The sequence below is a fragment of the Ovis aries genome, chromosome 8 (genome assembly GCF_016772045.2).
Source record: "Ovis aries strain OAR_USU_Benz2616 breed Rambouillet chromosome 8, ARS-UI_Ramb_v3.0, whole genome shotgun sequence".
In the NCBI taxonomy this organism is placed as follows: Eukaryota; Metazoa; Chordata; class Mammalia; order Artiodactyla; family Bovidae; genus Ovis; species Ovis aries.
In genome coordinates, this window is record NC_056061.1 from 41,154,719 (window position 1) to 41,226,807 (window position 72,089).

General features: G+C 36.5%; 1 long non-coding RNA gene across 2 annotated transcripts; it reads left to right on the forward strand.

Annotated features, from left to right (window-relative positions):
• Positions 1 to 296: 296 nt before the first annotated feature.
• Positions 297 to 18,561, forward strand: LOC105612960 (uncharacterized). Of its 2 annotated transcripts, XR_006060613.2 has the most exons (5): positions 297 to 696; positions 13,440 to 13,535; positions 14,109 to 14,200; positions 14,614 to 14,689; positions 16,730 to 18,561. It is a non-coding gene; the product is annotated as an uncharacterized LOC105612960 (long non-coding RNA). The 2 variants fall into 2 exon arrangements; XR_009601523.1 differs by lacking the exon at positions 13,440 to 13,535.
• Positions 18,562 to 72,089: the final 53,528 nt, after the last annotated feature.

The window sequence follows — 72,089 nt, forward strand, 5'->3', positions numbered from 1 at the left end:
AGCGGCTACTGCTGCCGCCGCTGCGAGGGAGGGAGACGAGGGGGAGGGGAGGAGGCGCGCGGCAGGGAGCGAGAGAGGAGAAGGGAGGCGGGGGGAGCGAGGGGAGAGGGGAGACGGGCTCCCAGAGTGGGGAGGCGGGAGGGAGGGGCGCGAGCCCGCCAAGGTTCCCACCAGAAGGGCTCGGGGAGATCGCGGGGAGGAGGAGTAGGGTCTCTCCCCCGCGCCCCCCTCCCCTCCCCTCCCCTCCTTCCCCCTTCGCGCCCTTTCCTTGGGCTCTTCCTCGCGCGGCTCGGGCTGGGGGTGGCCAGGCTCGGCCGCAGCCGGGTCTTCGGCGCCCTGGTGAGAGTGCTGAGGCCGGGAGGCGGCTGCGCCAGCTCCCGGCGCCGCCGGCCCGAGGCACCTGTGCGCGCCCGCACCGCCGGCAGCCCAGTTGCCGCGGCTCCCCGACTCGGATCCGCCGGCGGTCGCCTTGCCTCGCTCTCCTTTCTGGTCAGATTACGATCATGCCTAGGCGTCCATGACATCTGTGTACTCCTCTATTGCTGTCTGCTTCCCCAGGCGCTCTTTGGCACAGGGTGTCCGGCCAGAAGGAGCCACCGGCGGGGAACTCGATGCAGGCAACCGCCGTCAGCTCCTTGGAGCAGTTGCTTGCGCACGGGTGGCAGTGTTTGCCTCCTGGGTAGACCAGCTAATGAGGTAAAAAATATATATGTAAATATATTAGTAATCCTCTGACCCGATTTCTTGGGACCATTCTCAGTAATCTAGGAAGGTTTCAGTCTGAAGGGCGCAGGGGCAGTCTATTGCACTCTGTCTTGGCGCTCATCCTCTCTTTTCTCTATATCCTAAAAAATCAGGACACGACTTGGCCAGTTTAAGCGAAATATTGCTTTTTTTTATTACTAATTTCAGAGCTTTTTGTTTTTATTCACATGCTGCTAGAATTGGCTTTGCTTTCCTGTTAGGATTTGCTTTGCTTTATTAGACTGTGAAACAGTCCTGTTTATTCGCAAACTGCAAGACTCGCATGAAAACATACTGTAGTGCCTGTACGCTCAAGATCGAGAGGGTGAATCCACACTTTGGTAAATAGACGTTATTGACTGATTTCCGTGAACTGTATTTAGTTTCATAATCTTTACCTGGTAGTTGAGGATAGGCAGGGAGCAGGTGGATTATATGCATAAAAGATATGATTAGAAAAAAATGGTCTCCTAAAACTCTCCTCAAATAATCTAACATATAAAGTAGCCACATTACTTCCTGTGAAAAGTTTCTGATTTTTGTTTATATGTTATTCAAATTATTAGGCTTTTAGTTACTTAACCTTTTCTGTTAGAATAAGTGAAACAGGTATTTTATTTTACCTAAGTATGTAGGAAATGGCAACCCACTCCAGTATCCTTGCCTGGAGAACCCCATGGACAGAGGAGCCTGGTAGACTACAGTCCATGGGGTCGCAAAGAGTCAGACACGACTGAGCGACTTCACTTCACTTCACTATGTCTAATATAACACGTACTCAGGTTAAAATAGGTGCACACTCAATTGTAAATGCCCTATGGAGAAACATTTTTAATGCAGTAAGGCATACTCAAATATTCATGACGAGCCTCTAGTTTTTCCTATACACATTCCTGTGAGAAGAAAAAACGGTGGTGAAGTAGTACTGGATGGTATTCTCAACTTTCTAGAATCTGTTCTGCAGAGTTTATCTGTTAATGAAAATATTTGGTTTCACATCTATCTGATAATCTGAGTGAGAGAAGCACCTCCTCAGGGAACAAGAGATATCAAACTCTCCTAACACACCTCATCTTTAAAAAACCTGTTACTGTCTCCAGATGTTCACTGTTACACCATGCAAATTCACCATATGCTATTCTTTCAAAGAGGACCACAGGAAAGAAATGGTTGGTGAAGACTTACAGCTCATTTGACTTTCTAAGTCTTCTCAGTTGTATCTATATTACAGAAATTTTCAGGGTTTTTTTTTTTTTTCCTCAAATAGAAGTAGCTTTTTGGGCAAAGAGTGGTTACCGAGAATTAAATCTCTATTTTCTTTCCCCTGTTTTAGGATATTCCTATTCCTCCTATATTTGATTATGAAACTATAAGAGCAATATCTGTATAATCTCATTTTGTGGTTGTAAAAGGTAAAGAAAAAATGCAAACTAAAATGCCTTAAAGCCAAACAAAGAAAAGGGATAACTTATAAAGCACAGCAAGATAAGCTTCTAACTCCTTACTCCCCATCCACTTGGTCCACCAGCGACAAGACTAGGACGATAAAAGATGGAATGACACCGCAGTTCTTCTGCTGGAGGACTTGAATTTAAATTTAGAAACTTAGGCTAGGTGTAAACTGTCCTGTCATCTCTACCACAGCATCCCTTCCCTTTTGTGTTCCTTTCCCCTTCTACATTTTTATTAGTGTTGCATTGTGCTATAACATTGTTTCATTTACTTGCATGTTGCATTACAACCTGGGAAGCCAAGTAAATAATGAATATACAAAGCTTCCTTTTAAACAATGACTTTGTCTTTACTTAGTTGAAAACAAATACATTAAAATTTCTGAAATCAGAAAGAGTGAAGACTATCCTTCAATAAATACTGCATTGATGTCAAAGATTGGTTAGCAAAGAAATGTAATGTATCTGTTTATTGAACACATATTTAATAAGGACCCCTTGTGGGCAGGCAACTCGTTTAGCTTCACAGATATCACAGTGGAGAAACTTAGTAACTGTGCCTTTGTGAAGCTTAGTCTAGTGATCCAATAAAAGTGTTTTATCACCAAGAAAGGTGATAATGACTATGATAAGTTTTAAACCCAAAGAAAATAATACTTTTTAATTAACTTATAGACATCAACAAGATTAAGGGGAAAGGAATATAGACCCTTTGCAAATTCTAGATGGCTATTTTCCCCTCTCCTTTTCCCAGGAAACTAGAGGAGAAAAATTTAACTTGGTTAATTATGAGTGATTATAAAAAAGAATGGGAACAGTATCAACACAAGAATAATATAGGAGAAACATATAGAGGAGCACCAAAATGACCAATCGTTGAAGAAAACACGCCATAACAATGTTGCCATGGAGAAGTTGAAAAACTTGCTCTAACATTCTGCCATGAATTGTCATAAGGACATTGCTTCTGTGAATGAAAACTACAAGGTGTTAGGCAAGAATTTCATTGGGTGGGGTTGAAGCTGCAATGGAAGATGATGACCAAAAGCTGGTAAAACTTAAGTAAAAAGTAAAACTAAGATTATAACACCACAAATTAAGAATTACTATGGAAGAATATACACTGAGATAAACACTGTAAGGGAAAGAGCACAAAAAATAAGAAAGACTAGTAAAAGGAACTTGAAATAAAGAAAGAGATGAATAGGATTAGAGAGAATATGAAAGATGGAGAAGACAGGCAAAAACAAGAAAATACAAATTATGAAAAAAATCTTCAATATTAAAGAAAAAAACATTCATGAAGTTGAAAGACTTGAAATTTCATTTTTAAAGGATACAGTGATCACAAAAAAATTGTCACCACCAAGATATATCATAATACAATAACTAGAATGTAAATATAATAAAGAATCTTTGGGGCTGAAAGAGATGAAAAAAGCAATCACTGACTTACAAAGGAAAATACTGAGATTGGCTTCAAGATTCTTTACTATAACAAGATACCAAAGTCCACCAAATGCTAGCATAAGAGTTAAGGCTTTTCCTATTTAGCCAGTCCTTCAAATATCATATCTTCCCTGGTGGCTCAGAGGTTAAAGCATCTGCCTCCAATGAGGGAGACCCGGGTTTGATCCCTGGGTTGGGAAGATCCCCTGGAGAAGGAAATTGCAACCCACTTCAGTATTCTTGCCTGGAGAATCCCATGGATGAAGGAGCCTGGTAGGCTACGCGCACAGAGTCACAAAGAGTTGGACATGACTGAGTGACTTCACTTTCACTTTCAAATATCATAGTTGTAAACAAAGTTTGAACATCCAAAAACTAAGGGAATGTTATTCTCATGAACCTATCCGCAGTATAGAGTTTGGATTTTAGCTTCTAAGTGATAAATAGAAGTGATAATCTTGGATCAAGGAATAGTTGTGAGCATTGAATGTATTTAATTATTGACCTGAAATACGAGAATGTAAGAATTACAGCAAAATGATAGAATATGAATCTCATAGATGCAGACAATATAATAATATATATCTAAACAGAGTTTGGATGAGAAGGGCAAAAAGAAAAAGCTAAGATATAAAGGCATTGATTGTCTAATGCTGGGAGTCAAAGAAAATCAATCAAAGGGACAAATAAGTGGTCTAACATATTTAACAATACAAGAATAAACTGTAATCAAGGTAATATTAAATACTAATTTTTATCATTACTTGTTTTAGCAAACTAATAGATATACTGTAAAAATGGAAAATGCAATTGTTTTTGCATAAGTAACAAAGAAATAAAAGCATCAAAGAATAGACCATAAACACTGAGAATACACATATATAGAAATAAATTTTAAAAAACAGATCACAGAGTGAAGGAATTTTATGATGTTAAAAAGCAAAAACCTAACATAAAATAATATAGCAGAACTGAGTAAACATATCCTTAATATTATTAAATGTGAATAGGATTATCTCATCCTCTATAAGAAAGTAGACATTTTAGATTGGATAATGAAACAAAATAAAATTTTATACCTACAAGATAACTCAGAATATTAGAAAAATAAAAGGATAGGCAAAAATAACTGACAAATACATACTCTTGATTGGAGGCTAGATGTCATACAAACCAGAAACCCATTAAACAAAACTCATACAAACCATTAAACAAAATGAAGAAGGATAATTTATGGTTATAGTAATAGGTACTTTCATATGCATACAAAAGAATTATGAATACATATGTCTTGAGAAGGGAATGGCCATCCACTCCCGTATTCTTGCCTGGAGAATTCCATGGACAGAGGAGCCTGGCAGGAATATTTATGTACCAAACAGTATAACACCAACATAACTACTGAGTTGGCCAAAAAGTTCGTTCTGATGTAAAGCCTGAACGAACTTTTTGGCCAACCCAACATATCAGAAATTATACATGTACAAGAAAGCATGAAGTACACTATTAGAAGCCTTAATACTTTTAAGATATGAGAGTCCAAATGTACAGACAATAAACAGAGGTATTAAATTCTAGCCCTAACTTACTTAGGAGCATCAGTGGAAAATTCTAGCTAAAATATTAACAAATAAACCCTAACACATTAATTGATTAAAAGAGTATTAAAAGGACAAGATGTCATCACCAAGTGTGAATTTTTCTCAAAAATTTAAGAGAAACAACATTTCTATACTAGAAAATTTATTAAAATACTTTATCATTTCCCTCATCTATAAAATGAAAATATCAGTACCCAATTTATAGGAATTTTTACCATGATTTACAGTTATTACACACAAAATCTTCAGCAAGAGTGCCTGAAATATAGTCAGCTCTTCATAAATGTTATCTGTTGTGTTTGTCAGCTTTCAAAAGGTATTTTAAAATGATTATGCTTATGATAATATAAATCTTGTTTTCATTTTCTTGAATAACAAACTTGTATTGATTTATTAATATTGCATTCTCATCTTTTGTCCCTTCTCCTCAGGGTTTTCATTATTAATTTTTAGGTCCTGTGTTCTTTTTGTATTATTATTAAAATACTGCTAAGCATTTAAATCAATTTGCAAATTCCGAGTGCACTGAAAACTATCCATTTAAAAATAATTTTGAATTATATTACTAATGTTTAAGTGCATTCTCTCTCTCTTTTAATAGACTTAATTTTTTTGAAAAGTTTTTGATTCACAGCAAAATTGAGCGGAAGGTAGAGAGTTCAGTTATATCTGTATTCCCACCTAACACATACCCTCTGTCACTATTTACATTCTGCACCAGAGTGGTACATTTTTTCCAAATGGTGAACTTATACTAAAGCAGAGTTACCCCAAGTCTACAGTTTACATGAGGACTCAATTTGGTGTTGTGCATTCTGTGGGTCTAACAACTGTGTAATGACATATGTCCACCAGTGGAAAATCATACACAATAGTTTCACTCCCCTAAAATCTTTTGTTCCACCTGTTTCTCCCTCCTTCTTCCCTAACCCCTGGGGACCACTGACTTTTTTCATTTCTTTTGCCTTTTCCAGAATGTCACACAGGATATGTAACCTTTTCAAATGGATTCCTTTTACTTAGTAATATGCATTTAAGGTTCTCCCCTGTCTTTTCATAGCTTTTCTGCCCCATGAATTCTATTTTTTAAAAATATTAAGGCTGTTACTAGCTTTGGTTATGCTAATTTTGGACTAGTGTATCTTACTGTATGTGTGTGTATATTCACCTATACACCTCAATTTTCAGTTCCTCTTGTTTAATAAACGTCTGAAGGATGAGCTGAGGCTGGAACTCATAATGCAAATGTGGCCAAAGTGTCTTTTTGTTTTTCTGCTTTAGCCTGTTCATGTAATGGATCAAATCTCAACAAGAGACTCTAAGAAAATTTGTACTCTATTAATAGGTTCTTTCCAATATTGCTAGTGTTAGTCTAATTTTTATTTCTCTTTAAGTAGCCACTCTTTTCTCGTTGTTCACTTGTGGGTATATTGATTTATTTCTATTTTTCTCAGAAGTGTCACTTGAATGTTTCATACTATTTGACACTTGGTAGGCTTTTTCCACGGAGAAGGCAATGGCACCCCACTCCAGTACTCTTGCCTGGAAAACCCAATGGACAGAGGAGCCTGGTGGGCTGCAGTCCATGCGGTCGCTAAGAGTCAGACACGACTGAGGGACTTCACTTTCACTTTTCGCTTTCATGCATTGGAGAAGGAAATGGCAACCCACTCCAGTGTTCTTGCCTGGAGAATCCCAGGGACGGGGAAGCCTGGCAGTCTTCAGTCTATGGGGTTGCGCAGAGTCGGACATGACTGAGGTGACTTAGCAGCAGCAGCAACAGCAGCAGCAGGCCTTTTCCAGGGCATCCCTGGTGGTTCAGATGGTAAAGAATCTGCCTGCAATGCAGGAGACCTGGGTTTAATCCCTTGGTCAGGAAGATCCCCTGGAGAAGGGGATGGCTACCCAATCCAGTATTCTTGCCTGGAGAATTCCATAGGCAGAGGAGCCTGGTGGGCTACAGTCCATGGGGTTGCAAAGGGTTGAACACAACTGAGCACCTAACAGATACACACAGATACATACATATGAAAATAATTAAATCTTTAGTTCTAGGAAATTGTTACCAAGAATTTTTTTAAACACTTTCCTTTTTTTTTTTTTTTTCATTTTCTTCTATGAATTGCCTTAGACAAATATGAATAAAGAGTTAATATAGCCTCTCTGATCGCTCCATTTTTGTATACCTCCATGTAAGCCTGGTTCCATGATTGAACCAAAAATGTCTTTGAATGTGGCTGTTAGAAAGCTTTTCAAGTTAATGATTAAAGATATTTTTTTACACACCTAGAGGAGTGGATTGCGTTGCTTATTCTACCTTGTCAGGATTGCCTTGCACAAAAATTGAGATTGACGATGTGCACCTGGTGTCATTTTTTGGGATGCTGGGTTTCAATTATAATGATTGGTTACTTAGCAGGATATGCTTATGTGACAGCCCCCTTAAAGCATCAGACATTGAAGGCTTGAGTGGATGTTTTACTTGAGCAGTAACCACAGGTTACTGTGGTTCACCACTAGAGGCAAAACACATTCTGTGCTGAGGCATAGAAAGACTCAGTAGATTACTCATGATTTCTGGACTCCATCCATTGCATGCATTTTTCATACTACTTCTGCTGTGTAACCTTGTGCTATAATAAACCCTGAAAGTGAAAAGTGAAGTCACTCAGTCATGTCCGACTCTTTGCGACCCCATGGACTGAAGACTGCCAGGGTCCTCGGTCCATGGGATTTTCCAGGCAAGAGTACTGGAGTGGGTTGCCATTTCCTTCTCCGATAATAAAGTCTAACCAAGAAAAAAAGGCAAAACTCTTTTTGGAATTCTTTGAATCAAAAGTGTGGGGTATAGAGACCTCCAAAAGAACAAATGTTGAGACATTTGAATCAGCTTCTATTTCCTCTCAGACATCTTTCAAACTTACCTCTTTTAATCCTTGCTGTCATTTGAAATTATTTCTTAATTTAATTTTCTAGTTTACCAATTTTACATGTAAATAAGTCTGGTCTTCTACTTATCCTATCTATTGAAATGTTTTGTTATTGTTGTTTATTTTAATAATTATATTTTCCTTTAACAAGGTCTTGATGTGGTTCTTTGCAAAATTTGGTGTTTTTTTTTTTTGCAAAATTTCTTCTTGATTGATAGTCGCTTTTCTTGCTACATCATTTACTATTCTTGCTTTATAGATATGATTGCATACTTTATCTCTGTGTAGACAATATATACGAGCATTTAAAGTTTTTCAGATTATGATGTTATCATTTTCTTAAGAATAAATTTTTCTTTTGTTGAGAATATGACTTCTTTTCATAGGCTGTTGTCTGATGGCTGTGATGTAACCTGCTGGAAAATAGCTGTGCCTTAATTAATTAATTAATTGATAGTATACAGCTGACAAGGTGAGAAGTGATGGTTTTCTGACCATGCAATTCTAGGCTACTTAGTGTGGCATTGCTTCGCCCTTGGCTTTGGAAGGAAGAAGTAGGGAGAAAGTTAAGAGGAAGGAAATTGTGGTTTTTAGCTCCCAGGTTTGAATGGCATTGAACACCAATGTCATGAATTCAGTAACATCTCAACCATCAGAAAATCTGTGTACAATTTGCCCTTGCTTATATCTGTATTTTCCTTAATATTTTCTTATTCATGTAAATTTTCTGTCTTTCAGCATTATCTTTTATGAGACTATTTAATATATATTAATTATGCTTATTTAGATCCTTCTTAATTACCAGGAATATATTGAAGCTGTTTAAATATCCCTATGAACATGTCATTTACCAAATCTCTTTAATTTTTTGTACAACTTCTTGCTTGCCCTATATTGTCTCACTGCTTCAGGCAAATGTGATGTGGAATAGTTACCACTGATTGTTTTCAACAAATACCCTGGGGAGAAGATTCTTTCCACTGTGTTAGTGTGAGCACTGAGTCAGGGTAAATAAAGAAAAGCCCTGTGATTTTAACTGCCAGGCAGATCAACTCACTAAAATTTCTCTGGTCGTGGGATTCCTACACAATTTACCTTCACTAGTCACTGCTAGGTTGCTGATTTTCACAGTTAGTAAGGTTATAAAACTGTTGGTTTCCAGGCCAGTGCAAAGCTAGAGAGAGGAAATTTGGAACAGAAGTTAAAATGTGACAAAACTCTTATGGCTATCCAACCATTTTTATTCTTTAATAACTGCTCTTCAGATTGTTGTGAGCCTTAGGTAAATTTCTAAATTTCTGAAAAAGTTAATTTTCACAGTTTCTGATTATGCTTTCGTTACTTTTTCTATTGTTTGATGAATGGTTCTAATAAATACTAACCACTGCAGTGAGTGTGTTGGTATTATTTGAGAATCACTTGAGTCTGGTGTGTTTCAGATTGTTTTATACCAATCCTTATCAATATAATTTTCTTACAGTCAAATTTATTTATAAATTACATGTTTCTACTAAGAAAACTACTTTTAGATTCTAACCAATACCTGAAAAATATCTCTACATTCACACATATATATACCTGTATATGTATATATATTTAGTTTTATTTATTTAATTTTGGCTGTGCTGTCTACTTATATTTTACATATATTTAACTTTATTAAAATTATACCATAATCATTAAAATGATCTATTACACTGTATTATAATTTCATTTGTTGATTTTTTGTGCATCTTTTACACTATCTTGAGAACATTGTCTGAAGCTTGTCTGGTATTTTAGAAAGAGTGAGGTGTATATATTCTAATATTGCACTTATTTATTCACTCTTGAAAGCAGTCATTAATTAAAAAATGAGCAGTGATGCAATTTTCTAACCAATGGCAAGAGACATGTATGTTCAAATACATACACAGAGATAGCAAGAGAACCTCTAGTCCAATATTTTTTTAAATGTATTATAACCTCCCTGAAAAGTTAATCTGCTCACAGTACATAATAACTTTAATTAAGTTGCTTCTTAGTATAGTTTCTATTTGAGTCAAACAGTTGTAGAATTCTTGAAACAGCTTCATAAAATTTCAGGTTTCCAAGAAACACAATTGTGAGTCCTGAGACAATTTTTCTTGTTTTCTTGTGAAATCCTCCAAATGACCGCATAGCCATAATGGTAAATATGGAAACACAGAAAAGTTAAGTAGGACAAAGTTTGTAAAAAATGTCTACTGAAATAAAAAGTACACACTGAAGAGCTGCAATTGAAATGACCAATTCAGATGGTGTCTTTGTAAGTATCACCCAGGCTCCAAAAGTAGAACTAATAGCTCTTTGCTCTTTCCATATTACTTTTTTCACAACTCTATCTTGCTATGAATCACTGCCTTCTTTGTAGTATAAAATAAGTTGTTGTCTCCCTTTATGAGACTGTGAGGACTTCAGAGGAAAAACCTATTGTTAGGCATATTTTTCGGAGAAGGTGATGGCACCCCACTCCAGTACTCTTGCCTGGAAAATCCCATGGACGGAGGAGCCTGGTAGGTGCGGTTCATGGGGTCACTAAGAGTTGGACACGACTGCTAAGAGTTGGACACGACTGAGTGACTTCCCTCTCACTTTTCACTTTCATGCATTGGAGAAGGAAATGGCAACCCACTCTAATATTCCTGGCTGGAGAATCCCAGGGACGGGGGAGCCTGATGGGCTGCCGTCTATGGGGTCACACAGAGTCGGACACAGCTGAAGTGACTTAGCAGCAGCAGCAGCAGCAGGCATATTTTTAATGCTCTATCTCTAATAAATAACAGAGGTAGTACTGTAGGAATAATTGTAGAATTAAACAATAAATGCATATATACTTGATAAAGGTAATTCAATAATTATTTGCTAAAAATTAAGACATTTACAGTTTAAAGACTGTCTTACAGCTATGAAACTCATGCTTAAACTTTAATTTTTCCTATGAATAACCTACTTTTTCAACCTCAGTGACTGTAATACTGTGGAAAAGCACTGTCATTTATAAGCATGATATTTGTGGGAATGAAGGTTGGGTTAACTGGTGGAGGTGATGATGACCTCATGCTAACTCATTTGAAAATTTTTGTGATTTGTGGTTCTGACAAGTTAGAATGAGATATTCACAGAAGAAAGTTTTTAAGTAATATCTTTTTCTAGAGTCAGAAATATATTAACTGTAAAAGAAAATTATATACAAAGTGAAGAATATATAATACAATTAAATTACCTTCAAGGTCCCTTCTAAATTATGAATATTTGTTTTAGGTCTCATATTAAATGAAAACTAAATTCAACTTAAACTGTATTTAGTAGAATTTTTAAGTAACTGGAATCTGTAGGATTTGGGAAAAGAGGAAGGACACTGGAAGAGTGAATTATGTTTCCTTCTTAGAAGGTCAGAAATTGACTGTTTAACCATGAAATTTAAGGCTTACATGAAGCTAATTATGGGGGTGGGTGAAGGGACTATAACTTGGTTTGAGTTCAGTTCAGTTCAGTCGCTCAGTCGTGTCCGATTCTTTGCAACCCCATGAATCACACACAGCAAGCCAGGCCTCCCTGTCCATCACCAACTCCCGGAGTTCACTCAGACTCACATCCATCGAGTCCGTGATGCCATCCAGCCATCTCATCCTCTGTTGTCCCCTTCTCCTCCTGCCCCCAATCCCTCCCAGCATCAGAGTCTTTTCCAATGAGTCAACTCTTCGCATGAGGTGGCCAAAGTACTGGAATTTCAGCTTTAGCATCATTCCTTCCAAAGAAATCCCAGGGCTGATCTCCTTTAGAATGGACTGGTTTGGTAGATTGATAAAATTGGATTTGCTATATTAGAGAAACAACCAGTCCATTGTATGTTAAGACAAGTTCTCAGCCATCTTCACTTCAGATTTATTAAACTTTATTGTAACAACAACAGTGATAAAAATTCATAAAGCACTGAGCTTCCTTTGTATGACCAGTGCTTTGCTAAACATTTACTGTCATCTTCTTTAGTCCTTATTATTGTACTCAGTCATGTCCAACTCTTTGTGATCCCATGGACTATAATCTGCCAGGCTCTTCTGTCTGTGGGATTTCCCAGGCAAGATTACTTAGTGGGTTGCCATTTCCTTCTCCAAGGGATCCTCTCCACCCAAGGATAGAACCTGTTTCTTGTGTCTCCTGCACTGATAGGAAGATTCTTTACCATTGCACCTTCTGGGAAGCCTTCTTTAGTCTTTACAAGTGTCCAGTGAAGCTGGCATTGGAGAGTAGTTCTTATCTTTCATTTGACAATTTTCTTTACAACTGAGTAGCTACTCTTTCCAGGAGAGAACAGTACTGAAGGGAAAGTTGCTGGTCTTACTTCCATCCTGCCCTTTCACTCACTTTTCCTTATGGGAAGAGAAAGCATATTTCTAAGCAGTGAAACTAGGGAAACTCATGTGAGGATACTGTCTTCTGAGGACTTCCTGCTTCTTTTGTCCAGTATGGAAATTACTAAAACTGTTCCGACTGCTTTGTTTAGTTGAGAGTAATAAACTACTTAATTTTGGCTTTAGAATTTAATCAGTGTTTTCTAATCTAGATTACCAAGATGAAAATAGATATTCTAAAGTCTAACTTACTCCTGGGTATATTTTCTATTTAGATCTAATTTTAAATAATGAATATAATTAGCTACATTTTAGGACCAGAAAAACTGAAGCTGAGAGAGATTAAATCATGCTTAAGGTCATATAACTTATAAAAGGTAAGTTGGTATTTAAAATACGGATCTCTCTGTACTTCCTGCTTTCATGTGCCTTTTGTAATCCTTCCACTCTGCCATCCTTGCCCTTCAGGCCAAACCCTCTAGAGAGAAAACTAGAGACTATGAATGTATAACATGTGCCTGTATATAAAAGTACTGTGAAATTGCCATTTCTAGAGTGTGCTGGCATGAAACTGTAACTATTGTTAAAAATGACCAGATTATAAAATAATTATATGAACATGGTGCTTTTGTCCAGGTGAACATGTAAGTCGTTTAGTCAATTCGAGTAGCCCTTCATTATACTACCTAATGAGTGAATAAATAATATACCACGTGTAGACTAGATTGTCTTATTTTCAAGAAATAGTCTGACTCTCATACTGTTGAATCATATTTGCAGTAAGATAATTTGGCTGCAGCACTTCACAGTGGCTGAAGAGATTAGAGTTGTGGTCCTCAATCCTTCTGTTTCCTATCTTATGGGAATCAATCTAGTGTCTTCCCACTGCAGGCTCCAGAAACAGAGTAGATGGCATACGGACATGGTTCAAAGCAGCAGAGATTACAGTTTATAAGAAGGGACTAGGACCTGCTCTCCTTGAGGCAGGTAACTTGAAGTAGTATGTCTGACCTGAGAAAGGGGTTAAAAGACCTTAGACAGTGAGCACAAGGGAAGGGAATATTGGAAGGGGAGGGGGAGATTGGTTTAGGGAAGTTATTTATTAATAGGAAAAAGCCTGAAGAATAACAGTGCTAATTTAATTTCATCATTTTTTTTTCTACCTTTAGAATCATTAGCCCACTTTCCACATTTCCTTCTACTTAACCAAGGAATTAATGAACCTCTTCTGCCCTGGGGTTGTGGGAGGAGGCACGATGGAGGTTATTCTCTGCTCTGGCTTTCAGAATACATCCGTCACAGCAATATCAAACATATTTACTAAGGACTTAAACTGTGTAAAATTCTGAGAAGGTCTTCAGGATTTAATTCTATTTGACCTTCTTAAAAACCTTGAGATAGGTGCTGTTATTATCTTTAGTTTATAGATGAGGAAACTGAGAGAAAGAAAGCTTAAATAACATGTTTTAGATCACATAGCCAATAAATTACTTGGTGTGCCAGGTGGCCTGATTCTAAGTTCTATATTATTAATTAAGCCATTATGTATCACCTCCTCAGGAAGAAGAAATCACTGGGATAAAATATGAGTCTTTGTAGTTGCAAGTCTTATCCTTTGGGATTGTACAAGCAAAATTCACTGTGGAGGCAAGGTATGTCAAAGATTGAAGTGAGGAGTGACCTCTTTCTTGACACCACTAGTTGAGATAAGAGCTCTTCTCCATTTTCTGGGACCTTGTGTGACCCAAATTGAAAGAGTGAGCAACAATCCAGAAATATCACTGATATGAAAATTTTTGAAGTAATCATGGTAGGTGGGGCTCAAATCACTTATAAGAATAATAAGCAATGTGATGCTTATGAAATACAAAATATTCTGGAGAAATTATTATCTATTATATTATCTAGTAGTGTCTAGTAGTAGATTATCTTCCAGTATCTATTGTATTAGTAGTAACGAATGTATATACAGCAGATCCTCCTCCAGTCTCCATACTGAGATTTTGCTCTGCCTTTGGAGACCTAAGAGACTGACTTCATTATGTGTGTGTTTTGTATTTGTTAGGTGCTCAGTCGTGTCTGACTTTTGTGACCCCATGGACTGTAGCCCACCAGGCTCCTCTGTCCATGGAGTTCCCCAGGTAAGAATAGTGAATGGGTAGCTATTTCTTTTCCAGGGCATCTTCCCAACCCAGGGATTGAATCTGGGTCTCCTGCATTGTAGGCAGATTGTTTACCTTCTGAACCACCAGGGAAGCCCTGGGTTCGGTATACTAGCCCACGATTATCTGTGCTTCCCTTCCACATCCTATTGGCACATCACTAGCAAGAAGTTAAATTCCAGCAGAGTCTGGTTATGAAGAGAAATGCAAGGAGCAAATCAGAAAACAAAGTAACTATTTGTGACAGGATTTTCTCAAAGGCCCTAGACGTGACCCTTCAGTACAGTCACTTAGTCATGTCCAACTCTTTGTGACCCCAGGGACAGCAGCATGCCAGGTTTCCCTGTCCATTCCCAGAGCATCCCATCAAGTCGGTGATGCTACCCAACCTCTGTCATCCCCTTCTCTCCCCAGCTTCAATCTTTCCCACCATCAGATGCTTTTCTAATGAGTCAGTTCGAATCAGGTGGCCAAAGTATTGGAGCTTCAGCTTCAGCATCAGTCCTTCCAATGAATGTTCAGGACTGATTTCCTTTAGGATGGATTGGTTGGATCTCCTTGCAGTCCAAGGGACTCTCAAAAGTCTTCTCCAATACCACAGTTCAAAAGCATCAATTCTTTGATGCTCAGCTTTCTTTATAGTCCAGCTCTCACATCCATACATGATATACTGGAAAAACCATAGCTTTGACTAGATGGACATTTGTTGGCAAAGTAATGTCTCTGCTTTTTAAATATTCTGTCACATGCAAGCTTAAAATAAGAAAACAGATCTTAGAGAAAAGATCTATTATAGCAGGGGCCCCAACCCCCAGATCATGGACTGGTAGCAGTCTGTGGCGCAGCCAGAGGTGAGTGGCTGGCAGCAAGCAAAGCTTCATCTGTATTTACACCCACTCCAGATCACTTGCATTTCCACCTGAGCTTCACCTCCTGTCAGGTCAGTGGTGGCATTAGATTCTCATAGGAGCACAAACTCTACTGTGAACTTCACATGCAAGCAGTCTAGGTTGTGAGCTCCTAATGAGACTCCTGAAACCATCCTACTGCACAGGTCTGTGGAAAAATTGTATTGCACTAAAGTGGTTCCTGGTGCCAAAAAGGTTGGAGACCGCTGTATTACAGGGCTTACAATTGAGGTTACTATCATCTTCAATGATGAAAGTACAGAAATGAGGTCCTTGATCATAACGAGAGAAAATAATATGTTCTATGTCATCCTTTATGCAATTGAAGATTAATATAGGTGATCTGATTGCTCAGCAGAGGGATAGAAGATGGGGTTGAAGAGGTAAGCCTGGGTTAAAACCTGGAGGGTCATGATAAAAAATATGCGATTTATCTTAATTGTGATGGGGATATCTGTGGGGAATTTCAGTAGAATGGTGATGTTATCTGATTCATAATCACTTGGAGGTACTACATGGAAAATTCCTCTTAGAAGGAGAGATTGAAGTGTGGGGACCAGTTGCAGCATCCCTGGTGTTTAGAAGGTCATAGCTTGCTGTAGGACTGTAGCAGTAGAATGTAAGAAGTGATGGAGTTTACTATTTATAGTAGTAAATGAATGAATGCAAATTTTGTGTCATTGGGTCATAGGAACTTACTACATACACTTAGGAATACCTCTGATAAGGGTAGTCATGAAGTGCTTAGGTGCTGGGATATCCAAATACTAGCAGTTTCATCCCTTTGAGATCAATTTGGGCTGAGGAGTAAACCCCTTCTGCTTTTTTGCTGAGTTTCCTTCAGGACTAGGAAGAGAAACTTAAAATAAGAAAACAGATCTTAGAGAAAATTTTTAGAATTAGACAAGGAAAACATGGTGAAACATTTGATATCCTGCATTCTGGCTGTTTTTCAGTGACCTCTTTAAAAATTTACAGAAGACATCTGTACAAAAGACCTTTTTACTGCTTCTCCTTGCATAGAAAGTTGGGTAGCAATCTGCAACACACACACACACACACACACACACACACACAAATTAATTGTTTCTATTTTTTTTTTTTCTTGCAGTAACAGAAACCTCCAAGTTCAAGTTCAGCTACATCTATCCAGCTACAAACTGTATTTCCCAGCTTCCCTTGGAGACAGGTCTAGATACATGACTACATTCCGCCTCATGGAATATGAAGGTGGGTTATGTGTGCAAGCCTACAAGCAATCACAACTCCAGAAAGAAGTTGCTTACCATTCATTTCTTTTTTCTACTCTTGGCTCAAATTGAAACATAGAAATTATGGTGTGAATTCACTGTAATCATATATATAAATACTAACTGAAGACAGGACAAAGCAGCAGGATGGCATCTGCATCCTTGTATGACTTCGTAGAGAACTACTCTGATTGCCCCTCTGTCTGAGGCTGTTGCACAAGAGAGAATAATATGCTTCCACTTTTGCTTGAAGAACTATATTGTAAGCTCTCTTAAAGCAGCACAGACTATATACTACCTAATACATAATTATTATATATTGCAAGAAATACAATTTAAAATTTAGGCAACTGATTATATTTCTACTATCATTTAAAGAATATTTATCTTTGTAGTTTATATGTTTCTACTTTTTCTTAAGTTTATGAGTCTTATAATTACAGATGACTTGCAATGCTGGATCACTTTCCCACATCATGTATGTGATATTGAGGGCTGCATTTGATGCACCCCCAGAATAGAAAAGTATGCACTTCAAATTACATGTAATTAGAATCAATAAAATACTGAAATTATTACCTTCAGAAGTAACATTCTAAAATATGATTTGTGGAGGTATTGCTGATGAAAATTTGGTTTCCCTGAAATCTTATTAAGAACACTAAAATGTAACTAGTGAATTTATGATCTAATTAATTGTTATGTATCAAATAGAACTTTGGTGCTTAAAAAGGATATAAATATTTTAAAGAGACAGCAGCACGAATTTGTCCTGTAGAATGGTATGGTCTTGCAGAGTGGCAGGTAAAGGCAAATGTCACAGTGGCACCTGGTACAGACACAGAAACAAACTTTATTAGGGAAATTTATAATTAGAGGAACAGTAAGATGAAGCATGTTGTCCCTTTACATTCTTATTTTTCCTTGGAGAGACATACACAGTGAAACTGAAATAGGAAATTGCAAAGAATGCTACTGTATGAATGGGACTCTGTCACCACCATATTCTAACTTTTTATAGGACTGGGTGAAGAAGAGCCTCGCAGATGTTGGGTGAGGGATGGAAAAGTTTGTAGATTAGCTGTCAGCTGTACAGGGGAAGGTTTCACCCAAAGACTGGAACACTGTTCAAAACTGTTGTTTACACAGCAAAGATAAATCTGGATGGTCTGTGGGTGACTGATACCTTTGTAGTCCATTCTAGTAGGGTGAAGGGGAGGTTTTTCTTTTTTAATTTATTTACCTACTTAAGATGATACCTATTCATTCCATATTCTGAAATATGCATATATTAGCACATGTATACATATGCTCTCAACTTCTATCATCTAAACACCAGAATTTTCTTAGTTATTTTTATCCTGGCATTATTAATACCTATTAATATCTTTTTTCCGGAAGTGATTAAAATAAAGATTCTAGATTTATGTCCTGGTTGGTTTAATTTCAATATTATATATATATATATACATGTATATATATTTTCCAATAGATTCACATCAGTGTTATATTTCAGTATTGATATTCTTTTTAAAAGCATTTTTACTTATACAAGCTGATTTATAATTCAAATATTTGAATGCGTTAGTTTTCTGCCTGATACCTTTGTTTGATACTCAATAACTTCATCATGACTCTTTTTTTTGGAACAACACTATTTTTTTCCTAATAAACTCAGCTCTTGTCTACTTTATTTGCATCTTTAAATTGTTTTTTATTGGAGTATAATTGCTTTACAATGTTGTGTCAGTTTCTGCTGTACTGATTGAAGTGAATCAGCCATATGTATGCATAGCCTCCCTCCTTCTTGAACCTCCCTTGCACCACCTCCATCCCACCCTACTAGGTCATCACAGAGCACCAAGCTGAGCTCCCTGTGTTACACAGTAGCTTGCCACTTGCTGCCTATTTACGCACGGTAGTATATATATGTCAACCCTATACTCTGTGTTTATCTCACCCTCCCCTTCCCCACCTGGGTCAATATGTCCATTTTTTTGTCTGTGTCTCCATTTCTGCCTTACAAACAGGATCATCTGTGTGATTTTTCTATATTCCATACATATGCATTAATATGCGATACTTGCTTTTCTCTTTCTGACTTACTGCAGTCTATAACAGACTCCCGGTTCATCCACATCACTACAAATGACCCAGTTTTGTTCCTTTTTATTGTTCCACATCTTTATTCATTCATCTTTAGTTTTTTTTTTTCCATTCATTAGGTCATGGCTGTTGTAAATAGTGCTGCAGTGAATATTGGGGCACATGTGTCTTTTTGAAGTATGGTTTTCTCAGGGCATATGCCCAGTAGTGGGATTGCTAAATCATATGATAGTTCTATTTTTAGTTTTCTAAGACATCTCCACACTGTTCTCCATAGTGGTTGTATCAGTTTGCATTACCACCAGCAGTGCAATGTTTTTCTGCTCTATTTACTGTTTTCTTCTCCATTTACCCTCTTTCTTCTCCATATTTTACATCTCCTATTGATTTTCCCATATCTACTATCTCTTTCTCATTATTTTCACTTTTTTGGTTCCTTTTTAGGTATATTCATTTAAACATGATTTCCTCTGTATAGTGAAAATGGCCCACTCAGGTATTTTTTTTGTTTTCCCCTTTGCCCGTCTACTTCTCTTAACATTCTAACTTATTCCAAAAATGTATCTTTATTTGAGTCTCCCAGGTGTCTGCTATTTGAATCAAGGTGAATATGTAATTGTTAAAGACCTTGATAAATATGTATCATCTTTTGGTATACTTTATTAGTTTGGTCCAAACCATATTTTATGTAGCAAACAACTTTCAGAGAAAGTTTTTTTTTAATTCTATCATTTTCCTAGTTGCCTGGTAGATATTCTTTTCTCTTTATATTCATTTTGGTAGCCTTTTCATGGGAAAAATAGAAGCAGCATGAACTTTGTCAATCATATTTTACCAACTATCTCTAATTTAAATTTTTTTCAAAAGTTCTTTAACCTTAGACATAGTCAATAAAGCCAATTAAGACTTAATTCCCATGAAAGAGAATTTATCAGAGTAACTTTATAGAACATAATGATAGATATCCCACAATGCCATATTTAGTTGGCTAGTGGAGGAAGAAAAATCAAGAAATAAAAGAGGAAGCATAGTCTTACCATATAATCAGCTGACCTATAAGTATTTTCCCAGTGATTAAAAATCTAGGTATTTTCCCAATAATTAAAAAATTACATTTATGTAAAAAACCTGCAAGGTGAGTGGATAAACAGACCACAGCACATTTATACAATGCATTAGTATTGAATGATAAAAATATATGAGTTATCATGTGATGAAAAGACATGGAGGAAACATATCATTTGGCTCAGACTGAAGAACAATGATTACAATTATATGACATTCTGAAAAAGACAAACTATAGACACAATAAAAAGATAAATATTTGCTGGGGGTTGGGAGTAGAAAAGGACTGCATAATCAAAGTACAGGAAAATTTGAAGATGGTAAAACTATTCTGTATGATACTATAATGTTAGCTATACGACATTATGCATGTGTCAAGCATGTAGAACTTTACATCCAAAGAAGAAAACTTAATTTAAAAATATTATTTAGGAGGTCAAGGTTCTGAGGACAGAATTCAGACTGTGACAAAAGATTCTAACTGTATTACAAATGTATGAAATAGCATCCCTGAAGGAGGTGTTGTGAAAAGATTCTATCTGAGAAAATTTTGGAAATGAACTGTGTCTATAAGACTGAAGGTAAAAGAAAGCACTGTACTGATAAAGCTGTTAAAGTTATTTCCTCTAGGGGTATGAATTAACAATCCTAATATGGTCATACATGTATAATGAAACAGAACAATTAAGCAAATGAATGGAGGAGGGTAATTGCTTATTTTGGAATTGGAGTTTACAAATAATTGAAGGGAGGAGGCTAGAATGATCCATGCAGTGATGGATTAGAGTTGAAGCCATTGATAAGAACTCATGTTTAATTTAATATAGATATACATGGTGACATAAAAATATTTTAGGTAAAGTTGATTCTTGTTTGACATGACAATTATGTTCTATAAAGTTACTCTGAACATTGAGTTAGCAAATGCTGAACCATCCCCCTTAAAGGAAATATAGGGTGAGATTCCTATAAGTCTCTGGTCACAACATTTTTGTCAAGTCATCAATACATAACCTGTGTTGTGTGTGATTCTGTTTAAAGTCATCTTATTAATATATACCGTTGATTCTTTAGTGTTGAACTCACAGTCAACAACAGTATAATTCATGCCTGAGTGAAGCTTATCTAACAGTAGTGTTTTCATCATAAGGGACATGACAAACTTTTTGGATTGGATTTAGGAACACTAGAAATCACTTTAGTGTGACACTTGAGGATCAGATTAAACAGTGCAGTCTCTAGGTAAAGAAGAAAAATGTGAAAACACTGCATAAATAGACCATAAGAAGGACTTTTTCTTACGCTATGAGAGCTAAAACAAGGAGGCAGAGTGTCCTTGTTTGACCTCAGCTGGGATATGCATGTGACTCAAAGTTTTTACTGTCCTGTGATGTCTATAAATGACTGTGAAAGTGCAATGAGTATTACATTTGGGATTAAAAATAAATTTTAGCAAATAGGAAAATACACAAATAAAGGAGATCTGCTATGGGTTACACACACATGTTAGTGTGCACCACGTGTATTTCTTTGCTCTACCAACTGAAAGAGTCCAAAAGAAATGACCCTCCTTAGTAACAAGTAATGTAGTGGCCAGATCTTGGTTTCTTAATACCATTTCCAATGACAGGAACCAGGGCTTCCCAGGAAAATATCAGCTTCTAGGATTGGAGCAGGAAATATGCAAGATGAGCCTATAGTATCTTGAGATACCAGAAAGTAAGAATGTGGTAAAAAAAAAAAAAATACACAGAAGCTAACCAAAAGAGCTTCTAAAGGAGATCAGTCCTGAGTGTTCATTGGAAGGACTGATGCTGAAGCTGAAACTCCAAACTTTGGCCACCTGATTTGAAGAACTGACTCACTTGAAAAGACCCTGATGCTGGGAAAGATTGAAGGCAGGAGGAGAAGGGGATGACAGAGGAAGAGATGGTTGGATGGCATCACCGACTGAATGGACGTGAGTTTGGGTAAACTCTGGGAGTTGGTAATAGACAGGGAGGCTTGACATACTGCAGTCCATGGGATCGCAAAGAGTCAGACACAACTGAGCGACTGAACTGAACTGAACTGAACTGAACCAAAGGAGCTTCTAATGGCCAATTCTGGAATGATTTGAGCAATAAAATAAATAAAATAAATAAAATAAATTTCTATGAATGTATACTGATATAAATAAATATTTGGGTAACTTAATATATGAGAAGAAGAAACAAATCTCCTGTCTAGGAGAATTCAAAATTATTTATGTTTATACTCTGCTCTCAAGCAGAGAAAACATAACTCCTCATCTCTTAAATGCAGTTTGTGATTTTTATTTTCTTCCAAAGAGTATAGCGTGGAAAGGAGAAAAATACAGTTACTTTATAGTGGAGAAATGTGACAATCATTACCTCAGCAACAATCAAGGTCAACATCAACAATGATAAATCATGTGGATTGCTAATACTCTTGATCTGATGTGATGAAAATGGCACTCTATATCTGTGACCTTCCTACCCTAAACCTGTAACTCAAATCTAATCATGAGAAAAACATAAAGTGCAACAGAGAGCCATCTTACAAATTACCTGATCAGTACTCCTAGAAATAGTCAGCGTCACTAAAAACAGGAAAAGTCTGATAAAGTGTTATAGCCAAAAAGAACCTAAGGAAGCCTGACTACCAAATGTAGTGTGGTATCATGGATATGATCCTGAAACAGAAAAGGGATATTAAGTAAAAATTTTAAATGTAAATAAGCAAGGCTTTAGTTAATAGTGGAGTGTCAATATTGATTCTTTAATGATAACAAATATACCATACTAATGAAATGTGTTAATCATAGGAAAAACTGAGTGTTATATATTGGAAATATGCACTATCTTCTTATTTTTTTTGTAAATTTAAAACCATTCTTGTAGAGATAAATTAAAAAAAATTCCCACACCTTCTAAAAACAAGTATTTTTGTCAATTTTTGTCTTGCTTTATATCTTTCAAGTTTTCCTCCCTTTTTCTACCTAACTCTTCAAAGGAGTGCTATTGGTACAGGTGGATATGAGAAATGCTAGTGTTAAGGGGGAAAAATCAAAAGAATAGATGAAGGTACTGAAAGTGCATGAACTTTCTACTTAGTTGGAATTGACAGTGAAACATGGGCAAATACAATTCTTCTACAACAAAGCCAGGCCTATGACAAACAAAGGGGAAAAAAAAAGATTAAAGAGAGATTGTACCAGACAACTGCTGAATCACATCACTTATCTCACTAAAATCAACACACAATGTATATCCAAAGGATGAAATATTTATTTCATTTTTTATTCTTCAAGTAATAAAGGAGTTGATGTATGAAGTAAAATAATCTGTCCATCATGCAGAATGGCAGAAGCTTTTAAATGAATTTGTAGATTTTTTTTCTGATGGAATAGAGGAATTAAAGACTTCCCTGGTGGCTTAGAGGGTAAAGCCTCTGTCTGCAATGCAGGAGACCCAGGTTTGATCCCTGGGTCTGGAAGATGCCCTGGAGAAGTAAATGGCAACCCACTCCAGTACTCTTGCCTGGAAAATCCCATGGATGGAGGAGTCTAGTAGGCTACAGTCCATGGGGTCGCAAAGAGTTGCACACGACTGAGCGACTTCACTTTCACTTTCTTCCAGGGGAATTAAATATAGTGACTGAAACCAATTCTTTTTGATTGGGATAGTTGCAGTGACATTGAACCAAGTGGTGGTTCCACTTGTTAAATTCTCATTCTTAGAATCTATTAAAAGAAAACACTAAGATTTGATTATATTAAATGAAGCTTTGGGATCAATGGGGGGAAAAAAATCTAAAGAAATAGTTGTACAACCATCACCACTATTTATTTCCAATCTTTTTTGTCAACTCAGATAGAAATTCTGTAGCCATTAAGCAGTAACTAACTCCTTTCCCCTTCAATCCCCAACCCTAGGTCTCCTCTAATCTGCTTTGTGCTTGTATTAAATTGCCTCTCCTAGATATTTCATGTAAGTGGAATCACGCAATGTTTGTCCTTTGCCTGGTTTAGTTCATTAAGCATAATGTTTTCAAATTTCATTCAGGTTGTAGCATATATCAGAACTTCATTTCTTTTCCTGGATGAATATTTTTCCCCTGTATATATGTAACACATTTAATTGCAATTTTTGAAAGCAAAAAACCCTTCTGATTTTGTGAAATATAGAAATACCTTCTGTTGGAGTGAAAGTTAGTGATAAATAATAAAAATACATTGTAAACCCTTTGCTATACTTAAAAAAAAAAACCTATGGTGGAAATTATAGACCAACAAAGTGCAGATTATTAACTACCACTGGATTTTCACTACTATTTTAATGATGTGCTGACTTTTTAGTTATAGATGCTCTTGAAATATAAAACAAAACACAGTGAAACTAACTAGAATGAGAACAGTTATATACACTTCCTCCCAAAGTTTAAGCTTTCTATGATATGACAAATATTTGTGGAATACACATCACTCTTAAGTCTGACAACACTACAAAGCCTTCTATTCAAGATGGATCATAGCATTTCAGAAAGATCTATCATTGTATATAGCTCAGTGTATCAAGTAAATTGAGAGAACTGCAGAGGATACACTTCTTAGGACTGATCATAGATTGTGCTATTGACAGTGCCAGATGTTTTTTACTATCATAATTTGTTACTAAGGAAGTCATTTATTTAAAACAAACAGTTTCAGCCAGGTGTTTGAAGCTTGGAATATATTTCCCAATGACATAATGTCTGAAAAACTACTTTTGGACTCCTTATCAGTCTCGCAAATTAATGTGCTGTTGATGTTCAGTCACTAAGTCATGTCCAACCTTTGTGAAGACCCCATGGATTGTAGCCCACCAGGCTCCTCTGTCCATGGGATTCTCCAGGCAAGAATACTGGAGTGTGTTGCCATGCCTTTCTCCAGGGGATATTCTGACCCAGGGATCCAACCAGCATCTCTTATGTCTCCTGCACTGGCAGATGGGTTCTTTACCTCTGTAAAAATGAAAGTGTTAGTCTCTCAGTCATGTCCAACTCTTTTCAAACCATGGACTGTAGCCTGCCAGGCTCTTCCTTCCATGGGATTCTCCAGGCAAGAATACTGAAGGGGATTACTATTTCCTTCTCCAGGATGTCGTCCCAACACAGTGGTTGAACCCGGAACTCCTGCTTGGCAGGCAGATTCTTTACCACTGAGCCACCTGGAAGCCCTAAGCTGAGCACTGAAGAATTGATGCTTTTGAACTGTGGTATTGGAGAAGACTCTTGAGAGTCCCTTGGATTGCAAGGAGATCCAACCAGTCCATCCAAAAGGAGATCAGTCCTAGGTATTCATTGGAAGGACTGATGTTGAAGCTGAAGTTCCAATACTTTGGCTACCTGATGTGAAGAGCTGACTCATTGGAAAAGACCCTGATGCTTGGTAAGATTGAAGGCGGGAGGAGAAGGGGACGACAGAGGATGAGATGGTTGGATGGCATCACTGACTCAATGGAGATGAATTTGAGTAAACTCCAGTAGTTGGTGATGGACAGGGAGGCCTGATGTGCTGTGGTCCATATGGTCACAAATAGTTGGACACTACTGAGTGACTGAACTGAACAGTGCTAGGAGGTATAGAGGATAAGAAGACAAATGAGACAGTCTCTAATCTTGAGGAGCTCACAGTTTGAGGAGCACAGAGAGAATAGGATTCCTTTGATTAAAAAGGCCTGGTCTGGAAAACACCATATTCGAGTGTTAAGTAAAATTGTATAAATGGAGACATTAAGTACATTTGTTTGGGGAATCATGGAAACTCCCTAGAGCAGGCAACAGTAGAGATAGATGTTGAACAATCTAGGGACTTTGGAAAATCAGAGTCGGGAGTTTGGCTTCCGTGGGCAAGAATATTATTTGAACAGTTCTACATGAGAGATTTTTGAAGGAGGGCATGGCTTTTTGGTTTCTAATTCTGGACAAAGAGAATTAAAGATGAAAACTAGACAGAGCACACTGTCTCTATCAGTGAATGCACGCTGTCTGGGCAATGTTTATGACTGTGACAGGCCCATGCAGATTTTGATGAGAAATGAAAGCCAGACTGAGAATGCCTGAAATTTTTGTCTGTACCTGAACTTGAGTTTAATGGAATTCAATATTGTGAATGAACAGCGGGATAAATATCTACTTTAACAAAACTTTCCTCCCTTTTTCATTAAAAAATTACATAAGTAATTCGTGTTTATTACAGAAAAATTAAAGAATAATAATATAAAGAAGAAAAAAATTCCAAATCAAAGTTTTAGTGCAATATGTCAATGGAAGGACAGGCATTTAGTCTTCCTTCATTAACCAATAGCAATGTCCATATAAAAATGAGAATATAAAAAGTTATTCATCAGCTTTGGGGGAAATGGCAACATATCTCTAAATTTTGGGTAAATTCTCTTAGCAACATTACAGATGAGACTTTTTGTAAGTCTCCAGGCACTAAAGGCAGATCATTTTTTGGAAAAGTAAAGAAGTCAGAGAGTAACACTACAAGTAATCCTAATGTGAAAGGATGAAAAGGGAAAGGTAAAGTAGATGAGGGTAAAGGCAAGAGGGAAAGGTAGATGAGGGGAGAGATAGAGACTGCAGTAATGATCAGTGGGCTGGCTGAATACTCACCACAATTTTAGGGCCTTAAAAAAAGTTTATTTCTTTCTTATCTAATGATCCTGGGCTATTATTCATATTGAAGGCTATTCTCTATGCTGACTTCCAGGGTAGACTGATGGCTACTCTACCATTTTTAATATGGATTCCAAGGTAAACAGGGGCATCACCATCAGCCAGAAGTGAAGGGTGGAGAGATTTGTTCCTGGGATGTGTTTATGGGCCAGTGGTATGTCTTGGAAGTGGTACACATCACTTTTCCTTATCATCTATTCATTAAAATGATCCTGTGTCTACACCCAACTGCAAGGGAGGCTGAGAATTGCAGTCTAGCTGTGTCGCCCAGAAGATGTGCAATAGATATGGATTATTTTCTTATGTGTTTGCTTCTGTGGTGGACAACTAGCTATCTCCCACAGAGATCATTTTATTTATGGTATATTTACTATTTAATTAAAGTCATAGTTAAGAAAATCTCAGGGTAGATGAATAACTTCTATTTTTATATTGCATAATTTCTTTGCAAGAAATGCATGTTACTAGTAAAATAAAAATGAAAAAAATCAGTGATGTGAAAATCACCCCAAAAGCCATGATGCTGGGCATACCCAATATTGATATGTGTACAGAAGTTCTGTTTATCTATTTATCTGATATTGACCTGTTAAATTTGTCAGTAATTTTAGATTTAGATAAAAATTTTAGTTGTCAACAATAGAGTCAAATCTTGTTATTTTAAATACAAATTGATTTATTTTGACATATCAGCAAGTTCACTGTTTCATTGAGAGCAGTGGACTACCAGATTTTGAAATTATGTTTGTTTTTTAGTGGCTATTTTAAAAGATATATTTTATTTATAGCTAGCCATATACTGAATTCTGTTATAAGTTCCAAGAGTTTTCCAGTTTATTTTTGTATGCTTTTCAGAGAGGCAATCATATCTGTAATAATGATGCTATTTAACTGCCATATAATGAGACTGATAGTTTATGTAAAAATAATTTTTGTTCTAACAAAATTACTTCAAGTACAGATTAATAAAGAGGAGAAAATAAAATCACCATTGATTCCATTGTTCAGAATGATCAGATAGCTATGTTATTTCTGTTCATGTACACACAAACTTGCCTATATACATACACACACATACATATGCACAATTCACAGGTGGTGCTAGTGGTAAAGAATCTGCTTGTCAGTGCAGGAGCCATAAGAGATGTGAGTTCAATCCCTGGGAAGATCCCCCTGGAGAATGAAATAGCAACCCACTCCAGTATTCTTGCCTGGAGAAACCCACAGAAAGAGGAGCCTGGCAGGCTATAGTCTATAGGGTCACAAAGAGTTGGACATGGCTGAAACGACTTAGCATACACACACTCAAATATTTTAAAAACTAGATCATATGACCATTTTGTATATAGTGCTTAATAATAAATCAAAATCATACTATTATGTCAATGAGCCATGGCATTCATCCCACTTCAAGAATTACTATAATTTAATTTACTCTAGGGAGGCTCTAATTCCAAATATCAACTTATGAGGATGCCTGATTTCTCCACATCTAAACTATCATTCTATTTTATAATTTTTTAAAGTCTGAGTTTTTAAAAATTTAATAATCTTCTGGTTTGAAGCTCTTTAAAAGCTGAAATTCTTATTTTACTTAGAGTATTACCAAAAATTTTATTATGGATCAAAAATATTATTTTAAATCAGCATATGTTTATATTCTGTCATTTAGACTGATTAGCAAGTAAGTATAATGTTTCCCTTTATTTTGAAATTTTTTTGACTTAAAAGCAATATAGTTAAACTGAGGAATAAATTTCATATTCATTCAGGCTCTAGAAGAGTAATGATGCACAAAAATAATATTAATCAGAATAAGAAGAGATGTCAGGAAAAATTGTTCTGGGATCCTATAGCATATAACATCTGCAGAACTTTGGAAAAATTTTCTATTGTTCTATTAAATTTAATGATATAACATCAATTAATGATTGCTGGAGAATATCAATTATCAATAGAAGTCTACCTTTGTTTTAAAGTTTTTGGATAGTATTTAAGCATTTCTAGTTGTAGGCCAAAGTTCTGATCAAATTGGGTAGTATAGGCTGGTGTTAGTGGCCTTACCCACTGACTTCCCAAGAAGGGGCTCTCATATGCTCTCAGGGACTCCAAAATCCTATCAGTGGAGCTACTCGTGAAAGCCTTTTTCTAATACTGACAATGTCTCTTTTCCTTATATTACTAGAGGTGTGGTTGCTACCCATATTTTCAAAACCATACCTTCATACCCATATGGTAAATCTATGTAGAAAAGAGAATGATGAACACAGAAGTCATTCTAGAGGGTGAAAGTGATGTGATTTGGCAGAGACATACAACTTCTAAGGGGCCAATAATGTTCTGTCTTTTAATCTTGTTGGTTAGTTGTTGTTTTGTCACTATATGACGTCTAACTCTTTGCTACCCCATGAACAGCAGCAAGCTAGGCTTCCCTGTACTTCACTATCTCCTGAAGTTTGCTCAAACTCATATCCATTGAGTTGGTGATGCCATCCAACCATATCATCCTCTTTTGCCTCCTTCTCCTCCTGCCCTCAGTCTTTCCCAGCATCAGGGTATTTACCAATGAGTCAGCTCTTCACATCAGCGGCCAAAGTATTGGAGCTTCAACGTCAGCATCAGTCCTTCCAGTGGGTATTCAGGGTCGATTTCCTTTATGATTGACTGGTTTGATCTTCTTGCTGTTGAAGGGATTCTCAAGAGTCTTCCCCAGAACCACGATTTGAAAGCATCTGTTCTTCAGTGGCGTCTTTATGGTCCAACTCTCATATACATAGAAAAACCAGAGCTTTGACTACACAGACCTTTGTCAGCAAAGTGATGCGTCTTCTCTTTAATGTGATATTTAGGTTTGTCACAGGCTTCCATGGTGGCTCAGATGGTAAAGAATCCACCTGCAATGCGGGAGACCTGAGCCCAATCCCTGGATTGTGGAGATCCCCTGGAGGAGGGCATGACAACCCCAATCTAGTATTCTTGCCTGGAGAATCCCCATGGAGAGGATTTCTTCCAAGGAGCACGTGTCTTTTAATTTTGTGGCTGCAGTCACCACTGCAGGTGGTGATTTTGGAGCCCGATAAAATAAAATCTGCCACAGTTTTCCCTTTTTCCCCATCTATTTTCCATGAAGTGATGGGATAGGTTGCCATGATCTTAATTTATTTGAAATTTGAATTTTAAGCCAGCTTTATCACTCTCCTCTTTCACCCTCATCAAGACATTCTTTAGTTCCCCTTCGCTTTTTGTAATTATCAAGGTATCAATTGTAACTCTGAAGTTGTTGGTATTTCTCCCAGCAATCTTGATTCCAGCTTGTGATTCATCCACCCTGGCTTTCCACATGATATACTCTGCATATAAGTTAAATAAGTAGGGTGACAATATAGAGTCTTGTCATACTCCTTCCACAATTTTGAACCAGCCAGTTGTTCCATGTCCAGTTCTAACTGTTGCATATTGGCCTGCATACAGGTTTCCAGGAGACAGGTAAGGGAGTCTGGTATTCACATCTCTTTAAGAATTTTCCATAGTTTGTTGTGATCTACACCACAAAGACTTTAGGTAGTCAATGAAGCAGAAGTAGATTCTTTTTTTTGGAATTCCCTTGCCTTTTCTATGATCCAATGGATGTTAGCAATTTGATCTCTGGTTCCTGCCTTTTCTAAATCCAGTTTGTCTATCTGGAAGTTCTTGGTTCATGTACTGTTGAAACCTAGCTTGAAGGATTTTGAGCATTGGGAATTTCACATTGCTAGCATGTGAAATGGGCACAATTGTATGGTAGTTTGAACATTCATTGGCATTGTCTTTCTTTGGGACTGACCTTTCTTTAAAACCGACCTTTTCTAGTCCTGTGACCACTGCTGAGTTTTCCAAATTTGATGGCATGTAGAGTTGTGGTTGCCGTTCAGTTGCTAAGTTGCATCCTACTCTTTGCGACCCCATGGACCATAGCCCACCAGGCTCCTCTGTCCATGTGATTTCCCAGGCAAGAATACTGGAATGAGTTTTGATTTCCTTCTCTTGGGGATCTGCCAAACCCAGGGAATAAACCTGTGTCTCTTGCTTGGCAGGTAGATTCCTTACCACTGAACCACCTGCTAAGCGCTTTTAGTATATTTTTCTTTTCTTTCTTTCTTTTTTTTTTTTTTTTGAGGATAATTGCTTCGAAATACTGTGTTGGGTCAACCACAGGTATGCCCCCTCTCCTGAACCCTCTCTCCTATCTTCCTCCATATCCCACCCTTCTAGGTTGACACAGAGCACTGAGTTGAGCTCCATGTGTCATACAGCAAAGTCCACTTATTATCTATTTACATATGGAAATATATGTGTTTCCATGCTATTCTCTCAATTCATCCCACCGTCTCCTTCCCCTAATGTGTCCACAAGTCTGTTCTCTATGTCTGTATCTCCATTGCTGCCCTGCAAATAGGTTCATCAGTACCATCTTTCTAGATTTCATATGCCTGTGTTAATATACAATCTTTGTCTTTCTCTTTCTGACATTTTTCTCTGTATAAAATAGGCTCTAGGTTCATCTACCTCATTAGTACTGAATCAAATATGTTCTTTTTTATAGCTGGGTAACATTCCATTGTATACATGCACCACAGTTTCTGTATCCATTCATCTGTCAATGGACATCTATGGTTGCTTCCATGTCCTAGCTGTCGCAAAAAGTACTGCCACGAACTTTGGGGTACATGTGTCTCTTTCAGTTATGTGTTTTTTAGGGTATATGCCCAGTTGTGAGATGGCTGGGTCATAAGGTAGTTTTATTCCTAGTTTTTTAAAGAAATCTCCATAGTGTTCTCCATAGTGGCTGTTATCAATTTACATTCTCACCAACAGTGAGAGAGGGTTCCCTCTTCACATCCTTTCCAGCACTTATTTTTTGTAGATTTTTTAAATCATGGCCATTTTGACTGGTGTGAGGTCAAAACTATATACCTCATTATAGTTTTGATTTGCATTTCTCTAATAATAAGCAATGTTGAGCATTTTTTCATGTGTTGTTGGCCATTTGTATGTCTTCTTTGGAGAAATGTCTGTTTAGGTCTCTGATCTTCTGCCGCTTTTTTTGTGGGGGGTTGTTTGTGTGCTATTGAGTTGCATGAGTTGCTTATATATTTTGGAGATTAATCCTTTGTCAGGTGTTTCATTTGTAATTATTTTCTCCCATTCTGAAGTTTGTCTTTTAATCTTATTTACTATTTCTTTTCTTTGCAAAAGCTTTTAAGTTTAATTAAGTCCTTTTGTTTTTACTTTTGTTTTTATTTTCATTACTGTAGGAGGTGAGTCAGACAGGATCTTGCTGTTCATGACAAAGAGTACACTGCCTATATTTCCTTCTAAGAGATGTATAGTTTCTGGCCCTGAATAGCCAAAGCAATCTTGAAAAAGAAGAATGGAGCTGAAGGAATCAACCCACTTCAGACTATACTACAAAGCTACAGTCATTAACACAGTATATAGACCATCAGAACAAGATAGCGCAGAGATAAATCCAAGCACTATAGGCACCTTATCTTTGACAAAAGAGGCGAGAATACAAGATGGAGGAAAAGATATCCTCTTCAACAAGTGGTGTTGGGAAAACTAGACTGTTACATGTAAAAGAATGAAACTAGAACATTTTCTAACACCATATACAAAAATAAATCCTTTAAGGATTTTACACAGCTGTTTTAAAATAACTTCTCTTAAAAAAATAGCTTTTAGGATTTTAAATATCTCAGCTAGAATTACATCACCTCCACTAGCTTTGTTTGTAGTAATGCTTCCTAAGACCCACTTGACTTCACACTCCAGGATGTCTGCTCTAGGTGAGTGACCACACCATTGTAGTTATCTGGGTCATTAAAACCTTTTTTTATATAGTTCTTCTATGTATTCTTGCCACCTCTTCTTAATCTCTTCTGCTTTTTTTTAGGTCCATGCCATTTCTATTCTTTATTGTGCCCATCTTTGCATGAAACATACCCTTGGTATCTCCAGTTTTCTTGAAGAGATCTTTAGTCTTTCTCATCCTACTAATTTCCCTCTATTTCTTTGTGTTGTTTACATAAGAGGGCTTCCTTATCTCTCCTTGGTATTCTCTGGAAGTCTGCATTCAGCTGGATATGTGTGTGCTGCATGCTAAGTCACTTCTGTCATGTCTGACTCTTTACAACTCTATGGACTGTAGCCAGCCAGGCTTCGCTATGCATGGGATTCTCCAAGCAAGAATACTGGTGTGGGTTGCTCTGCTCTCCTCCAGGGAATTTTCCCCACTGAAAGAACTGAACCCACATCTCTTAAATCTCCTGCATTGGCAGGCGAGTTCTTTACTGCTAGCACCACCCGGTACGCCTTCAGTTTGGGTATATCTTTCCATTTCTCCTTTGCATTTTGCTTTTCTTCTTTTATCAGCTATTTGTAAGCCCTCCTCAGACAACCACTTTGCCTTCTTGCATTTCTTTTTCTTTGGGATAGTTTTGGTCACCGCCTCCTATACAGTCTTATGAACCTCTGTCCATAGTTCCTTAGGCACTCTATCATATCAAGTCCCTAGAATCTATTGGTCACCTTCACTATATATTCATAAGAGATTTGATTCAGGTCATACTTGAATGGTCTAGTGGTTGTCTCTACTTTCTTCAATTTAAGCCTGCAATTTGCAATGAGGAACTCATGATTTGAACTACAGTCAGCTCCCAGTCTTGTTTTTGCTGACTGTATAGAGCTTCTCCATCTTTGGCTGCAAAGAATATTATCAATCTGATTTCAGTGTTGTCCATCAGGTGATGTCCGTGTATAGAGTCGTCTCTTGTCTTGTTGGAAAAGGGTGTTTGCTATGAACAGTATGTTATCTTGGCAAAACTTTGTTAGCCTTTGCCCTGCTTCATTTCATACTCCAGAGACAAACTTGCCGATTTTCCAGGTTTCTATTGACTTCCTACTTTTGCTTCCAATCTCCTATAAATGAAAAGGACATCTTTTCCTAGTGTTAATTCTGAAAGTTTTTGTAGGTCTTTATAGAATTAGTCAACTTCATATTTTTCACCATTAGTGATTGGGGCATAGACTTGGATTACTGTGATGTTGAATGGTTTGCCTTGGACATGGTTAGTGCTGTGATATTGTTCAGTTCAGTTCAGTTCAGTTCAGTTCAGTCGCTCAGTCGTGTCTGACTTTGCGACAGCATGCCAGGCCTCCCTGTCCATCACCAACTTCCGGAGTCCACCCAAACTCATGTCCATTGAGTCGGTGATGCCATCCAGCCATCTCATCCTCTGTTGTCCTCTTCTCCTCCTGTCCTCAATCTTTCCCAGCATCAGGGTCTTTTCCAGTAAGTCAGCTCTTTGCATCAGGTGGCCAAAGTATTGGGCTTTCAGCTTCACCATCAGTCTTTCTAATGAACACCCAGGACTGATCTCCTTTAGGATGGACTGGTTGGATCTCCTTGCAGTCCAAGGGACTCTCAAGAGTCTTCTCCAACACCACAGTTCAAAAGCATCAATTCTTCTGTGCTCAGCTTTCTTTATATTCCAACTCTCACATCCATACATGACTACCGGAAAAACCATAGCCTTGACTAGATGGACCTTTTTGGCAAAGTAATATCTCCGCTTTTTAATATGCTATCTAGGTTGGTCATAACTTTTCTTCCAAGGAACAAGTGTCTTTTAATTTCATGGCTGCAGTTACCATCTGCAGTAGTTTTGGAGCCCCCAAAAATAAAGTCAGCCACTGTTTCCACTGTTTCCCCATCTATTTTCCATGAAGTGATGGGACCAGATGCCATGATCTTTGTTTTCTGAATGTTGAGCTTTAAGCCAACTTTTTCCACTCTCTTCTTTCACTTTCATCAAAAGGCTGTTTAGTTCTTCTTCACTTTCTGCCATAATGATGATGTCATCTGCATATCTGAGGTTGTTGGTATTTCTCCCAGCAATCTTGATTCCAGCTTGTGCTTCCTCCAGCCCAGTGTTTCTCATGATGTACTCTGCATATAAATTAAATAGCAGGGTGACAATACACAGCCTTGATGTACTCCTTTTCCTATTTGGAACCAGTCTGTTGTTCCATGTCCAGTTCTAACTATTGCTTCCTGACCTGCATATAGGTTTCTCAAGAGGCATGTGATATTATTATTCTTTGAATATTGCTATACATATATAGAAATGTGTATCTGTGTGTCTTATTTCAGGCTGCAATAAAAAATACCATAGATTGGGTGACTTAAACAACAACATTTATTTCTCACGATTCTGGAAGCTAGAAAATCTAAGATTAAGCTTCTGGCAGATATGGTGTCTGGTACAAATTCACTTCCTGATTCACAGGCATCTATTTTGTCTTTGTAACCTCACAGGCAGAGAGCAAGGAGAGCTTTTTTATATTTCTTTTATAAGTCTACTATCCCATTCATAATGGTTCCATCCATATGATCTCATCACTTCCCAAAGGGAATAGTACCATCACATTGAGTATTAGTATTTCAGTTTATGAGTTTGGGGGGGAATACACTCAATGCATAGCAATGATAGGTTAGGCAATACAGTTTTTTCAGAATAATTTAGTATTGGCAAATATGCATAAATAGGCCTATTTCTACATTGGTGATGGAATATTATATTGCATAATATTGGACAAAATCACATTGTACAAAAAAGTTGTATTTAAAATAATTAACTAGACTGTGTGGACTGACCACTGAGAATACACTTAGGTATATACCTTAGGAAAACTTCATGTATGTACACAAGAAGATATGCAGATGGCTATTTCCTACAGACTTATTTAAAATGGTAAACTTTGATATCTAAATATTCATCAAAATGGAATAGATAAGTAAAACATAGATAAATTCATTGTATCTCTCAAGTTACAAGAAGAAAGCTGTAGAATCATTTGCCCAATAGATAACATTTGGAGTAACTCTGCAAAGATATTAACCTATATTAAACTTGGAGGTTTACATCTGAAGTTTGCTATATATATCTTGATAAATTTTTGAAGTAAGCAAACAAGGAGGAATTTGTTGGAGGTAAAATTGAACTTACAATAAGACAAGCGTAATTTCAGGAGGAGAAAGGGACAACAGAGGATGAGATGGCTGGATGGCATCACCGACTCTATGGACATGAGTTTGAGTGAACTCCAGGAGTTGCTGATGGACAGGGAGGCCTGGTGTGCTACAATTCATGGGGTCACAAAAGTCGGACACGACTGAGCAACTGAACTGAACTGAATTTCAAGTTAAGTTAAAGGCTTTGAAATTAGACAAACCAATTTGAATTTTGCTCCAAAATTGTGATATTGGCCAAATCTATTCAATTCTAAGACTCAATTATCTTGTATGTCACATGGGGCATATATATTGCAGATGTGTTTCTGAGGTTGGAGAAGAGAAATTACTCAAAGATTTTGATGAATTCTAAAGATTCCAAGTTCAATTTTTATAGTTATTGTTTATTCTTCAGCTAAAAACCATTGATTTAATCTCTGCATTGCACAATGCATTCTATGTGAGTCACATTTATAATGACTGATCCAGTAATTACAAAGCATCTAGGAGACTATTTCTGGTGAATAATTGAAATGTATCCTTCTTTTCTTCACAAGTGTCTCAAAGTACCTAGCATGGCTCAACATAATAGCCCTCTGTTTAAAGTCATCCATTTTTTTTTTTTTTCTGTGATGTTGTATACTTTGATGACACAATGCATCAGGATACCCACTATTGGTACCCTCCTGAAACAATAGTCCTGTCTGTAGTGCCTTTTATTATCATACAGGCAAAGCAGTGTGCAAAATTCAATAACTGTTGAACTAGACACAGTCTTTGCAATACTCTCATTCAGAGCTACTAACACTCACAGATGGATACACTACTGTGATGATGCTGGACTGTGCTTCTCTCAGATGAACTGCAAAGTTGCTTTATTCACTGGAACCAAGAGAGCTGTTCACTGTTATGCCATGTTTACACTATTAGCTCATACTCCAGAACCAGCCTATGTTTTGGCCTGCAGTGTACAATAACTTGTGTTTTAGATGCAAATTCGTGCTATCACTTGGTTGAACAAAGGAAAACAATAGAACAGATACAGCCTATTATCGATCCTTGTACTTAATACAGTATGTTTATGACAATAACTAGTGAACTGAATTTTTAGTTCTATAGAAATGATGTCATAAATATAAAAATTACAAAAGACTGATTAGATTACTTTCAGTTTAGGGAGCTACTTATAGAAGACAATCAGTAACAGCATGATTGGACCACAAAATCCAGTAGTGTGTTTTATACAAAAGACTAATGCAGTTATCATATTTACCCTAGAAATATGGATATAATTATACCACCTCACCTAACCATATGCTTTAGTGAGAACCCTTAAAAAGAGGCTTTACTAAATTTGGTTAAACAAAAATTCTCTCATATGGTACATATTAATCTATTATGCCTTTTTAGTAAAATGCAGCCTTGAAACAGATGGGAATGGTGGTCATTTATGACTTTCTCTTCTGAAATTGCCAATTCTGGAATATTGTCTAGGGATGCTCTTCTTACGAAGTACGCCAAATAGCAACCTCTTTGCAGATGATAAAACACAGTAACTCAGTCAGAGTGCACTGAGACAAACATACATGTGTTAAGAGATTGTGAGTAAAAACGAAATTCTTCCAGTGAGGAAATTTTCTAACTGTTATTCTCAGAGTGCTGGGAGCTGTTTGTCAGTGGTTGGAGTGGGCAGCTTTCACCATAGAAAGTCCAGAGTAAAGGGAGTGATATATTGGACTCTATTTATAAACTTTCTTATGAAGGCAGAGCTCCATTATTCAGTAATACCAAACTACACAAAAAGTATTTCAGGTCTGATTAACCTTGTGCCCACTACCCTGTTAAACAAAGTATAAATACATGGTAATATTTATTGAAATTACAGAAATTTATAAGAAGCAAAAATTGCAAAAGAATGATCATATATTTCTAAAATAAAATGTAAGGGGTAATAGTAATAGGAAGCATTCATAGGGTATTTATTATAAAATAAATACTGATCTAATAATTTTACCTGTATCAACTAATTTATTTATCACAATGAATAATAATGCTATACTCCTAGCAATCCTATGATGATGGCAGTAATCCTATTCTTTTGCAAATTTTAGAGATAAGGAATAGGAGATACAGAAAGTTCAACTGACACCCCAGTGGTCAGAAAGTGCTATGATCAGGACTGGCTCTGCAATCTGTGTTCTTAATTATTGTACCATGTTAAATTGCAACATGTTAAATTCAGGGAGTGGAAGTGGGACACTGTTCTGACATAAACTTTAATATGTCACAGAGGTAAAATAGCATGGTATTGTTTCAGAAATACATACATGATATTGAATAAGGAGAATAGAAACAGATAAAACCTAGGTAGTAATTTAAAATATGAAGAAGATTAAACTTCAAGTTAGTAAGGAAAGTAAAATTAAGCATTAAATTAAATAGGAATGAATATTTATTTGGAAACAAAATTTATTTCAATAGCTACTTCATACTATATAAAATTACTAGTTGATTAGGAGATATATATTTTTAAAGTAATAGAAGAAAATGTAGAAGGATACTTTTAGAATTTAGGGATAGGAAAAACTTATTAAACAAGATGTCAAATTAAGAACCCATAAATAAAAGATTGAAAAAATTCACTACACAAAGCATAAAATTCATATAGACATCATAAACAAAGGTACAGGACAAGCACAGGGTGTAAAAAGCCTTTTTATGTTTGTTTGTTTAAATTCAGAATGGATTATCTATCATAATATACAGGAGGTTTTATGATTCAAAAATAAAATGGCAAAAGAGAAAAAAAAATGGGCAAGTGAAAAATACAGACTTTATGGAAAATAAGTACAAATGACCAATGAATGAATTGAAAATTTTTAAACCTCATCAGTAATCCGCAAAAGTCAAATTAAAACAATAATGATACACATAAGTTGGATAAAATGTAAATAGTTAATGTTCAGTGGTAAGGAGGGTGAAGGCAAATAGGAGTCTCATACATTGTTAAAGAATATGGTAAATTATTCAGATTTTTGGAGGTGACTTGGTACCATCTACCAGGATTTAAATTTCTTGTATCATTTGATCTAATAATTCTACTATTTCTCTAGAAACATTGGGACAGAGTTATAAAATACAGGCATAATAAAGATTAATAATAGGTTGTTTATAATATTTAAAATTCAAAACTTAAATTTGATGACTTAAATAGTCATCAGTGCCCATAAAATATGACACAATTAAAAGGAATAAAATAAGAATATGTATCCTGACATGGAGAGACTTTCAACATACATTGTTAGGTGAAAACACCCTGTTGCGGAACAGTGTACTTAATCCCATTTGTGTAAAGCTAAAATAATATATATTCTTGCAAATTAAAATGTAAGTGTATTTTTTGAACCATTACAGAGCAAGTAAGAGACATGAGGCTCCTTTGACCTTAAATACTTCTGTCAGTTCAGCTCAGTCGTGTCTGACTCTTTGCGGCCCCATGAATCATAGAACGCCAGGCCTCCCTGTCCATCACCAACTCCCAGAGTTCACTCAAACTCATGTCCATCGAGTCGGTGATGCCATCCAGCCATCTCATCCTCTGTCGTCCCCTTCTCCTCTTACTCCCAATCTTTCCCAGCATCAGGGTCTTTTGCAATGAGTCAACCCTTCGCATCAGGTGGCCAAAGTATTGGGGTTTCAGCCTCAGCATCAGTCCTTCCAATGAACACCCAGGACTGATCTCCTTTAGGATGGACTGGTTGGATCTCCTTGCAGTCCAAGGGACTCTCAAGAGTCTTCTCCAACACCACAGTTCAAAAGCATCATTTCTTTGGCGTTCAGCTTTCTTCACAGTCCAACTCTCCCATCTATACATGACCACTGGAAAAACCATAGCCTTGACTAAATGGAACTCTGTTGACAAAGTAATATCTCTGCTTTTCAATATACTATCTAGGTTGGTCATAACTTTGCTCCAAGGAGTAAATGTCTTTTAATTTCATGACTGCAGTCACCATCTGCAGTGATTTTTGGAGCCCAAAAATGAAGTGTGACACTGTTTCGCCATCTATTTTCCATGAAGTGATGGGACCAGATGCCATGATCTTAGTTTTCTGAAAGTTGAGCCTTAAGCCAATTTTTTCACTCTCCTCTTTCACTTTCATCAAGAGGCTTTTTAGTTCCTCTTCACTTTCTGCCATAAGGGTGGTATCATCTGCATATCTGAGGTTATTGATATTTCTCCTGGCAATCTTGATTCCAGCTCGTGCTTCTTCCAGCCCAGCGTTTCTCATGATGTACTCTGCATAGAAGTTAAATAAGCAGGGTGACAATAAACAGCCTTGACGTACTCCTTTTCCTATTTGGAACGAGTCTGTTGTTCCATGTCCAGTTCTAACTGTTGCTTCCTGACCTGCATACAGATTTCTCAAGAGGCAGGTCATACTTCTATAGGACAAGTTAAATTTTACAGAACAAAAACCTGTTCTTACATCATCTTTTATATGATTTCATATTTAATCCACAGTCTCTATTCAAATTTCATTAATTTCTCGCGTAATGCCCTGTATAGCCTTTTTTTTTTTTTTCTCTGTCCAGGACTCAAACTGGAATACTCATTGCACTCAGTAATCATATTTCTTTAATTTCATTTAATCAGGAAAACTTCTTTGGCTTTTGTTAGTATTTATTAATCTTGATATTTTAGAAGAGTATAGGCCAGTGACTTTTGTAGATTCTCCTTCATTTTGGGTTTGTCTAATAGTTTCCTCTTTGGTTCAGGTTATGAATTTTTGGAAAGAATGCCACTGACCTTATGCTCGATCCTCAGTGCAGCGCTACCACAAGCATGTATCATTGGTTTGTACCCAACATTAGTGATGCTGACTCTGATCACTGATTTTTCATCTATAGTCAGGTTCTATGGCTTCTTCAGAGGTAAAGAGCTGATACTTCGTGACAGCTTCTTAAGGGAGAGTCTATGACTTTTGTACATATTTGTGAACTCTGGTTCTAGCAGTCACACCATACCTGTATTTAGTATTCACCATATTCGTGAACACTGTATTAGTCCTGTTGCTAGTGGTGAATTTTCTCTAGAGTTATTTTGTAACTATGGTCTATTTGAATTCAACCATCACTATAAGAAATATGGAAACTAAGGGCTAACCCCGAAAATTTTAGAGATCTTAACTATTTCAGTTCATCCTCTTTCTAACATACTTAAAGTGATTTATTCAGGCAATATTTCTAATGGTACATAGAAGCATATTTAATGTGATTAATCTACTTGTAGGTAATGGCCTGTCACTTGCTGGGTATGTCCCATTGCAGCTGGTTATAAATGAGTGAAAAAAACTTGTTGTTTCTGAAATATGCCTTGAAGGCTCCAATTTCCTATAATTTATTGAGTAATACTTGTTTACCTTATGCCAAAATAAAAGACCAGTTTTGTTAAACCAGTAGGACAGAATAGATGATTAGACAAAAAGTAATAAGTAGACAAAAGTAATAAATTATTTTGTATTTCTGTGAAAAAAATCTAGCTGATTAATTTTTAAACTTTGATACTATATCGATATATTTATAAATATTACCCAAAATACTATAGGTATTTATAGGACTAAGGATCTTTTTAGGTCTTTAGGCCTAACTGAGAAAAGAAACTTGTTATTATCAAGCACAAAAGTAGGTTACATTAAATTTTATTTGAGAAACTACTATCATCTTAGAAGTATGGCTAATTTTGAATCAGTTCCTGTCAATGCTTTAGATGCAGTGAAGTTACTCTGGATTACTAGTGACTATTTTTTTTTCCTCCCATCTCACTAGCACTTTGCTTCTCTTTTCATGATCATGGAAACAGCATGACTGTCTGGATAAGTTTTTACCTGGAGACAGACCTGGTTTGAATTCTGGCTCTGGCATGTACCAACTGTATATTTTGGGTCAAGATGTTTGATCTCTCCGTTTTATTTTCCAAACAAAAACATATATTAATACATAACCCAGAATTATTGTGAAAATTAAATAAGGTAATTCATTCAAAGCACTTGATTAAATGCCTGTTACACAGTAATTGGGCTTCTTTGTGGCTCAGATGGTAAAAAAAAAATCTGCCTGCTGCCGTGCAAGAGACAAGGATCCCTAGGTCAGAAAGTTTTCCTGGAGAAAGGAATGGCTACCCACTGCAGTATTCTTGCCTAGAAAATTCCATGGACAGTGGACCCTGGCGGGCTACAGTCCATGGTGTTGCAGAGTCAGATACAACTGAGTGAATAACACTTTGTCTTCACAGATTTCTGTAATGCAGGTGTTGCTAGTACTTGCCTCAGTTTTAGAATAACAATCAAACTCTTGGAGGAGGTCATTAGCACTAGTTTACCCTCCAGGTGGACCTGGGCAATTGGAAGCTCCTCACCCCTCCCCCACTTCAGTGGTTTCTTTTTGTAATTCAAGTCAAGTAAAATCCATTTTCCTCCCCTTTGCCTGAAGAGAGGACCTGATTGATCTCAGCCTCCTTCTCTGACTTCATCTCCAGCCTCCCTTCTTTGTGGTAAATTCCAGGAACACTGGTCTCTCTGTATTTCAAACAAGATCAGTCAAACCTGTACTTGAGGTTTGGCAATTGATTTTCACTCTGCCTAGAATGCTTTTTTTCACCCCATCTTCATGTGACTGACTACTCTTCAGAGAATATCTTTGTAATCGCTTTCAAAATCATCAATTTTTTTTCCCATAGACTTGGTTTATTTTTTTAAATAATTTTTTGACGTGGACCATTTTTAAAATCTTTACTGACTTTGCTACAGTATTGCTTCAGCCATATGTTTTGGTTTTTTGGCCACAAGGCATGCTTCCTTCAGTTAAATTCAGTTTAACACACATATATAGAATGTCTGTCATATTTTCACCTGGCGCTAGATAGCAGAGACTCTAACATGCAGAGAATCTCATTCCAGTCCTGGAGGATATCTTTAGACTTAACATGACTCTATGGACTGTATATTTTATTGAAGATTACTGAACTCAGTGAATTCTGTTTCCAGCAAGAGATGAATGTAGTGGAAAAAAAAAATCTAAATATACCTCTTTCATAAAGTTTCTTTTACAGATGAACCATAAGGCAGTCTTCAGTTCAGTTCAGTCACTCAGTTGTGTCCAAATTTTTGCGACCCCACGGACTGAACCATGCCAGGCTTTCCTGTCCATCAACTCCCAGACCTTACTCAAACTAATGTGCATCGAGTTGGTGATGCCATTCAACCATCCCATCCTCTGTTGTCCCCTTCTCCTACTGCCTTCAATCTTTCCCAACATCAATGTCTTTTCAAATGAATCAGTTTTTACATCAGGTGGCCAAAGTACTGGAGTTTCACCTTCAGCATCAGTCCTTCCAATGAATATTCAGGAATGATTTTCTTTAGGATGGACTGGTTGGATCTCCTTGCTGTTCAAGGGACTCTCAATAGTCTTCTCCAACACCACAGTTCAAAAGCATCAGTTCTTTGGTGCTCAGCTTTCTTTATAGTCCAACTCTCACATCCATACGTGACTACTGGAAAAACCATAGCTTTGACTAGACGGACCTTTGATGGCAAAGTAATGTCTCTGCTTTTGAATATACTGTCTAGGTTGATCATAACTTTTCTCCGAAGGAGCAAGCATCTTTTAATTTCATGGCTATAGTCATCATCTACAGTGATTTGGGAGCCCCCCAAAATAAAGTCTTTTACTGTTTCCATTGTTTCCCCACCTATTTGCCATGAAGTGACGAAGCCGTGATCTTAGTTTTCTGAATATTGAGTTTTAAGCCAACTTTTCACTCTCTTCTTTATCTTTCATCAAGAGTCTTAACATTCTTCTTAACATTCTTTTATTGATTGGTCCTTCATTATAACAAGTGACTAGATCAGAAATATTGGGAAGGAAGAGAATAAAAAGCTAAGATATTCATAGTGAATATGTTATCTTAGCAGGAAGCCAAACATAAACATATTTTGAAATATAGAAATAATAGATTCTATGCAAAGCAGCATCTTTTATTGCTTAAGAAGTGGGGATAATCTAAGTATGCTTGATGATTCAAGTTTTGTCTACATAACTCCAAATAATAGATTGAATACATATTGCAGTCATGCAGTTATTTCTTAAGGTATAGATTTTTAACATTGTGGAAAGCATCAATTTAAATTCCTGACAAAACTGTAAAGACTCTGAAATTCAAACTGGAATGTCTTAGATATCTTCCAGTGTAACAGTGTATGCAGTGCGTGCAGTGTAACAGTGTATGCAGGTCAGGAAGCAACAGTTAGAACTGGACATGGAAAAACAGACTGGTTCCAAAGAGGGAAAGGAGTATGTCAAGGCTGTATATTGCCACCCTGCTTTTTTAACTTCTATGCAGTGTACATCATGGGAAATACTGGGCTGGATGAAGCACAAGCAGGGATCAAGATTACCAGGAGAAATATCAATAACCTCAGATATGCAGATGACACCACTCTTATGGCAGAAAGCAAAGAAGAGCTAAAGAGCCTCTTGATGAAAGTGAAAGAGGAGAGTGAAAAAACTGGTAAAACTCAACATTCAGAAAACTAAGATCATGGCATCTGGTTCCATTACTTCATGGCAAATAGATGGGGAAACAGTAGAAACAGTGGCTGACTTTATTTTTTTCGGCTCCAAAATCACTGCAGATAGTGACTGCAGCCATGAAATTAAAAGACACTTGTTCCTTGGAAGGAAAATTATGACCAACCTAGACAGCATGTTAAAAAGCACAGACATTACTTTGCCAACAAAGGTCCATCTAGTCAAAGCTATGGTTTTTCCAGTGGTCATGTATAGATGTGAGAGTTGGACTATAAAGAAGCTGAGCGCCGAAGAATTGATGCTTTTGAACTGTGGTGTTGGAGAGACTCTTGGAGAGTCCCTTGGACTGCAAGGAGATCCAACCAGTCCATCCTAAAGGAGATCAGTCCTGGATGTTCATTGGAAGGATCAAAGACTCTGTTGCTGGGAAAGATTGAAGGCAAGAGAAGAAGGGGGTGACAGAGGATGAGATGGTTGGATTGCATCACCGACTCAATGGACATGAATTTGAGTGAACTCCGGGAGTTGGTGCTGGACAGGGAGGCCTGGTATGCTGCAGTCCATGGGGTTGCAAAGAGTCAGATGTGACTGAGCAACTGAACTGAACTGAACAGATCACTTTGCAACCTACATAGTGTTACCAGATTTTCCAAGATCCCATTATTAGATAATGATAGAATTTTAGCTAGAACTCAAACACTGACACTGTTTATTTTTTAAAAGTTTTAAATTATTCATTTTACTATTTCAAGATCTTTTATTTCATTTGTATTTTTACTACCCTATAGGCATCCCCTGTGGGAAATATGATAAAACTCTTTAAAAGGAAGTTATTGACATTAATGAGAAATGTGTCTGACAGATATTAGTAGATATTTAATGGCTAGTTTTTTCTTTAAATCTCTTATTTGATTCCAAATGTATATATTCCAAGCAACCTTAAAAGAGCTTAATATTTTTTATTTCTTATAACATAATGAATGTGCCAATAATGACAATTCATAGGAACAAAAATACAATACTTTCTCCAAATTCCTATTTTCCACTCCAAACTTCAGAATCAAAGTTGCTCTATATTTTTCTTGATGAACCAGAAATAATTTTATGGCTAATTTTTTCAGTCCCATTGCAATAGGAAGGGAAAGACTAACGCTACTTCCTTGATTTATTCAATATCAAGGCTACTTTTTTTTTTTTTTTTTTAGTTCTAGATGCAACTCAGAAATCTAAGAATTAAAGAGTATTATTCAACTCTGATACCACACAGTTCAAACCAAAGAGAGGGATACTTGTAGGTGAAAAGTGAGGATATTAGCATTGCATACCTGAAGTGTAGACTCCTCTCATTAACGTTCCATCAGATATGCAGATAACACCACTCTTATGGCAGAAAGTGAAGAGGAAGTCAAAAGCCTCTTGTTGAAAGTGAAAGAGAAGAGTGAAAAAGTTGGCTTAAAGCTCAACATTCAGAAAATGAAGATCATGGCATCTGGTCCCATCACTTCATGGGAAATAGATGGCGAAACAGTGGAAATAGTGTCAGACTTTATACTTTTGGGTTCCAAAATCACTGCAGATGGTGATTGCAGCCATGAAATTAAAAGATGCTCACTCCTTGGAAGGAGGATTATGACCAGCCTAAATAGCATATTAAAAAGTAGAGACATTACTTTGCCAACAAAGGTCCATCTAGTCAAGGCTATGGTTTTTCCTGTGGTCATGTATGGATGTGAGAGTTGGACTGTGAACAAAGCTGAGCGCTGAAGTAAATGCTTTTGAACTGTGGTGTTGGGAAGACTCTTGAGAGTCCCTTGGACTGCAAGGAGATCCAACCAGTCCATTCTAAAGGAGATCAGTCCTGAGCGTTCATTGTAAGCACTGATGTTGAAGTTGAAACTCCAGTACTTTGGCCACTTCATGTGAAGAGTTGACTCATTGGAAAAGACCCTGATGCTGGGAGGGATTGGGGGCAGGAGGAGAAGGGGACAACAGAGGATGAGATGGCTGGATGGCAACACTGACTCGATAGACATGAGTTTGAGTAAACTCCAGGAGTTGGTGATGGACAGGGAGGCCTGGCATTCTGTGATTCATGGGGTCGCAAAGAGTCAGACATGGCTGAGGGACTGAGGTGAACTGAACTGAACCAATTTAATAAATGAGGAGAGAAAGTAGAGGCAAGAAAGCATGCTTGCTTAGGGACAGCAAAGAACAAAGTCAGAGAGAGAGAGAAGTCTGTGGTTCCCTGGTTTCAATTCAGTGATTCTTCCTTGAATAGGAATTAGAGAAAACTTTCCTCAGGAGCTCCAGTCAGGGTTGCGTTCACTCTTGTGCTCAACAAGCCAGCAAGGGTATCACAGATGTGCTGAGGTGAGAAGATACCAATAGGAGGGGAAGGATCTGCATCACATGTCAGATTTCAAATCTGGTTCTCCACTTTTTAACTTCTTTTCTGATATACACTTCAGACACCAGTGGATAAAGATTTCCATTGATTTCTAGTTTCTTTTCTTTCCTACCTTCCTTCTCTTTCTTTCTGCTTTTAAAGAACCTATTATATACATAGCAAAATTTACCATTTTAACGACTTCTAAGTGTACATTTCTGTAACATTAAGTACCTTCACATTGTGTCACAACCACCATCCAGCCCAACTTTTTCATATTTCCTAACTGGAACTCTGTATCCATACAGTTTCTCCATTCACCCCTTCTCCCAGCCTCTGGCAATAGTCCTTCTATTTTATCCCCATTTTCAATAACACTTAGTGTTATCAGACTTCTTAAGTTTTACCTATCTAGTTCATGCTAAATATTATTTCATTGTTATCTTCTGTTTTTTTTTAGTATGATTGAACAACATTCTATAAGTACATTGGCAGTTTTTTTCATTTTTGTGAAATAACTAATTTAATGTATCAATATTTGTATGCTTTATTGAGAATGTAATATATGCATATAATTCATGTATGATATAATTCATCTATTAAAAATGTACAATTCAATGATCATGATTTTATTCAGAGTTATACACTCATCATTATAGTCAATTTTAGATCATTTTGATCACTGTAAAAGAAATATACTCATTAGCAAAAGCTCCAAAGTTCTTCACCCTTCCCCAGCCCTGAACAACTACTAATCTATATTCTGTCTCTAAAGAGCTTGCTGTTCTGGATATTTCATATAAATACAGTCATAAAATATCTGTTTTTTTTTTGTAATTGGTTTCTGAGATTTACTGTAATGTTTTCAAGGTCCAACCATATAGTTCTGTATATCAGTATATCATTCTTTTTTGGGGGCAGAATATTCCATTGGATAGACATGCCACATGTTGTTTATCCTTGTCAACACTCATTATTTCCCTTTAAAACTATGTCCACTAGTATTTCATTGAGGTTTGATTTGACTTATCCTACTTATTGATGATGCTGAATTTTGAATAAAAGTATTTTATTTAGTAGGTGATAGTAGCAAAAGTAAGGGAGTAGAAAAGTAAGACAGAGATAGGAAGAAATCTAATGAAGGACACATTGTCAGGCAGGTAGATACTGGGCAACTGGATTTACATTATTTTGTCATCAAACCTTTTTTTTTTTCAATATTTTGACACTATAAATTAATCATCATCACATATAGACTTTTTCAAAGTATATACCTAACTGACTGACAGTTTGGGTTTGATTTTCTTGTTTAACCACCTTATTCTTCTCTCTGGGGTCATTTTCATTCTCCCTAAATATAGTCCTTAGAATTTCTGTTATTGAAAAATCCTTGGCAAAAACACTCAAGATTTATTCATGTAAAAATTGTTTATTTCATCCTTGTCCTTGAAAATACTTTTATTGAGTACATAATTTTAGGTAGACAGTTATTTTCTCACAGTAGTTCAAAAATATTTTACTATTTTCTTCCTTTCATTGTGGCTTTTGACATCTGTTATCAAAATAATTGACTCATGAGTAATCTATCTTTTTTCACTGCTATTTTTATTATCCTTTCTTCCTTTGACTTTTCCTTCCACTTTCTTTGTCATTTAAAAAAGAATTTAAAAAATTGCTGACTGCTATTAGTGGATACCTATATCCACTATAGTGCCTATTCTAGGCACTATGCTAATATAGGTAGTTCTTTCATATCACTGGTTTGCTTGACATCCCTATGATTACTATTAGTAGGCTAATTCTACAAATAGGAGATTAGGCACAAAATGTTAAATTCTCAAGGCCATGGAGCTAGAAAGTGCTAGAACAAGCCTTGTACCTGAGTCTTTCTGATTGCAGAAGCTGCATTCATAGCAGATTTGCTCTCTTGTGAATTTTTAGCCCTGCCCTTTCATGCACTCCTTTTGAACCTCATCTGAGCTTAAAATAGAATTGGTACTTCTGACGATGATTTATGTGTGATTCAACTAACATCTCCTGCAAAGCTAACATGAGTTACTTTAAAAACTAAACTCTTTAGAAATAGATGGAAACTCTCATGGGAATATGTTGTCAAAAATCTACAACTAGGATTTTACAACTGTTTTAGCAATTTTATTTTGAAAACGTGGAAAATTTATTTCTAAAAGCTATTGTCATCTATTTGCTAATTTCCCTACATTTATTTGACAGTATTTTGCACTTTACAAAGATACTCAAATAAAAATGCTCTTTTTATTTATCAAGTTTAGATTTATATTGATCTATTGACATTCTAACATGTATACTATCATTTGAATTGAATCGCCAGTCTATGTCTGACTCAATGCAATTGACAGATACATGTTTTATGCAAAATAAAATAAAATAAATCTAATTGTAATAGCAAAAAAAAAAATGCTCTTTTTAGCTTAAAATTTTTATTTAAGCATGAAGTGGCTTTATATATTCATTCATTGTCACAATATTTTGTATTATTTAATAATTATTTATGTGACTTTAACATCCAATTTTATTTTATTTTTAAATCATTTACAGAAGTTCATTACATTTATATTTAATACATGCATGATGGCTCTTTACAATACATTAAATTAAACAGTGAGGATCACCAATTCTATGCTTAAATTGTTACTTCTGATTTTGGCTACATAGTACAAGTATTTTTCCTGAAAATAGCAACTTATTTGATTAACTTAAAGAATAAAGTATAAAAGAAATGCAGTAATCTGTATTCCTTATGCACAAAGCCCAAAATTTATATCCTATCTAGTAAAAGCAAAGAATGTACTCATCTTAGTAAAATAAAATATTTAAATTTAAAGTTAGAACACTAGTTACCCAAAAGTAAGATTAACCAAAGACTAGTTATTTTGTTTATATTGTTTAGGTGCTTGCTTCCAAAACTTCTATACTCAGACTATAATTAGACTTTTGCAATAAGATATAATTCCAATGTTGAAACCCACTGATCTTCTTATCCTTCAAATCTTGAACTTCAACTTCAGTTCAACCAACTTATATTCTAGGAGTTTTGAAGTGATACAATTAACTCTCTGGAAAAATCTATTACTGGTATCATTAAATACTCAATGGTCACACTTAGTTAAATTATTACCATAGCCACAATTCCATACCTGGATATCTATCTACCTAAAATGTTTGTAGTAACTGAGCATTAATCATTATGACTTTTGTTCATCGCAAACACTAAAGCACTGAAAAAGTTTTTTTAGAAAGTGTTCTAAATTCTGCATCTATTATCTGCACTCACTGACTTTGTTTGTCTCTTGACTGGACTATTGCCACAGCTTCCTAATTAGTCTCCCTGCATGAGTCTTTCTACTACAACCCATCTAACAATGCAGGATCCTAAAATATCTTCATAATAATCCTAAATTTAAAGATCTTTAATGGCTCCATTGCCTCCTTGTTAAGGTTGTAATCATTTGTCTTTGCAATCTCACCTCAGCATAACTCCCCATAGAACTCTGGACCTCTTTATATATTCCTCGAAGTATCCAGCAGTGAGAGCAAATTAAACATTTTCCGTCTTCTACATATATCACGACTCTAACAGTAGATTGTCTTTTCACATTCTGTCTCTTTTTATGTATATCATCATCTTCTTTACTTGACCAATTTTTACATATCTTTCAAGAACTAGCTCAAAGTTTACTATCTTAGTGATACCTCTGGACACTTGCAATTGGTACACATATTCATCAAAAAACATGCCCTATTTTGTAGCAGTTATACACTGACATATATGTCTCTCCCACAAGGTTGTGAGTGCTTTGAGGATGGAAGCCATGTCATATTCATCTTTGTATCCTTTGTATCAAATGGTTATGAATAAGTTAAATAATGAAGAATGGCTGGAGTATCTTTATCATAGTTTTTGTTAGATAGAAATATATAGTAGCTACTCTGATCCTTTATGTCTAACAGTGATGACATTTGGATACATTGTTGGCGTTAAAATTGTATTATTTAGAGAAGTGTCAAAGGTATAGACTGGCTTAGGTGTTCTCTACTGTGATCCCTGACATCCCGACTTTCTCCTATAATTGTACATGTTTAACTTTAATAGCTTAAAAACGTTATGGTCTGTTTTACCTTCTAGACTGTAAACTGTCTGTAAGAGCAGTCATCATGTCTATGTAGCTCATCAATGTATCTGTAGGACTCTGCACAGTGTCTGACAATCAACTGATTTTATTGAACTAGTTTATCAATTAGTTAATGAGCTGATGGGCAGTGAACTCAGAGTTACAAGTGTGGGTTCCATTTTCTATCTCAATCATTTTCTAGTTCTTATGTTGCCACTTTTAGATTCTCCAAATTCACATTACCTCATGTATAAAATGAGGCAAAAATACCTGCCTGCTTAGATTACAAGGTCTACAAAGATCAGGGGAGAAAAGAGGTATGATCAACCTAAAAACTTGGAAAAGATGAACAAATATGAAGCATTGGTAGTCTTATAAGGAACAACAAGGCACTATCAGAGAGTTCAGCAAAAATTAGGCTGGTGCCTTTTGTGTGTGTATGTAATTATAAAACATTCTTCTCTTTACAGCAGAACCTCTTGATTTACAAATTTTAGCAACTGAGCTTTAGTAATGATAACTATTCATTCTTTTCTCTGCAGTATGATTTCTAACAAATTGAAAAAAACTGTAAAAGAAACTAATTGTTATAAATTGAATGTATCCCTTCCAAATTCACATGTGGAAATCCCAGTCCCGACCGTGATAGCATAAGGAGTTGGGGTCTTTGGGAGATAGTTAGGTCATGAGTTTGCAACCTCCAGGAAAGGGATTAATGTCCTTATAAAAGAGACCTCAGAGGGTTCTCTCACTCCTTTCATCATGTGAAGATATAACAAGAAGATGATAATCTATGAACCAGAAAGCAGCTGGCATCAGACACCAAATCTGCCTGCTCTTTGTTCTTGGACTTCCCAGCCTCCAGAATGGTGAGAAACAAATGTTTTTTGTTTAAACCGCCCAGTCTATGATATTTTTGTTGTATCAGCATGAATGGACTAATACACTAAGATACTGAAATATGAGTTTTATTATTGATAAACCTGAATTGGAAAATACAGCTCAGAGCCACAGCCAAAACTAGCCTTTCATAATTCTTCAATTGCCCAAATAACATGCCTCCAAGAGTACCTTAATAAATGTACACACGTAAGCAGAAAAAGCCTAATTTCTGAGGGTAAGTTGCTGTAAGAGAGATCTCATGTCTGATTCATGAGTAAGAACCCAGTTTCTTCTCCCAACCTCACCTATTACTCTTTGAGCAGTAGATTTGGATAAGAATAGTCTAGACTTAAAAAAAAAGACAAAAACAAAAACAAAAAACACCTGTATTTTCCTTCTGGGAGTGGAGAGAAAATTCACATAGGGAAACATGAAAAATAAGGACTTCTTCAATAATCCTGCCAAGCTGTTTGCTCTTATAAGTGGACATCCTGATCCCACTTTCAGGAGCTCTCACACTAAATATCACTCATTGATCCCTTGTGCAGTTTCTGGAAGCCACTATTGAATAGTTGATATTTTTACGCAAAAGGCTTTGATATTAAGGAAAATGTATTAAAGAAAGTAAATGTAAGTTCTCATCTTACCTCAAGTTGAAAATTCCTTATTCTAATTTCTAGTTAAATAGTACCCAGCTATGTAGTTTGCTGGGAGAAGGCAATGGCAACCCATTCCAGTACTCTTGCCTGGAAAACCCCATGGATGGAGGAGCCTGGTAGGCTTTACTCCATGGGGTTGCTAAGAGTCGGCATGACTAAGCAGCTTCACTTTCCCTTTTCACTTTCATGCATTGGAGAGGGAAATGGCAACCCACTCCAGTACTCTTGCCTGGAGAATCCCAGGGACGGGGGAGCCTATGGGTTTGCACAGAGTCGGACACGGCTGAAGCGACTTAGCAGCAGCAGCAGCAGCATGTGGTTCACTCTGGATTGAATATGTGTTTCCCCTGCAGATTTATGTGTTGAGGCGTTACCCCTTGTAGTGATGGTATCTGGAGGTAGGGCTTTTGGGAAGTACTTAGATGAACTCATGAGACTGGGGTTGTCATGGTGTGGGGTCAGTTCCCTTGTAAGAGGAGACACCAGAGATTTTGTCATGTGCTTTCTGTGCCATGTGAGCACACTATGAAAACATGGTTATCTATAAACCAGGAAGAGAGGCCTTTCTAGAACCTGGCCACGCTGGCTCTCTTATCTTAGAATTCTAGCCTCCAAACTGTTAAAAGATAAATTTCTGTTGTCTATTCTACCCAGTCCATAATATTTTTCTATGGCAAACAGATCAGACGAATACCTAGTCCGGAATAGTTCTCCAGACATTTTGTAGAAATATTTTGATAACATCCATTACCTTGATATTGAACCAATGTTTCATAAAATGATCTGAAGTTAAAAAATACAATATCCTTCTCATAGTCAAATATCCAGGAAGAAATTGAAATCCAAAACTGTAATCCTTTTATTATTGTTAGTGTTTAAGATATTGAAAGTATAACATTATTAAAACCTAATGTTGGGTAAGAGACCAGTTTTTCCCTAGCCAACATTTAGTCTGGGATAAGGGTCTTTTCAGATTCTCTGTGTAGAGCAAGTGTAGATGGCAATCAGTCTCTCCAGAGGATCTCCTATATTGCACTTCTTCATAGAGCATGGAATACTATCATAAACCTGGGTCTGCATATAGTAAAGTTGGGAAAAGTTAATCTTAGATCTCAGAGAAGTTATCACAGGAAAGATGATGTCCCTAGACTCTGGTTAAGGTAAAAGCAGCATATGAAGAAAGGAAAGTAGATAGAAATAATATTTCTTTAATCCTCATCACAATACTGGTCGATTTGTCCTAGGTTTGTAGAATCTATGACCTGTGAGATCAAATTGACTGGGGGAAAGTATGTGCTAGTTTCCTATTGGTGTTGTAACAATTTACCAAAATTTTCATGTCTTAAAACAACATAGACTTTTCTCTTATCCTTCTGGAGGTCATATTCTATGAGTCAGCAGGAGTATTGTTTTGGAACATTCTAGGAGAGAACTTAGGCAGTGGCACCCCACTCCAGTACTCCTGCCTGGAAAATCCCATGGACGGAGGAGCCTGGTAGGCTGCAGTCCATGGGGTCGCTGAGGGTTGGACATGACAGAGTCACTTCACTTTCACTTTTCACTTTCATGCATTGGAGAAGGAAATTGCAACCCACTCCAGTGTTCTTGCCTGGAGAATCGCAGGGATGGGGGAGCCTGGTGGGCTGCCGTCTATGGGGTCGCACAGAGTCGGACACGACTGAAGTGACTTAGCAGCAGCAGCAGGAGAGAACTTGCTCTTACCTTTTCCAGGTTTAAGAGGCTACTGCACTGCTTGACTCAACTGCATTCCTTTAACATCTGCTTTTCTATCATTCTTCTCTGAGTCTGATCCTCCTTCCCCCCTCTTATGAGGATCTTATTATGGGCCTATCCGGATACATCCAGGAAATTTTTCCCATCTGAAGATGCTTAACTTAATCTCATCTGAAAAGTCCATCTGCCCCACAAAGTAAGGTATTCTGAGATTTTCGAGATTAGGACATGGACCGCTTTGTGGAACCACTACTCTGCCTATCATTTGAGAAGACAAAGGCTGCTAATGCATCCTAATCTTTCATTAAGTGATATTTGAAACATACCTATCGTCCAAAGAAATTAGAATTTTGTCCCCAGGGCATCTATTATTGTGAAGCCTTATTTCATACTCCCTTCTAAAATCATCTTCTTAATTCCTTCCTACTTTAAACTTTGTGTCTCTGATGCAGACCAATATTGAATTGACCGGGAACTCAGGGTGCACACTATCTCATGAGTACTACCCATCAGCAGAGTGTTACCCTTGCTTTCTCTAAATTCCCAACATCCGTATTTCATCTTTTTTCCAGCTAGCTATAAATGTACCTTTCAATAGATTATCCATAATTTTCACATTTGCATCATGTGGGAAATCATCAGCAATATACTCGTGAGCCAAAGCTGCAGCTGCTATACCTAAAGCTTATGCTCACATGTGTCTAGTGAGGATTTTTATTTCTGCCATGTATTCGTCACTAGAAATTTTTTTTTTACTCATTACTTTTAATATTTTCCAGGTCTTATATAGTTTTTATTATTTCAATGGTAGAGTGTTATATCCACTTATTATTACCATATTCCTTCCTGCTAAACTGGACTATGACTCTAGTGCACATTTCTGATTTGGTCTCCAAATATTTTCAAGATGACTCATGAAATTCTTAAGTGGTTTAGCCAGCATCTCAACTTTCCAATAAGGCTAGAAATCTTTCTTGATTTTGACAGTCTTTTTTTCCCCCTTGCATTATCTTTGTTTGTGTACCCAGACTTTTTTTTTTTCTCAAAAGTATTCCATTAGGTTTTATGTTATGAAGTCTCTAGCAGTAATAGATATAGGTAATGAATTCTAGTTCTCTATAAAACTTCAGTCCATTGAAATAAATCTTGTTGACCTTCACCTTCTTGAAGCTGATGCTACCACTAGAAGGGCTTTCTCATGATATCAGTGTTGCAAGAAATCAATAAAACTTAAGCAGATTTTATTGAAATATTTGTGTAGCAAATGTAAAACAATTTACTCTTTGGACTTTTAAGCTCTCATTTCAGTTGTTACCTCATATAACTGCATCATTTTAAGAAACCTTCAGGGTGAACCATTTACTGTAATCTATTAATCATAGTTCTCTGTGACAAGATGATTAACATATAGCTGCTTTATCAAAATCATTGGTTTAACCTCCATATAGGCTATATATCATGATCATAGCTAGGTGTTGGGAAAATATTTATTATTGACTATAAGAGGTCTTTGGAAAGTGAATATAAAAGGATAAGTGCAATTACATCACTGCTATAGGAAAATAATAATTGAAAACATATTTTATACCTGGGCCTCATTACAATAAATTGGTTAATAAAAATAAATCAAAACAAACTATCTTATCAATGTTCTCCATTTATGATTCTGTATAAATGATGCAAAGAGTCATAAGAACAAAGATAAGGAAATAAATTTTCCAGGTAAACTTAAGTAAATATGTATGAGAAGTTTTTGGTAGGTTATTTATTTCCCTAATATACATTTTCAATCATCATGAATAGAATTATATTAATTCCAATAGCTAAAGTTAAAAACTTCAAAGACATTCCTGTCAAGATGATTCTGGGAGTTCAAACATGAATCAACCACCTGCAACTCCAAAGAAATAGCAATGATAGAAATATATGTTAAAATGCATTTGAAAGGCAGAATTGTGTATAAGAGCAAGCTATACATCTCCAAGGGCAATGCATTAACATGAGACACAGTTAACATAAAAAGAATAGTAGCCAACAGTTCACTCTGTACGCTTGCCAGGCTTTTGCAAATGGACCCATGAAAAGGTGGTCTGGATTTTTTTTTTTTTTCCTTCTGGATAATTAAATGGAAAATAGGGCACACATGTCAGGGGACCAGAGCCAGACTGAAGTTTCCATTCTTCTAGCTTTCCTGGGAAAGGATGCTGAAAAGAGTTGAAATTGTTGCCCAGGTCTGAGGTTTGAACTTCTACCTGAAGAAGCTGAAGAAACTAAAGAGAGCTGTTCAAATAGACCTTAGCCAAAATGGTAAATATACCAGATTAAAATCTCAGTCTTAAGGGCTGAGAGTCATAATAAAAACCGTTACTAAGGAGAGGTCTCCAGGAGGCTAGATAGGGGCTACAAAAATGCTTGATGAGGAGGGGATAATTGTCACTCAAGATGAGATTAAAAAAAATAAAGTTGTAAAGTACAAGAAGAAAAATAAAAGTAATATATGAAGTATAAGATACAAATAATGGAGCAATCTTAAAGGATTCGAAAAGGAAAATTCCTTTGTACAATCCTGATGAGAATGTAAAATGGTACCATTAGCTTGAAAAACTGGCAGTTGATAAGCTTAAAGAAATTAAACATTTATACTCTTATGACCCAGATATTCCATTTCTACATATTTATCGAAGATGAATAAAAATATATGTTCAATAAAGCCATATAAGAATGTCTACAGATGTATTTATAAGTCTTATAATAGTCCCAAACTGGAAGAAGCCACAGGGGAGAATGTGTAAGCACATTGTGTTTAACTCTTACTATAAAATACTACTGTGTCAGACGTCCGTGTTGCAAACTTCCATAAGAGCCACATGGCAAGGAACTACAGTTGGCTTCTGGGAACTGAAAGGAGTCATGGGCAATAGCTGGTAGGCAACTGGGGACCTTCATGCCTACAACCACAAAGGAATTAATGCTGCCAGAACCAGTCAGCTTGGAAGATGTCCATCTCTCGGTGAGAAGTGCATTCATGCTCCACAGTTTGATATCAACCTAGTAAGACCCCGATCAGAGGATTCTGTCACACTGTGCTCTATGCTCAATTATCTGACATCCAGAAACTATGAGACAATAAACTTGTGCTATTTAAAGTCACAAAGTTTGTGAGTTATACAGCATTATGAAATTAATATAGTGAGAAATCTTGTATGTGCTGTTCCTTTCTACACTGAAGATTCTAGCCTGGGACTGCCTAATAAACTTCCTGTGATGATGGTTATGTTCTATTTCTGTGTTGTATGACATGGTAGCCAATAACCACATATGGCTATGAAATACTTGAAATGTTGTTATAGCAATTGAGCAACTAAGTAGTTAATTTTCTTTAAACTTAATTGACTGAATTTAAATAGCCATACATGGGTGGTGACTAAATATAGTGGACAATGAAATTGTAGCCAATGAAATTAATAAATAAAAATATGTGGGAAGGGGGTTCAGGATTGGGAACTCATGTACACCCGTGGCATCCATGTAAATGTATGGCAAAACCGATACAGTATTGTAAAGTAAAAATAAATAAATAAATAAAATAAAAATAAAGAGCACACACACACAAAGTGTCCCAGTGGGGAGGAAGGAAGGAATAACATGGAACAAGATTGATAAAATGTTGATTATGATGTTGAAGATGGCTCTTGGGTTCACAGAGGTTCATCATTCTATTTTTCTGTATGTTTCAATATAGTCATAATATAAAGTTCTTAAATAACAAAAAAATAATAACTCTAGTGGAAGAGACAGAAGTGAAATTAAATAAATTTTACTCAGTTGAAAAAAATATGTCTAAGTAATAATTCTTATAAAGTTTGCACATTTTCATAGTAATTGGATTGCTTACATGGATCTTAAAAACAACAGATGCAAAATATTAGAACCTCTGAGGGCATTCTATGATATGATGTGTATAAGAAAGAAAGTAAAAAAATCAATGGTGTTTCTATTCACTGGTGAAAACCAAACCGAAGTTGAAATTTTAAAGAGATCCAGTTAAAAATAGCAGTTAAAGTTATAATCTATATATATAAAAGGAACCTTTTTGGTAGGGTATTGTAAAAAGTTTATGATGACTATGGAGCCAGAACTAAATAAACTGTGAGATATGTTTTTCATAAATGGGAAGAGGGTACCACAAATATGTCACATCTCCCAAAAATCAGTTCACAATTTCAACGTAATCCGATTAAATTCCCAGCAAGCTTTTGGTAGACGTTAACAAGTGGTAATCTCACCTCTGCTACTCATGTTATAAAAGTCAAAATAATTGTGGTGTTAGAGCAAGGATAGCAAATATATTAGAAAAAAAATTCACCTACAGATATAACTTTCTGTATAGAGATAACATACAGAGATAACATTAGAAGATAACATACAGAAATAACATACAGAGATAACATTAGAAGTAAGTGTATAAAATATTGACTATTTAATAAATTGTAATTGATTATCCATATTGAAAAGAAGAAGATTATGTCCCTAACTTACATGCAAACCTCTACTTCTGCTTCATTGACTACACTAAAACCTTTAACTGTGTAGATCACAACAAACTGTGGAAAATTCTTAAAGAGATGGGAATATCAGACCACCTTACCTGCCTCCTGAGAAACCTGTATGCAGGTCAAGAAGCAACATTTAGAGCTGGATATGGAACAACGGGCTGGTTCCAAATTGTGAAAAGAATATGTCAATGATGTATGTTGTCACCCTGCTTATTTAACTTATATGTAGAGTACATCACGCAAAATGCTGGTCTGGATGAAGCACAAGCTGGAATCAAGATTCCTGGGAGAAACATCAATAACCTCAGATTTGCCAATGATACCACCTTTGTGGCAGAAAGAGAAGAATTAAAGAGCCTTTGATGAAAGTGAAAGGGGAGAGTGGAAAAGCTGGTTTAAAACTCAGCATTGGAAAGATGAAGATCATGGCATCCAGCCCATCACTTCATGGCAAATGGATGGGAAAACAATGGAAACAGTGACAGACTTTATTTTCTTGGGCTCCAAAATCACTGCAGATGGTGACTGCACCCATGAAATTAAAAGACGCTTGCTCCTTGGAAGAAAAGCTATAACAACCTAGATAGCATATTAAAAAGCAGAGATATTACTTGGCCAACAAAGTCTAAACTATGGTTTTTCCATAGTCATGTATGGATGTGAGAGTTGGATCATAAAGATGGCTGAGCACCAAAGAATTGATGCTTTTGGACTGTGGTGTTTGAGAAGACTCTCGTGAGTCCCTTGGACAGCAAGGTGATCAATCCGATCCATCCTAAAGGAAATCAGTCCTGAATATTTATCGGAAAGACTGACGCTGAAGCTGAAGCTCTAATACTTTGGCCATCTGATGTGAAGAGCTGATTCATTGGAAAAGACCCTGATGCTGGGAAAGACTGAGGGCAGGAGGAGAAGGGGATGACAGAGAACAGGATGGTTGGATAGTATCACCGACTCGATGGACATGAGTTTGGTCAAGCTCTGGGAGATAGTGAAGGACACCGAAGCCTGGTGTGCTTTGTCACAGAATTGAACATGACTGAGCAACTGAACAGCAACAACTTACATACCATACTATAAATAAATTTCTGTTTAAGTCCCACATTTTAGAAGTAAGTTTAAAACAACAAGCACAATAAACAGATAATAACCAGAAGCACTATTACTTCAAGCCAAGCATGAACTACAGGCTCTATAAGTACAGATTGGACATTACAATTGAAAACCGAAGATGCCGTAAACAAAGTCAATAAATCAATGACAGTGAATGAGACTTGTGCAGGCATACCTTTATTGTACTTCTCAGATGCTGCATTTTTTTTGAAGTTTGGCAACCCTGAACCAAGCAAGTCTATCAGTACCATTTTTCCAACAGCATTTTCTCACTCTGTGTCTGTCACATTTCAATAACTCTCACTGTATTTTAAACTTTTAAATTATTATTATATCTGTTATGATGATTTATGATCAGTAATCTTTGATGTTACTATTGTGTTTTGGGGCACCACACATCAGCCCCATATAAAGTGATTAACTTAACTGATAAATGTTGTCTGCATTCTAACTGCTCCACCAACCAGCTATAACTCTGTTTCTCTGTCTCTCTCCTTTGGGTTCCCTATTCCCGGAGACACAACAGTATTGAAGTTGTGACCATTAATAATCCTACAATCGTCTCTAAGTGTTCAAATGAAAGGAAAAGTCCCACATCTCTCACTTTAAATCAAAAGCTAGAAATGATTAAGTTTAGTGAGGAGGGCATGTGAAAGGTGAAGATAGGCAGAAAGCTAGGCTTCTTGCCCTAAACAGCCACACTGTGGATGCAAAGGAAAAGTTCTTGAAGGAGATTAAAAGTGGTATTCCAGAGAGCACACAAATGATAAGAAAGCAGAACAGTCTTATTGCTGACAGGAAGTTTTAGTGGTCTGGATAGAAAATCAAACCAGCCACAGCATTCTGTTAAGCCAAAGCCTAACCCAGAGCAGGATCCTAAGTCTCTTTCATTCTGTGAAAACGTGGAGAGTTGAGGAAGCTGCAGAAGAGTTTAAAACTAGCAGAGGCTGACGCATGAGATTTAAAGAAAAAAGTCATCTCGATCACATCAAAGTGCAAGATGAAGCAGCAAGTGCTGATGTAGAGCTGCAGCAAGTTACACAGAAGGTCTAGGTAAGATAATCCATGGAGATGACTACACTAAACCACAGATTTTCAATGTAGATAAAGTAGGCTTCTGTTAGAAGAGGATGCCATCTAGGACTTTCACAGCTAGTGAGGAGATGTCAGTGCCTGACTGACTTCAAAACTTCAAAGGACAGGCTGACTCTCTTGTTAGGGGCTAATGCACCTGGTGACTTTAAGTTAAAGCCGATGATTATTTACTCTTGTAAAAATCCTAGGTCCCTTAAAAATGATGCTAAGTCTACTCTGCCTGTGCTTTATAAATGGATCAACAAAGTCTGGATGACAGCATATCTATTTACAGCATGGTTTTCTGAATATGTTAAAGCCCACTCTTAAGTTCTACTGCTCAGAAAACAAGTGATTCCTTCCTGTATATTATTGCTCATTGACATTATACCTGATCACCCAAGAGCTCTAATGGAAAAGTACAAGATTCATGCTGACTTAATGCCTTCTAACACAGCATCCATTCTGTAGCACATAGATCCAACAGTCATTTTGACTTCCAAGTTTTACTATTTAAAAAATACATTTCATATATCTAAAACTGCCATAGATAGTGATTGCTCTGATGGATCTGGGCAAGGTAAATTGAAAACTTTCTGAAAAATATCTGCTATTCTGGACACCATTAAGAACATAGGTAGAGTTCAAAATATCAGCATTAATAGAAGATTTGGAAGAAGTTGATTCCAACCCTCATAGATGACTTTGAGGAATTTAAGACTTCAGTGGAGGAAGTAACTGCAAATGTGATTAATAAAAAAATAAAATTAATAGCAAGCAAACTAGAATTAGAAGTGGCACCTGAAGATGTGACTGGTTTGCTGCAGTTTCATGATATAACTAATGGACAAGGAATTACTTCTTAATGAACAAAGAAGGTGATTTATTGAAAATAAACTATTTGTGGTGAAGAAACTGTGAAGACTGTTAAAATCACAACAAATATTTAGAATATTACCTAAAGTAAGCTCAGAGTAGTGGCAGCACTTGAGAGGATTGACTCCAATTTTAAAAGAGGTTCTAGTGTGGGTAAAATGCTATCAAAGAGCACTGCATGCGGCAGAGAAATGATTCACGCAAGGAAGAGTCAGTTGATATGGCTGACTTCAATGCTGTCATATTTTAAGAAATTGGCAGTTTCACCTCAGCTTTCAGGAACGACCACTCTGGTTATAGTTAGCAACCATCAACATCTAAGCATGACCCTCCAACGGTAAAAAGATTATAACTTAACGAAGGCTCAGAAGATGGTTAGCATTATTTAGCAATAAATTATTTTTGATTAAGTGATGTACATTGTGTTTTTAGACATAATGTTGTTGAACACATGAGAGACTGGAGTATGCATGCATGCTAAGTCACTTCAGTCTTGTCCGACTCTTTGTGACCCTATAGACCATAGCCTGCCAGGCTCCTCTGTCCATGGGATTCTCCAGGCAAGAGCAGTGGAGTGGATTGCCATGTCCTCCTCCAGGGGATCTTCCTAGCTCAGGGACTGAACCGGTGTTGCCTATGTTTCCTGCTTTAGCAGGCAGGTTCTTTACCACTAGTGCCACCTGGGAAGCACAGACTAGAATACAGTATAAACATATTTTTAATATGCACCAGGAAATCAAAATGTATTGCAAAATTCAGGCTTAAATTGAAGAAAGTAGGGAAAACCACTAGGCCATTCAGATATGACCTAATCAAACCCCTGATGATTATACAATGGAGGTGATGAATACATTCAAGGGGTTAGATCTGGTAGACAGAGTATCTGAAGAACTATGAATGGAAGTTCATAACATTATACAGGAGGCAGTGAACAAAACCATCCCAAGGAAAGGGAAATGCAAGAAGGCAAGGTGGTTGTCTGCGAAGGATTTACAAATAGCTGTGGAAAGAAGGGAAGCAAAAGGCAAAGGAGAAAGGGAAAGATATAACTAACTGATTGCAGAGTTCCAGAGGTTAGTAAAGAGAGACAAGAAGGCCTTCTTAAATGGACAAAGAAATAGAGGAAAGCAATAGAATGGGAAAGACTAGAGATCTTTTCAAGAAAATTGGATATTTTGAGGGTACATTTCATACAAGGATGGGCATGATAAGGGACAGAAATGGTAAAGACCCAACAGAAGCAGAAGAGATTAAGAAGAAGTGGCAAGAATACACAGAAGAACCATACAAAAATGGTCTTAATAAAACCTTTTAAAGGATAAGATTTGGATAATCATGATAAGTGTGGTCACTCACCTAGAGCCAGACATCCTGGAGTGTGAAGTCAAGTGGGCCTTAGGAAGCACTACTACAAACAAAGCTAGTGGAGGTGATGGAATTCCTGCTGAGCTATTTGAAATCTCAAAAGATAATGCTGTGAAAGTGTTGCACTCAACATCTCAGCAAATTTGGAAAACTCAGCAGTGGCCACAGGACTGGAAAAGGTGAGTTAACATTACAATTCCAAAGAGGGGCAATGCCAAAGAATGTTCAAACTACTGTACAATTGTGCTCATTTCACATGCTAACAAAGTTATGCTCAAAATCCTTTTAAGCTAGGCTTTGGCAGCACATGAACTAAGAACTTTCAGATGTACAACCTGGGTTGCAAAGAGCCAGAAAAATCAGCAATTAAATTGCCAACATTCGTTGGATCATGGAGAAAGCAAAGGAGTTCCAGGAAAACATCTACTTCTGCTTCATTGACCACTTTAAAGCCTTTGACTGCATGGATTACAAAAACCTGTGGAAAATTCTCAGTGACTGGAGGACCACACCACCTTACCTGTCTCCTGAGAAACTTGTATACAGATTAAGAAACAAAAGTTAGAAACAGACTTGGAAAAACCGACTGGTTCCAACTTGGGAAAGGAGCGTGGCATGACTCTATATTGTCACCCTGCTTATTTAACTTACATGCAGAGTTCATCAGGCTGGAGGACTCACAAGCTGGAATCAAGACTGCCAGAAGAAATATCAACAAGCTCAGATATACAGATGAAACTTCTCTAATGGCAGAAAGTGAAGAGGAACTTAAGAGCCCCTTGATGGGGGGGTGAAAGAAGAGAGTGAAAAAGCTGACTTAAAACTCAGCATTCAAAAAACGAAGATCATGAAATCCAGTCCCATCATTTCATGGCAAATGGAAGGGGAAAAAGTGGAAGCAGTGACAGATTTTCTTTCCTTGGACTCCAAAACCACTGTAGACAGTGACTGCAGCCATGAAATTAAAAGAAGCTTATTCCTTGGAAGGCAAGCTATAACAAACCTAGATAGCATATTAAAAAGCAGAGAGATTACTTTGCTGACAAAAGTCTGTATAATCAAAGCTATAGTTTTTCTAATAGCCTTGTTTGGTTTTGAGAGTTTGACCGTAAGGAAGGCTGAGTGCTGAAGAACATACTTTCAAATTATGGTGCTATACAAACCTCTTGAGAGTCCCTTGGACTGTAAGGGGATCAAACCAGTCAATCCTAAAGGAAATCAACCCTGAGTATTCATAAGAAGGACTGTTGCTGAAGCTGAAGCGCCAATACTTTGGCCACCTTATTGGAAGAGCCAATTCACTGGAAAAGATCCTGATGCTGGGGAAAGTTTAAGACAAAAAAAGAGGGAGTGGCATAGGATGAAATGGTTAGATAGCATCATCCTCTCAGTGGACATGAATTTGAGCGCACCCTGGGAGATAGTAGAGGACCAAGGAGCCTGTGCTGTAGTGCATGAGGTCACAAAGAGTCCGACATGACTTAGTGACTGAAAAACCACAATATAGTGTAAGCATATTTTTCATGAGCACTTGGAAATTAAGACTTTGTGTGATTTACTTTATTGTGGTGGTCTAGAACTAAACCCTCAATATCACCAACAGATGCCTATATCACAAATATTTACATGGATAACCATAAATGATGAGTTTAATAAAGCAAGCTGCAAAATAAAAGATAAATTTTAAATACCATAATCAATACTTTATGAAATCACACAGATTTAATAAAGGTAAAAAAGCATAAGCTGTAAACATGAATCAAATTTAATGCCTGCCTTTGATCATGGGGAAAATTAATGAAAAGTAGGAATTTCAAAGGCATCTGTATTGTTTTATTTCTTTAAAAGAGAATCTAAACAAATAGAGCAAAACTACGTGTGTGTGTTAGTCGCTCAGTCATGTCCGACTCTTTGTGACCCCCAAACTGTAGCCTGCCAGGATCCTCTGTCTGTGGATTTCTCCAGGTAAGAATGCTGGAGTGAGTAGCCATTCCCTTTTCCAGGGGATCTTCCTGACCCAGGGTTTGAACCCAGGTCTCCTACATTGCAGGCAGATTCTTTACCATCTGAGCCACCAGGGAAGTCCATAGCAAAATGATAGCATTTGTTAAATTTCTTGGCTCAAAAGAAGTTATAATATTAAAAATTCAGTATGCTATCTTCTCCTAACCATCTCCTCAGCCAATAAAACATCTTTCCTGTTTACTCCGATTGTAATGTAGGTTGGCTGCTTGGGATCTCTAGTACTCTCTATTGTTTTTTTTTCTCAAGACTACGTCTGATCATTGCATTCCCTTCCCATGATCTACACTAGTCCTTCTTCAACTAATGCTGGAATACTTATGAGTCTTCAAGTCATTTTTCTACCTTCAGTCATTCTTTTACAACTCAAGCTACTCAAGCTACATCAAAAGATGCTTTTCCTTAGGTGGTATTTATACTTCATAAGTCACTCAAATAAACTTATGGAACTTCTCTTTGCCTATGATCTTGAACTTAAAGTTGGGGGTTTAGCTTTTATTTTTCAGACCCTGAAAATTTAAATGCTATGCATAATTTGCCTTCTATTTTCTAAAAATTTCTCCCACATGGATTTCTCTTCCATGATTCTGCCAAATCATGCCCATTACTCCTTGGAGTATTGGGCAATAAGAATCTTACTTTAATTCCTTCTGTTTCATATTTTACCTTATTCAATGAATATTTGTTAGTTACCTAATAAAGTTTAGCAGGAATCCCCGGTATCTCAGTGGTCAAAAATTCACCTGCAGTGCAGGAGACTTGAGTTTGATCCTTGGGTCAGGAAGATCCCCTGGAGAAGAGCATGGCATCCAATTCTAGAATTCTTGCCTTAAGAAATCCCATGGACAGAGCAGTCTGATGGGCTACAGTCCATAGGGTCACAGAGAGTTGGACATGACTGTGCATACATGCATGCTTGCAAGATTTAGCAATGGAGTCAAAATACCCACAAGAAAGACACAATCCTTGCCCTTAATAATAAACTTATATTTGTCCTACTTACTTTTGAGGTTGTAAACAGTTTTTCTATCCTTATCTCTAATTCACTATCCCACTATCCACTTTTAAAAAGTATATGCATGTAGCAAAGAATGACTAATTTTCTTAACAAACCGAATTCTCCCCCAAGTATATGCCACATTCTATGTGTTATGTAGGGAAGAAAATCTACTGGATCGTGACTTGTGTTCATTCTTAAACTCCCCTGGGTATCTATCTATCTAGCAGTTTGTAAAGGTGGATGCGTGAAACAGGTTGTAATATTAAAAATTCAATATGATGTCTCATCCCTGGTCAATAACATCTTTCCTTGATTCCTATGATTATGATATTGGTTGACTACTTGGAATCTCTTATCTAGTACTATTTAATTTACTCTTACTGTTTTTCTCCATTCTTAAATGTAAATCATCTGACTCCAACACACCTACTTCATGTGGTAGAATAGATCTTTCATGGACTAGATATAGCTAAAATTCTATTCTCAAGATCTTTCTTTTAGGTTTGCATCTGAGTATGCCATTATCGTTAAAGTCAGTTCCATCTTGGAATTTGCCTCAACTTGCATCTAGCATGGGCTTCCCAGGTGGTGCTCTCCTGTGATTGTACGTATACAAAATGCTAGCCTTGACTCAGGGGGAAAAATTGTATCTGGTTCCTTGTTAAACTTGATTCACTACCTTCAGGTCCCATTTCATTTCACTACTAACTAATCATAAAAAAAAATAAAAAAAATAAAGAAACATGCCCAGCAGGGTCTAAATGTTTTCAGACTCATTGAATAGAATATAGGACACAGAGAGGGTGAAGCTCTGGGTGGTACTGCAGAGCCAGCATCTGGGCTCCAGGATCATCACCTCTTGTGAATCACACCAGAGAAAAGTAACATCATGGAATACACACAGCCTCACACACCACCATCTGTTTCTGAGTCTGCACCGTGTTTATTAAGGTTGCAATTTGTGACTTCTGGTGGTTTTGCTTATACTTGGTGTATTTTTGAGAGAAGAAAAAGAAAAAAGAGAGATAAGAAATGCTATTACTGGCCAGCACTGGAAGATATTTGAGATTACCTTCCTGGATGTTTAAAAGTCTTCAAATCATGTCTGTGTGGCTGAAGGGCAGGCAGTTGAAGGTGAAATGTTTACAAATAAATAGATTTGTTCATTACTCCTATGGTATATAAATGTGCCAAGTTTCTGTTGCTGTCATTTTTTAAGTCTCGCAAGATACCAGTTTTTGGAATGCTCGTATATACATCTCATAGCATTCACAAATAGATGAAGGTAAATCTGAATGACATTCAGACAATGTGTATATAAATTAGTAGGTGGGTGAATAGTTTCCTATCTACTAACAAGTATATTCACCTGTAGAAGTAAATGGCAACCCACTCCAGTATTCTTGCTGGAAAATCTCATAGACAGAGGAGCCTGGTGGGCTACAGTCCATAGGGTTGCAAAGACAGTAAAATAAATTAGCTTCTTGGCTACCTTCGGTGGTAGATACTATTAGTCTCTAAATATTCGCTATCCACCTACCAACACCTGCCTCCACTCATGGGAGAAGTATAATTTTATGCCCCAACAATGTTGGGCTTTAACATGTGACTTGTCTTGGCCAAGGGAATATGAAATGATGCAACAGATGTTTCATCTTATCAGAAGCTGCTAGAAGTATGCAACTTTCTGTCAGTCACCTTGAACTTCTACCTTCTGCCATTACAAGAGTAAGTTGTAGTAGTGTTTGATTTTTCAGCCTGGGGTCTTGCTCACATGGAGCAAAGCTAAACACAGTAAGACCCAGTGACAGCCCACCAAATCCAGAAAAAGCCCAGCCAAATGAAGCCAACCATCAAGGTTTGCATAACGTGTGTGTATGTGCCTGTGTGTTAGATGACTGAGAACTGAATAGTGAGATTTGAGATTTTAGGATTGCCTTGTTATGAAGAAAAAATTTCTTGATATAATTCTATAAAAGAAAAAAATTCAGAAGGATCAATGGATCAATAGTATATATGAATCACTGAAAAACATAATAAATTAAGGACATGAATATTTTGAACCCTAATAAAGCAAGTTTAAAACTCATATTTACAAGATGATTTTTATATTTTCTGTTCATTTTCTATGAACAGAAATATGATCATTTATTAACATGGTACTCTTTCATGCCCATCAAGAACTATTTTATCTCACTAATGAAGGGTAAAGTGATGGATATATGTTGCTGCTAGAGTAAAAGTCACCTTACGCTCCAGAAAATTAATGTATTACTGTGACAACTTTGTTCTTTATTAAAAATGAATCATCCTTGAATCAAAATCTCTTTGCTTTGGAGGTTAGTATCTCACCCTTAATATTAATTTAACTTTGTAGAAATATGACTAGAAATTGAATAGCAGGAAAATAATGAGAAATAAATTAATACAGAAAAGATGTATAATTTAAAATGAACAAGTATCACATGTGTGCACTCAGAAAAGATGAATGTGAAATCAAGAAAATTGTAATCAAAGATAGTTCATTCTACAAAAACAAAAGTATATGGGAGTATACTGATTAGAAGAGAAAATTTAAATCTCCAAAAATTGTTCATATAGTTTATTTGAAGTCATAAAATGTAAAGAAAATAAGGTGTGCTGTTCTGGGGTGAGAAATTGCCATGACACTTGTAGTTGACAGCTGTTGGCTTTGCCTGCTCAGCTCTCATTCTCAAATTTTAAGTTAAAAGAATTCTGATGGGCGTGGGAAGCATGCTCTTTTTCTTCAGTTTCAGTAGCCTAGGTGTTACGATGTCAGTCCTCTTTTAGATCTGGGCCATGTGATTTGTTTTTGTTTCTCTTACGACTCCAGTCCCTGAATGCTGCAGTGCTCCTGAGGGGTGGTGAGGCATTTGGAGATGAGAGTTTTACAGACAGACTTTCTGCTAATATCTATATTTGAGTAAAACCACTAAGAAAATATTTCATAAATTGTTTAATTGTTGTAATGTCTCTTAATTTAAATGTCAACTTTGCAGTGATGTCCTCTATAGGGATTTCAGCAAGTGGTGAAATGGTGTGGGGGGTGGGTGATAGAAGATGGAGAAGAATATATATATATATATATTAGAATTATGTTAGAAAAATCTTCTTTGTATACATAGATTCACCACTAGATGAATGATGTCTACTTTATATTTTCACATATTCGTGTCTTAATTGTTCCTAAAATGTCTTTTAGAATGTTTTTGGTAAAACTTCAGGACCAATTGCAATTGGTAAATTATATTTATATTTTTAACCTCTAGTATTTTTCAGTGTTGAATTGTCCCTCTATCTTCTAAATTTCTCATAATATTGAATTTTTTTGATAATTCCAGGGCTTTGGTCTGTTAGAATGCATCATAGTCTTGTTTTTTATAATTGTTTCCACATGAATAGATTAAAGTTAATAATTCTGGCAAAAACAGTGCAGAGGCGTTGTTATATGCTTCTTACTGTTTCACAAGAATAAGAACATTGTATCAAGTTGTTTCATCATTGATAATACAAGTTTGGTCACCAAATCTTTCAGTTGTAACTAACCATTTATTTTTGTTAGTAATTAATAAGAAATCTCTTGTGTTTTAACTTTAAGAGATAGAAATAGCCTGTTTTCTGACAACTCTTCATACAACGGTTCAGTCTATTGATAATGCTTGTCTGACTCAACTTTTACCTTAGAGGTTGTAAATGCTTATTTTTCTATCATTCCTTCCCCATTTACTAGTTGCCATTTATGTGTCAACTCTTATCTCCATCTCTTTATCTTTCCCATCTTCTTTATGCCTACCATCAAATTGATCGTTTGCTTTAGTCACTGTTTATCATTTCTTTCTGTGTCATATATTACATATTATAATTTGTTGTTGTTCAGTTACTAAGTCATATCTGACATATATGTGCATATAAGAAGAAATACATACATAATTTCCTCTATATTCTTACACAAAGGATATCATACTATATAAACTCTTGACATAGCTGGAAAATACTCCATAGAATTTCAAAGTTAATTATCTTTTTATTATATTAACTAAATAGCATTTCATTTTATGGCTGTTTCATAAATTATTTAATCTGTCTTTTATGAATAGATATTTAGTTTTTATCCAAAATTTGCTATTTCAAAGAACAGTACAATAAACAGTCCTGCTTATTGCACTATTATTTGAAATTACATTATTATTATTTCGTATTTGCAGATGCGTATATACAAAGTAGAGCCTTAGAAGTAAGATTTCTGGATCAAAGTGAAAATGGTCATGCAATTTTGTTAGATATTAACATAATATTCTACAGAATTTTTTCAGCGTATGCATATCCTATATGCATAGATATATATACATTCAGTTCAGTTCAGTTCAGTCGCTCAGTCACGTCCGGCTCTTTGCGGCCCCATGAATCGCAGCATGCCAGGCCTCCCTGTCCATCACCATCTCCCGGAGTTCACTCAGATTCATGTCCATCGAGTCAGTGATGCCATCCAGCCATCTCATCCTCTGTCGTCCCCTTCTCCTCCTGCCCCCAATCCCTCCCAGCATCAAAGTCTTTTCCAATGAGTCAACTCTTCGCATGAGGTGGCCAAAGTACTGGAGTTTCAGCTTTAGCATCATTCCATCCAAAGAAATCCCAGGGTTAATCTTCAGAATGGACTGGTAAGTACTGGAATGATAGCCAGAGGACTCTGATTTCCTCAGTGCTCATACTTAATAATTCTAATCCTGAGAAATAGAGCACTGACAGACTTTCTTTATGTGCCCTTCACAGGGCAGAGAGTGGGCTGGTGACCAGAACTAAACAGAATTTCACTGAGTATCAGAGCATAGGTTCCATAACATATGTTACACCAACCAAAGTTATTGTGTCGACCCTTGAACAATAGACTTTATTTGTATTTTATCATGGATTCTTAAAGTAAACGAAGAGTTTTTAAAAAGATTTGTCTTCATTAATGATAGTTCTGAATAAAGAACACAAAAGCCTAAAGAAGGAAGTAAAAAGACACTCAGCTATACATTAGGGAAATATCAAGATAATAAACTATTAAATATCCTGTATTTGTTGTATGTTAAATAGCAAGAATTATAACATGGAGAGTTTGGGGGAAAATCATCAAAGTAGTCTTTAATTCCTATAAAGAATTTTCAATCTATGTTTTAAATTTCAGGAAGGTTATGATTTTTAATACTAGAGATTTAGTCAAGAGTGACTCAAGTCATTTCTCAAATAATTTTAAAAGACCAGTGTTGAGAGAACAAGATTATTTTACCTCCTCTATTAATGCATTTTATTTTGCTTATTCTTCATGAAGCATATTAAAAGTGGAAGAGAAAAAAAAATTTGTAGTCATATACTAAATTTAATATAGTAATGTAATTGCAGATCAGTCTTGCTCTTAATAATAACATATGGTCTTCTCTAACAGTATGAACTTTAGGAATTTTATCAGCATTCAAGTTTCAAATATAAACGACTATGAAGAATTTGGTCTCAGTTAAGGGAATCTTATCTGCAAGATTTTATTTATAAGTTTGTTGTATGTTTTATTGTGCTTTCTCCAAGGAAAGATTTTATTCTAAACAGTATGTGTACGTATATCAATACATGAACAGTCACTAGTATATATCAAGCAATTTTCAGAGTAAATGCTGTAAAAAATCCATCACTTTCAACAGTACTTATGACTAAATCTAATTTTAATGATTAAACCAACATTTTTTATAATATCAATATTTTTTCTAATCTTTAAGTTCTCATACGTGAAGTATAACTTATCTAAACTTCTTTAAGTATGATTGGTTACATACTTAAAGTCATGTTAAAAATTTTAATGGGAAG